At 41.4% G+C, this 71,358-nt stretch overlaps 3 protein-coding genes and 1 non-coding gene across 7 annotated transcripts in view; 1 reads left to right on the top strand and 3 right to left on the bottom strand.

Annotated features, from left to right (window-relative positions):
- The window catches only part of CTR9 (CTR9 homolog, Paf1/RNA polymerase II complex component), a 28,667-nt gene extending 18,932 nt beyond the window's left edge, over positions 1-9,735 (top strand). The window contains exons 17-25 of the mRNA XM_029957494.1: positions 1,551-1,667; positions 1,825-1,970; positions 3,155-3,226; positions 3,690-3,825; positions 3,971-4,117; positions 4,499-4,656; positions 5,740-5,836; positions 6,062-6,174; positions 8,650-9,735. Coding sequence (XP_029813354.1) covers positions 1,551-1,667; positions 1,825-1,970; positions 3,155-3,226; positions 3,690-3,825; positions 3,971-4,117; positions 4,499-4,656; positions 5,740-5,836; positions 6,062-6,174; positions 8,650-9,070 — 1,407 coding nt within the window. The 3' untranslated portion in view covers positions 9,071-9,735. The remainder of the gene's footprint in view (positions 1-1,550; positions 1,668-1,824; positions 1,971-3,154; positions 3,227-3,689; positions 3,826-3,970; positions 4,118-4,498; positions 4,657-5,739; positions 5,837-6,061; positions 6,175-8,649) is intronic.
- Positions 9,736-28,081: 18,346 nt separating this feature from the next.
- Positions 28,082-39,739, bottom strand: EIF4G2 (eukaryotic translation initiation factor 4 gamma 2). The gene is made up of 24 exons (XM_029915563.1): positions 39,725-39,739; positions 39,347-39,499; positions 39,074-39,214; positions 37,605-37,669; positions 37,225-37,290; positions 36,443-36,583; positions 35,773-35,875; positions 34,905-35,036; positions 34,747-34,813; positions 34,508-34,659; positions 34,147-34,257; positions 33,894-33,977; positions 33,706-33,804; positions 33,303-33,444; positions 33,042-33,202; positions 32,579-32,692; positions 31,891-32,016; positions 31,638-31,742; positions 31,334-31,549; positions 30,987-31,245; positions 30,456-30,660; positions 30,108-30,319; positions 29,899-30,020; positions 28,082-28,907 (listed from the first exon to the last, which is right to left on the bottom strand). Exons 1-24 carry the CDS (start codon positions 39,737-39,739, stop codon positions 28,842-28,844), a joined length of 3,057 nt encoding a protein of 1,018 aa, XP_029771423.1. The 3' UTR covers positions 28,082-28,841.
- On the bottom strand, positions 32,384-32,526 carry LOC115272920. Its single transcript, XR_003900565.1, has one exon. It is a non-coding gene; the product is annotated as a small nucleolar RNA SNORD97 (small nucleolar RNA).
- A 31,278-nt stretch (positions 39,740-71,017) lies between the features above and the next one.
- ZBED5 (zinc finger BED-type containing 5) overlaps positions 71,018-71,358 on the bottom strand; it is a 5,044-nt gene continuing 4,703 nt past the window's right edge. For all 4 annotated transcript variants that reach the window (XM_029914920.1, XM_029914923.1, XM_029914921.1 and 1 more), the window contains one exon: positions 71,018-71,358. This exon is cut by the window's right edge. In XM_029914920.1, the coding sequence (XP_029770780.1) occupies positions 71,087-71,358 (272 nt within the window). In that variant the 3' untranslated portion in view covers positions 71,018-71,086.

Raw genomic sequence — 71,358 nt, 5'->3', positions numbered from 1 at the left:
AGTCAGCCACTCAATTGACTGAGCCACCCAGGCGCCCCTATTGTGTTCATTAGATGTTTTCTTAGCCACTCTGTCACGGAGCTGCATGCTATTTCTTATGACACTGGGTCTGTTCACAGGCTTACCATCATATAATGTTAAGGCCAGTCTTTGGTGTCCAGACAGAGATAGGAGTCCTGGTTCCACCCCTAACTGCATGCCTTGGGCAAAGGACATTCTCTCTGACCCTGTTTCCCCATTAATGAAATGGAGATCGTGTACCTTAAATTCACAGAATTGTGCAAAGATCCAGTATGAAAAGTACTGGGCACCATACTTGGCACTAACATGCTAGTATATCAGTAAGCACCCAGAAAATAGGATTTAATATTTGTTTGCTCGTTTTACATTCTTCATTCTCAGATGGGAAAACTGAGTTTCAGAAAAGTCAAATGACATTTTAAAAAGAAAAAAATTCCATGGGGATTAGTTTTTATCACTATAGAATTTTGTTAGGCCTTTCATATTTGTGGAGTGCTTGAACTTAAAGTAAAAGAGTCATATATAGGGTCGAGGGGCACCTGGCTAGCTCAGTCAGGAAAGCATATGACCCTTGATAGTGGGTTCATGAGTTCAAGCCCCATGTTGGATGTGGATGTTACCAAAAAATAAATCTTAAATATTTAGCATCTGTGGCATATTAAAAAGTAAAAAATCCTTAGGATCTATGGGAAATATTATGGTTAGAAAAAATAAGATTCTTGCCAGAGGTTGAAGACAATAGCAGGCCAGGCTCCTGGAAGTGGCTAACTTTTTTCTAAGAAGGATGAGTATTATTATCAAATTCAGAATATTTGAAAGGCACTAAGTCACAAGGATTTATAGGACCCAGACTGCACACAGTATTCTCAGAGGTTGTATTTTTGGAGATGGGCCTTTCTGATCTGCAGAATGATGATAATGTTGCCTTTTGAAAATGCAAGCTAATTTTCAGGGGGAAACCTCTAACCACCTTCCATGAAAAAGATCGTACTTATGACAAGATAGGATCCATGGTCAAAAAGTGAAGTATTCATGACAAAATTGACACCAGTATTGCCATATATTGGTTTCACCAAGAACCTAACAACCAGAACTGTGAGACCTCTCATGCTCATTGCCAGTAGATTCCACCAATCCTAAAGAAACATGGTAGAGAGTATAGCCCAAAGGAGCCAGGTGTGTAACTTTTAATAACTTGTCAATAATCTTGTCAATAGATTTTATTGCCAGAGATATGAAAAAAGCCATCCAATCTATTTATCCTTTCAGTATTGGTCTAAGTTTCAAATGGAAAAACTATTTTGAGTATCTAGTTGTTGTTTGATTTTTTTTTTTAAATCAGATTTTTGTGTTGTGAAAATGTATCCTGGTGAGTATCAAAAATCATTCTCAAAATATTCTTTGAAATTAACCATTCAGAGGGTAAAACACCTTTTCGTGTAGCTTTAAAATTGCTTGAGATCTTGTTACACAATGACAATGTCACTTAATCCTTGTTGTATTTTTATTAACTTTTTATTTTATTATAGTATGAAAACTGCCTCAGAAAGTTCTATAAGCACCAGAACACTGAAGTTGTACTGTATTTGGCCCGGGCCCTCTTCAAGTGTGGCAAGTTACAGGAATGCAAACAGACTTTGCTAAAGGTGAAAAGGAAAACTCATTCTTCTCACTTAATTCTATGCTGTGTTATATACTTCTATTCTATTTTATGCATGTTTGTATACCTAGCATTCTATTTGAATAAAATTCTTTTCTTGTCATTAGATTATGTGAAATATTTGCTTTGTTTTTTATCTGTAGGCTAGACACGTGGCGCCCAGTGATACAGTGCTTATGTTTAATGTGGCCTTGGTCCTGCAGAGACTAGCTACCTCTGTTCTGAAAGATGAAAAGAGTAATCTGAAGGAAGTACTTAATGCTGTGAAAGAACTGGAGCTTGCACATAGGTAAAGATTTTGTAGAAACAACTTTTGAACTGCTTTCTTTCTTTAAATTCGTCTTGTCTCAAATGTACTGAAAATCACTTCCCTGAAGAATAGATCTCTCTACTAGAAGCATTCCAGTGGTTTTTAAGCCAAAGCAGGTGACTGCCACCAGGTGGCGCCAAATTGTGTCCAGGACCCTGCCAGATTTGGATGGTGAAGTGTCCCCTAGAGCTGGCTGGCTAGCTTTCTTTGCAAGCTTGCCCTAAATTTTCATTGATCTGACAGTAATATGACCCAGCATTTTACACACTTGAAATTTTTGGACTCCACTTATGTTGGTTTTACTACTTATACTGCTGTGTCTTTTCATGGAATATTAATTTTCATTGAGCTAGGATTAAGGCCTGTCCTCTTAAGTATTGAATAGGTTTCTGCAGCTGAGCTCAAAACTTATGTACTTTTACAGGATTTATTTGTAATTCAGTGTGTGGTAAATTCAAAACTTGATATCTCTTCAGGTTTTGTTTAACCTTATCTAAATTCTTATAAAAGCATTTTTTTTTTTTTTTGCCTCGCCTGATAGACTAAGTGCCTTTATGGCCTACACTTTCTAACCTCCATGCTGACGTATTTGGTAAATACAGTGTTCAGTTAAATATTTGCTGCCTGAACTGATTTTTGGTTATTTGTGAATTTCCTGATGATATTAAATATGACTGCTTATCTTCATGAACTTGTTTTTTATTAAACATATTGAATATTACATTGATGAGAGTCTTTTTTTTAAGTGAGTTTCATATATAATTTTCTTATTGAGTAGCCTTTCATGTATCAAATGGGTTCATGTAAGTCCGTCAATATGTAAGCCTTTTCTCAGACTATTTTTGTAGGACAAATTAAAAATCTAAAGAGCCAGGGCACCTATGTGGCTCAGTTGGTTGACTGTCTAACTTAGTCTTGGCTCAGGTCATGATCCTTTGGTTTGTGGAACTGAGTCCCACGTCAGGCTCTGTGCTGAGAGTGCAGAGCCTGCTTGGGATTTTTTTCTCTCCTTGTCTCTCTCTGTCCCTACCCCGTTCGGGCGGCCTGGCTCTCTCCCCCCTCTCAAAATAAATAAATAAACATTTAAAAAGTAATAAAAATCTAAAGGGCCTATTTCATTAGCATTTTTCTTCAGTGAAATTTTATTTTCTCATTCCATTTAGATACTTCAGTTACTTGAGTAAAGTGGGAGATAAAATGAGGTTCGATTTGGCCCTTGCCGCTACAGAAGCCAGGTAATGTTACTATTTATGGAAGGTGACTTTGGGTGGACAATTATATCGATGTTTGCCGGGCGGCCTTCCAGGGGCCGGTGTTTCCTGCTTGTCTGAGACTCTCCAGCCTGGACCAAGGCCTTTTTCCAAGGGTCCTTTCAGAGCATAGGACAAAATCAATTTAGTACAAGTACTTAAACTGTGTGAGGAAAATACTTTCTATCTATTCTGACTCTTTGATTCACATGCGAAGATAATGTTGAAAATATATCTGTGATTAGAGAGGACTCTTATAATTTGGAAAGTTACTATAGTTGACAATATTGACTTATGAGAAACTCAGTTAATTTTGCTAATTAAAATGTTCCATAGATATTTGCTAATGATCTGGCTCTCTAGCTTATGTAAGGAAAACAGATCCTGAGTTTTTGAACAGAAAATGTACTAGCTGCATTCATGTTTCTCTAAATCTGGAATATTGTAGGCAGTGCTCTGACTTACTGAGCCAGGCCCAGTACCATGTGGCCCGGGCACGTAAACAAGATGAAGAAGAAAGGGAGTTACGGGCCAAACAAGAGCAAGAAAAGGAGCTGTTAAGGCAGAAACTTCTTAAAGAACAGGTATTTATCTGTTTGCAGTTATACTAGAACACAAGAATGGGGTGCACACAGACATACGCCTTGCATGTTAAAGAAGTCCTGCTGGTAGTCGTGATATTTTTTCAACATTTTGATGCAATTTTTTCCTACTCTGTTTTCCTCGTAGGAAGAGAAACGTCTCAGAGAAAAAGAAGAGCAAAAGAAACTTTTGGAACAACGGGCCCAGTATGTTGAGAAAACCAAAAATATTCTTATGTTTACTGGAGAGACCGAAGCAACAAAAGAAAAGAAAAGAGGAGGTGGTGGTGGACGGGTAAGATGTGACTCCTGCTGGCACTGATGGCACCATCCCTGTCATTTGACTTTCAGAAGTGAATATAATTGGTCTGTTTACTCAGCGCTTAGTCCTTAGCTTTGACTTCCTCCTTTGCTAAGAGGCAGTCTTCCAAAACCGTGCTTTATATGGTATTATTTGGAAATGCATTCCAGCGTTAGCTCAGTACATTGGACCTTGTGGTGACCTAAGCCACTTGAGCCACTCACCCTAATTAGAAGTCTTCAAAACATGGGCCCCACCAGGCACCCCTCCCATGCAGTTTGGTAAAAGATCCTTCATTTCTCAAATGACTGATAGGAACCTGGCCTCATTCCATCAGCCAGGAGAGAACTGATTATAATCTCGTTTGGATTTCAGCGTTCTAAAAAGGGAGGAGAGTTTGATGAATTTGTCAATGACGATACCGATGATGACCTGCCTATATCCAAAAAGAAGAAGAGAAGAAAGGGCAGTGGTAGTGAACAAGAAGGAGAAGATGAGGAGGGTGGTGAAAGAAAAAAGAAAAAGAGGAGAAGGTATGATCAGTGTGCTGTGAATAGCCTCATAAAGGTGGCAAAAGACCTTTCGCCTTCTGAATCTTTCTTGTGTTAGATTCATAAAACCTGGTCATAACTTGATCTTCCTAGACAGTGAAGCCTTCTGTTTCCCCTACTTCCTACTTTAATCCTTATAGTCCTAAGATAGACCCCACCACCGGATCCCCGGGGAACCTAGAACCTCCACACATATCCACAGCTATTATTTTATTTTACTTTTGTTTTAAGTTTATCTATTTTGAGAGAGCATGCATATGCATGCACATGCAAGTGGGGAAGGGGCTGCGAGAGAGGAGAGAATCCCAGGCAGGTTCTGTGCTGTCTACGCAGAGCCCAATTTGGGGCTCAAATGCACAAACCAGAGGATCATGATCTGAGCCAAAATCAGGAGTCAGACGCTCAACCAACTGAGCCACCCAAGTGCCCCTGAGAAAAGCGCCTTTTAGTCTTCTCAGTGCCATTTGCTGTTAAGGTATGTGGTGCCCTGCCCATGTCTCACTGGAGGCGCCCCTGAGCTGTCCCGTTCCTCACTGGTGGTGCTTCCCTGTCCAGGAACCTCCAGTCGGCTATCTTAGCAAGACCTGGTCTTCCCACCCCTTGGCTGACTATACTTGGGGAAGAACCTAATGAATTCATTCTGACACGAACCTGTTAAATGAAAGCTGTGAAGCTATGATAAGCCATCAGCAGGCCTGGAATGAGTAGCTGGCAAGGAAGGAAGAAGAGAGGAAAGATGTGAGATCTAGAGCCTGGGTCTTTTCTCCCATTCTCTGTCCCTCCACCAAGACAAGATTCAGGGTTTCTCTTAAGATGAATAAGAGAACTCAACAGAGTAAATTATTTGGTGGACATTGCATAAATACATGGTTCTTGCAGACTCCTGTGCTGTGTGCAGCAGCTGTAAATCATGGCCTCTGCCCTTGATGAGTCTGCAGTATGGATGAGGATAGCCCAGTAGAGAATAGCATTCAGAATGAATAATATTTTGATGACAAAGTAGTCTTAGACTTTCTAGGCATGAGTGAATCTTGACAGACTTTCTCTTGATGTTCACTATTTAAGACCTCCAAAGGGAGAAGAAGGATCTGATGATGAGGAAACAGAAAATGGCCCCAAACCGAAAAAGCGCCGTCCACCAAAAGTGGAGAAGAAGAAGGCTGTAAGTTTATAGTACTGTGGTTTTCATTCCCGCTGGAGGCATAAGGGATTGCTCTACGTAAGAATGTATCTTTCCCTGCAGTTTCTTCAAGCACACGTGCTTCTTTAAAGTGTATTGGTTGCTCTTTGTTATCGTCACACCACAGACTTAGTTTAAGAAGATGTCCTAACGTGATGCAACCTGGGACTCTTGATTAATCCGTTATGTCTGACCTTCTTTCTTTAGCCCAAGCCAGAGCGTCTGCCTCCTTCAATGAAGGGAAAAATAAAATCCAAAGCCATAATATCATCAAGTGATGATTCTTCAGATGAAGATAAACTTAAAATTGCTGATGAAGGGTATGAATTCCCCCCCTTTTTAATGTTTCTTTATTTATTTCGAGGGAGAGGTTGCGAGCAGGAGAGGGTGAGGGAGAGAGAATCCCAAGCAGTTTCAGCACTAGCCACACGGAGCTAGATGTGGGGCTTGAACTCCCAAACCGAACCGTGAGATCATGACCTAACCAAGAGTCATTCGGACACTTAACCGACTGAACAACCTAGGCACCCCTCCCTTCGCACGTTCCGATAAGAGTGGTCACTGTGCCAGAATGTCTTCCCTCCAGCTTCCTGGAATCTCATATGTAGGAGAAACACATCTTAATCTAACCCTGTCCTTTTGACCTGTCCCTGAGACATGTTTGTCCCTCAGAGAAGAAAACCTATTTTGAAATCTCGTCTCTCTATGGATATTGGGAAATTTCCTGGATGGCATCCTTCTAAATGAATTGTATCACTTTCCTACACTTACCAGACTGGCTAAAACTGTTATAAGTAGCCCAATCCTGGTCATGTGGAAATGGGACTTTCTGACAATTTCCTGTCTTGAGGGCAGTAGTGACTCAGCTCTGTGCACAGTTTCTCCTAGACTGCTTACCCTGTACTCTCCTTTAGCTTATGGCGCATCTGGCAAAGCTGTGTTGGTTTTACTTGTCCTGACCTTGTTCCTCAAGCTGGAGGTTCCCCTGTCCCCACATTTGGATTCACAGACTAGGAGTCTTAATGCTGCCCCACCCCTTGTATTTCTTCCGATGGAATCATTTCATTCATTTGTTCAACAGTCATTTCAACGTCCATTAGGTGTTCCATGAGGTAGTGTGCTGAGCGCTTGGGGATACAGACGAAAAAGTCATAGACTCTGCCTTCAGAGAATTTATGTTTTAGAAGCAGTGAAGTGTAACATAAACCAAAAGCCGCCTTATAGTGGGATAGGTATGGTCACTTATAGTCACTTACGGTATTGCTCTCCAGGGACCATACCTAACCTGGAGTTGAGGGAGGGTTGTAAGAGACTTGTTTTGTAAACAAAAGGCTGTTTGAGTCGAATCTTGGAAGAAGAATGGAGTGCCGGTTGGTTAGAGGTGAGCAGTTGGCGTGTGGAGGGAACTCAGGGTGCCGGTGGGGGTGCTGGCCTCGTAGGTAACAGTCTCTAGGGAAACACCTGTGAAGACTGCAGTTCCTTTTTTCTCTGAGGACACGGGCTGACACACACTGGGGTTGCTTTGCGCTTGCCTACAGTGCTGCCCTGCTCAGTGGTAAGACGCCAGCAAGAGCAGAGCAGTGGAATGTAAGGTTTTAGAATGAGCATTGTTAAAATGTGCAGGCAGAAAGGTCTGTGGGAGGCTGAGCTGCTATCAAACTATGAGGTTAAGGCAAAGTTGATTTGAGCCACTTGCATCAGTTAAACTTGCTCCTGACCGTCACGAAGTCTTCTTATTTGACCAGGTAGAATGGTGGACATTGGACCCAGGAGGCCCACTGGCCTTCAGTGTATGTAGGGAATGGACGTAGCATCCTCTTACTCACTCTTCATATCCACTCAGGGTGACCGGAGTTACATTAGTGTGTGTCTAGGTTTCTTCTTTCACATTTAAGCACCAAGAGCCTCTGATGGTTTCATTTCCAAACAGAGGAATGTATTACATCTCCTTTGCCTTTTTTAGACTGACCCCTGTGGCATTTCATATTCCTTTCCATGGAAACCAAAACTGAACAATATGCCACACAGGAAGTATGTCCTCCTGTCCAGAGCTCTGGGGGGTGAGCAGCTGTCACTGCAATTAGGGGAACGTTCTTTCTTCTGGAGACCTCCAGGAAGCCAAGATCTCCTGGGTGACACTACCATCCCAAGCATAGGTACAAGTCCCATTCCCTTTAACCCATCAGCTGATAAGTAGAGGGGAACTCAGGGCAAAAGGAAGTGAGCTACAAAGCCTTTAGCCCCGGCTGCTGCGTATTTTGAGTAAGACGCACCCTGGTGGGGGGCACGAGAGCAGCAGCAAGTCCTGGATAGAAAGGGTCCCTTTGCTCTTCAGGGATCTGATAGGATGGGGGGAGGGGTGGTCCCACTCATCCAGCCTTGGGAGAGTCCCTACAGCCAAGCAGGATCCTAGGTTTCACCTCTGCTGCTATGAATTTGATTATAAAGATAAATGTAGCCCTTCCTTTTCATAAAATATATATGAAATTGAGACGTGCTTCATTCTGATGGAAGGTGCCTGATAGAACCCGGTGAGAGTCGTCCTTTACTGTTGAAGTGCTGTGTTATAACTGAAGTGCCTTATTCTTTTTTCTTTTTAGTCCTTTTTCATTGTGAAATATACCAAATTTACAAAACAGTACACAAAACAAATATCGCAAAGTGAACCCCGGTGTAAACCATCCACATCAAGAAGTAGAACATTAAATGCTCTTATTTTTTAGAACGCGTTCTCTGCTTGTCAAGGCGCCCGTTGGCCAGACCCCTGGCGTCTAACCAGTGCTTGTCTTTGCCAGACATCACCGCAACAGCAACAGCGACTCCGACGACGGTGAGCGGCGGAAGAAACGTGCCTCTTCGGACAGCGATTCTGACGAGAACCAGGACAAGTCTGGCAGCGAGGCCGGCAGTCCCCGGAGGCCCCGAAGACAGCAGTCGGATGAGGATTCGGACAGCGACCAGCCAGCCAGAAAGAGAAGGCCCTCGGGTTCTGAACAGTCTGACAACGAGTCTGTGCAGTCCGGGAGAAGCCGCTCCGGAGGTTCTGAGATGGACTCGCGCCCGGCTTCTCCAAGTGCCGAGTCCGACCACGATTCCGAGAGAGGCTCTGATAACGAGGGCTCTGGCCAAGGCTCTGGAAATGAATCCGAACCAGAGGGATCCAACAACGAGGCCTCGGATCGGGGCTCAGAGCGTGGGTCAGATGATAGCGACTAGGGTTCATTTCACACATAAGCTTCATCTCTGGAGGAAACTTTTTTAATATATGAAAGCTGTGACAGAAATGCTTCAGATGTTTAGTCAAACAGTTGTGAAATTTTTCCTAAGGCAGTTTTTTTTCCCTACCCATCTGTATGTTACTAAGTCCCAAGAGATATTTCCTGTGCTAAAGTCCAGCATCTGCGTCCCCTGAGCAAGTGAAGAATGTGACTTTGCCTCATCGTGGTACAGTTCTCCCCGTCACGTGTGAAAACCGCAGGAGGAATAAACCCAGACGCTAATCATTCCTACGGAGGTTTGACTGGAACTGGCAGAGACGATTCGCCATCTTCGTGTGTTAAGCAGCACACTGTTTTGGTTTTTATTGCAGCCTTGCACCAAGGGTGCAGGCAACTTGGTATTCCTGTTTTTGTTCCATTTTAAGTTTAGATTGAGACTATTTTTATTTCCTGGAGGAAGAGCTATCTACTGTATAATCACACCAAAGTACAAGTGAAAGGAAAGTTTTCTCCAATAGTGTAACACTGCAGCCATGTAGATAAAACCACAGATAATGTAATTTGTTAAGTCGACTAAGATGTGGACAAATGCTTTTCTGTTGGTAGAATGCGAAGACCTACATAAGCCACAACAATAAACTTCTCTTACCAACTTTTATTGGACATCGTGTCGTTTTTATTTGCTCAGTACCTTTGTGTGTGAAAATTTAGCATAAACATGCAAATATTTGGAAGATCCTGATCTAAGCTGAAGTGTGTTGACTCAAAATGTTATAAATTTTTAAAAAGATTTTGTTGTTAAGTAATCTCTCTACCCAACTTGGGGCTCCAGCTCACAACCCTGGGATCGAGAGTCTCCTGCTGTACCGACTGAGCCAGCCAGGTGCCCCACAACTTTTATAATTCTTTATAGATTTGTGGGTTTTTTAAAGATGCAAGCAAACTAAGGTACTAATAATATGTATTTGTATTTTCAATACTTCAGTGATTAACAGAGTAACATTTTTATGTTGCACTGTACAGTTTGGGGGAAAGCTGTAATTAATTTAATCAATAACTATTCTATTAGGCATTGAAAATGCAGAGATAAATGGTCTTTTCTGCTAAAGTCTAATGGAGAAGATCACTTCATGGTCCCTATGGTGTGAAAAGGGGAATGTTTGCACAGGTTGTGGGTACAGAATGGAGGGTAAAGTCAAGGCAAGGTTTCCTGAAGGACAGGAGACTGCGACAACTCAAGGGACCGGCCCAGTGGAGTAGTCAGGGAGTGTGTGCCAGGCCGTGGGCTGCGTGTGTGCAGCTCTGGGAATTCCGATGTAAGAGAAGCAATGAGTTTCTGCCTTTGAAAAGTGAAGAGCCTGAGATTCAAAAGTTTGTGCAGTTCGTAAAGGTGAGATTTGAACTAGAATCCAGGTCTTCACTTTCTCTGCTTTGTCCAGTATGTCACATATAACTAGTGAACTAGTCAATCCCCAAGTGACAAAAATCCATCTAAGTTAAAAAACATTCCCTACTGATGACATCAAGCAGTAAACTAAAGTATGTTGGTAGAAGGTCCTTTGGAGAGCAATTTATGGAGGGATTTAACACCGTGCTATTTCACTGTTTCAGGTTTGGACTACAAACCTTTTTGGTATGTGTCCTGATTTGTAATTTTGGAGTGTGTTCCACCTCAATATGGATATTTCTTCCAGGTGTGCCTTCAGAGTAGGGTAGTGACATGCTCCCTGGCCATGGTGCCTGCACCGGAAGCCACTGTGATGTTTCTACTGGCACAACTCCCCTCTGGCCACAGATCAGAGCCTAGAGGTGACCAAAATGACAAAGGAGTGAGGACTGCCCCACTGACCAAAGGGAACATCTTCCTGACAAAGGAAGGCTTTGCTCTGTGGCCACCGCCTGTCTCGGGGCCTGCATGTCAGGATCAGCCTTCCATTTCTTTCCCTTTTTTTTTTTTTTTTGGGAACCATGATTGACATTTTATGACTTTCAGGTATATAACATAATGGTTTGGCATTTGTATGTATTGCAAAATAATTACATTAAGTCTAGTTAATCACCACAGATAGTGACAAAAATAGAAAACAATATGGAAGTTCCTTAAGAAAATGAAAAATGGAACCACCATATGATCCAGCAATACCAGTTCTGTTTATCAGAAGAAAATGAAAACACTAACTTGAAAAGGTATATGCACCCCCATGTTCACTATTTCATTTATTCTAGCCAAGGTATGGAAGATCATCCACGTGTCCCTGAATAGATGAATGGATAAAGAAAATGTGAGATATATTCCATTCCACACACACAATGGAATAGTAAAAAAAAATTTTTTTTTTTACTGTTTTTATTTATTTTAGAGAGAGAAACAGCATGAGCAGGGGAAGGTCAGAGAGAGAGAAACAGAATCTGAAGACAGGCTCCAGGCTCTGAGCTAGCTGTCAGCACAGCTGACTTAACCGACTGAGCCACCCAGGCGCCCCAATACACAGAGTGGAATATTATTCAGTCATAAAGAAGAATGAAATCTTGTCATTGGTGACGATATGGATGGACCTTGAGCACATTATGCTCAGTGAAATGTTAAAGAAAAAAAGACAAATATTGTATGATCTCACTTATCTGTGGACTCTAAAAAATGAAATGAAGCTCAGAGATAAAGAGAACAGACGGTGGTTGCTAGAGGTGAGAGGTTAGTGGGGAATGGGTTAAGGGGGTCAAATGGTACAGACTTCCAGTTATAAATCATGGGAATGTAATGTACAGCTTGCCAACTTTAGTTAATCATACTGTGATGTGTATTTGAAAGCTGTTAAAACAGTACATTTTTTTTTTTTTTTTTTGTAAAGTAGACTCCATGCAGGGTGTGGAGCCCAATGCAGAGCAAGGAGCCCAATGTGGGACTTGAACTCACGACCCTGAGATCAAGACCTGAGCTGAGATCAAGAGTCAGATACCTGGGGAACCTGGGTGGCTCAGTGGTTGAGTATCCAACTTCAGCTCAGGTCATGATCTTGTTGTGCCCAAGTTTGTAATATCACCCCAAAACAAGCACCAAAGACTACTAGGGAGACCGAGTCACACCTGCAAAAGCAAAGGGCTTTATTAAGGGCTTAAGCTCGGGCTAACAGACTCCATTGACCTGCTGGCCACGTGGAGAGAGCCCCAAACAAAGGTAGGGTAGGCCTTTTATAAGTTTGGAAAGGGGAGTTACAGGAAATGATGACACAGGCACAGCACTCCAATCCCTACCCCCTCCCATCAATACTGGCAGTTGTGGGAGTCAATCACAACATTTGGAGTATTGACCAATCAGAGTGGGCCCAGGACCCCCATGTAGGGCGTGACTAGGCTGGCCTCTAGAAAGGTCAAAGGTATCGGCAGGCTTCTCCCGATTGGGCGCCGCAGGAGTTGTCCCTCCTTAATGTGCGCCCTTTCATCCGGAGAAGCCGGCGTCTTCCCCTTTAAGTACAGGGGAAGGCTGAATCGGACCTGCATCCTTACAATCTCATGGATTGCAAGTTAAAGCCCCACATCAGGCTTAACTGTTGTCAGCACAAAGCCGACTTCGGATCCTCTGTCCCCCTCTCTCTCTCTCAAAAATAAACATAAAAAAAGAAAAAAGTTATTAAAAAAAAGACACTTAAGGGACTGAGCCATCCAGGCCCCCTGAAGAGAATACATCTTAAAAGTTACAATCACAAGAAAAAAATTATGTGTAGTGAAACCTATCATTCAACCCTGCCCTCATTCTTGGTGGTCTCTGAAATTTCTATGATTGTCCAAGCAGCCTATTTGATTTTCATATCTCCCCGTAGTTGACGGTGTGCCAGACCTGTCAGTGTCCTAAAGCGGATATCTCAGACAATGCCTAGATCCAGGCTGACTGGAAGCCAGAGCCTAGGGCAGATCGGTCCCTTTCACAGAAGACTGGGTTCCTGGGTCAGCTGCCTGTGACTGTGGCCTGAGGGTGCTGGTTATTTAATATGTGGGCCAGCGGGAGGGAGTCAGAGCACAAAGGTTGCGTCCACAGGCCTCTGTTCCTTGGTTGCAGCTGGGTGGGCCCCAGTTAGGGGCCAGGCCCGAGCTCCTCAACAAGCAAATAGGCCTCCTTCTCAGAAAGGCCGGGGCTGTTTCTCAGTGGGCTCTCTAAGCAGTGGCCAGAATGTCTCTGATGAGTACTGTCCCGTGGGACCCAGTAATGCAGGCCCCCAGGCCCCTCAGAGCCAGGTGATCAAGGGACATCCCCTGGGGTTCAGCCGCAAAAACTGGGTCACCATAAAAACCAGGGCACCAGCTGCGTATAGAAGCTCCTCTCCCGGAGAAGCTGGTGCTGAGGAGCACAGCAGACAGGGGTCTCCAAGATGGCGTCCGCTAGGAGGGAGCAGAGAGATGGCGCCCATCGGGTTTTGTCCAGAATATATCTCAGCAGGTCCCAGTCCTGGGGTCCAATGCTTTAAAATTAGCAAATGACCTTCTGTCACTTAAAGTCTGAGCACTTTTCAAAGGCTGCTCCTGCGTCGGGCCAGAAGCCCGTGAGTTACACGGTGAGTAAGTCCACGTGTGAGTTCTTTGAGAACATTTCTGTTTGCTGCAGCCCAGCGGGCCCTTTGGGCTTGAACCTGCTTGTTTTTCAAAGCTAGCTTTTGGGGGGCTTGTCTTTCAGGAGCAGGTCTCAAAAGTTGCGGTGACTAATATGGGTACCGGCTCCTCAGGGGAGAAGTTCTGAGTTTTGAGTCTCCTCCCAAGCATGGGTTGCTGCTGAGGGGTTGGGGGGTAAGGGTGCAGCGGTTGGGGGTGGGTGAGTGACGGGGTAAGAGGTTGAGAGGATGAGAGGGCGGGGTGGGAGGGTTGGGGGGTTAATGGTGAGGTTGTTTCTCAGTGTTTTCTGTCTGCTTCGATGTGATTTCCCCCCCTCATTTGCTGGATGTGAAGGGGTAATTCTCGTTTTGGGAGGTTTTCTCAGAGGAAATTGTTCTAAGGGTATCTGTAGATCCGGTGTGCCCATGGGAAGAGGGGAGTTCAGGATTCTATGTCGCCGTCTTGAACACGAACCTCAGCCTTCCATTTCTTAGGTCAGTGTCCCTGAGGAAAGGCAGCAGGGAATAGATGGTTATGAGCAGAGATATTGGAATCCGGGCATCTTGGAATGGAATCTCGCTTTGTGATGCTGACAAGCCATGTGACCTTGAGGAAGTTGCTTCCCTGGCTAGGCCCCTCTCCCCCTTCTAAAAGAAGCCGTTTCTCCTACACTGTAAGTTTTGAGAGCCTCAAATGGATCTGCCACAATTAGAGACTGTGATTTGCGTTGGCTTTCACTTTAATTCCAAGCTAGTCGAAGTATCGCAACTATTAAAGCTATTAAACTTTAAAATAAATTTTGCTTAAATTTAGGCAAGAAAACCCACTTTGTTATTCTGACTGAAACTCAGTCACTTCCTCTGCCAAAATCACTATTTCATAGCATGAGTTTTCCTAAGCAGGCAACTCTTCCATTAGAATGGAAGACTATACTTAATTCATAGGACTGTTGTGAGGATTAGGAAGGCAGGTTCATGGTGAATGTGTGATGAATTCCCAGTAAAGTCCTCCCTGTGACTGAATCGGGTCTGAATGTCTGGCACTATTGACCCAGCTCAGTGATCCTTGTTCAGACTGAGCGGGGACTAAGGCAGTTACTCTTTCCTTTTGAAAAAAATTCTTGCTTCTGCCTAGTTCTTCTGGAGAAAAATATTTTTAATCTCCAGGAAATGAGACTTTCCTGGAGCTTTCTAAGTATTCCTTGTTTTGATTCTACTAACAAACAATTTCTTCCCTGGGAGATTAAGTAGCCAATATAGATAGACCTCTTAAAGGGGCATCTGGGTGGCTCAGCGGGTTCAGCATCCGTCTTTGACTCAGGTCATGATCTCAGGATTCGTCTGTTCAAGCCCCGCATTGGGCTCTCTGCCGTAAGTGCAGAACCCACTTTGGATGCCCTGTCCCCCCTCTCTCTGTCCCCTGCTGGTGCTCTCTCAAAAATAAATAAACATTTAAAAAAAGACCTCTTAAAGGAGACTAGCATTGGTTCCTAAAAACAGAATTTGGAGCATGGGTCAGTGCAGTTTTTTCCTAAAGGTAGTTAGTTCCTGATGCTTCGGTATTTGGGGAGTGGTAGCACTGTCCATAAAGCTTACCATGTGGCATCAGTAACACAGGAAAGGGTATATGCTACAGGCAGATCAAGTTCATCTAGACCTCAGTGTGCCTGCTCAAATCAACAGACTGTCGCCTGTCATTAGGGCCTCACTTGGCATCAGGCCCTGGCTTCTAGCCCAGCTCTGGCACGCACAGTGATGTGACAAAGCATTTTATTTTTCAGCCTCGGTACCCTATCTGTCGAATAAGGTTGTTTGACATCCTTTCAAGTGAAACCTTCCAGGGTCATTGCAGAGAAATTTGAACAGACCATGTAGTCTACTCCAATGGCCTGCATAACCTGAGGTCTTTTTGTCACAAGAAATAGGATACCATACCTCTTATTTTTTCCATAGATTCAGATAAATTATATTTTTCCATATGAAATATGTATATTTGCTCTTGATTTTTATTTTTGTGTATTCTGTTTACTACAGCCAAATGTTTTTGTAATATTTATCATTCTGAAAGTACTAGTTCTAAAAAAAAAAATCTCAGCTTTTTATGCCTTTTCCTTGCCGTGGCTGGTCTATGCCCCTCCTGCAGCACTCCAGGGGCGAATCTGTATGTGGTCGTGTGGTCCACAGCTAAGTGGTGACAGGAACACCCACCTGGTGCAAGTCACTGCTGCTGGATTTTGAAGTGTCTTATCCAGGAGTTGGTAAATTAGTGAATTCCCCTTCTTGTCCATTCTGTCCTGTGAATCTCTAATCCAGTGTGTTTGCAGCGTGTTTTCCCCGAAACACTAATCCCAGAAGATACCCCTTAAAAAAGAATTCCATAGCCAAATAAATTAGAAAAATACAGAATTCTAGAGTCCTTTGCAGGTAAGATACTTTTGGTGATAAACCACAGAAAATGCTGTTTCAAACTGATTTAAAAATAAAATAATTGGGGCACCTGGGTGGCTCAGTCAGTCAGTTAAGCTCAGGTGATGATCTCACGGTTCATGAGATCGAGCCTGGCATCAGACTCCATGCTGACAGCGTGGAGCCTGCTTGGGATTCTCTCTCTCTCTGCTCCTTTCCACCCCTCAAAAGAAATAAACTTAAAATAAAAATAAAGATTATTTTGTCTTGTGCTGGACATCTGGGTTGAGGGGAGAGGAAAGGACAGTTCAGTCAGAATACAGGGCTGTCAAAGACTGGGCTTCATTCATTCTTTTTATCATGCGTACACAGAAGAAGGGGTAATGTCGTAAGAGCATAATTCAATACCTCTGCCCCTCCCAGAGACTGCTTGTATACCTGTCCTCAATTGCACCCCGCTCCATTCCCACAGACAATCCTCCTAAGTGAGGTATTTAACCCTCTTTTGATGATCCGGGGTCATAATTCAAACAGTGGTTATTGTTGTGTGCTCCTACAGAAAGTGAGGGATGTCAGGCTCCCCACCTCTGCCCTGAACAACCTCAGACTCTTGATTGTAATAATCTTTTCCTATGTGAGTGAACTCGAGGACAGGGATTCTTTTTCATCTATTTTCTAAGAGCCAAGTATAGGACTTGGCAAGAAGTAGGTACTAATTTATATTTTGTTTGCAAAACTGAGTCTCTAATCTAAGAATGGATGCTGCCGGAAAGGATCGGACTCTGAGGTCTCTGGCAACTTCATTCTTCTCTCCGACCAGAGTTTTAGCAAATTCCTTTTGTTGGAGTCCGGTTTACATTGACCTGTGAATGGCAGACATTTAGTCTGAGTCCAAGTGTCCCATCACGGACAGACAGGGTGGCTACCCGCAGGTGCGCTGCCACACTCTCCGCGTGGCTGTGAAGTGTAAGGTGGTCGTTTCTTAGAAACCATTATTATTGCTCAACAGGTTTTGTTCTCATTTTTACAACCATGAAGGTACCGCGTACTGGTCAAACTACTGAAAGATCATTACTCTTGAGCCTGATCCTAATAAACAAACCCGGAAGTTGGTCTCTAGACCCAGACAGGCTAGTTCATCTAAGCAGGGTGGAGTGTCTGTGATCTTCTCCCTGAGAGGGATCAGTGCCAAAACTTTGTTCTCTCCTGGGCTGTTCTTTGGAACAATGCTGCTTTGATTTCTCTGATGGGAGTTGGTGCTCCAAGTTCCTTAGCTGGGAGAGAAGTGGAGACTTCATTTCTTGGTTCAGCCCGCTGCTGGACTGCCCTGGCCTGGCTTGTGTGTAGACACGTTCTTCTCTTTCCTCCTGCTACTTCCAACTGGAAGTGGCAGCAGAAGCGACGTGAAGGAGCACTCTTGGGCCAAGTAGGTGTGAGAGGGGAACATCACCATACTCCTTGACCTTGAGCAATTAAGTGAGGGATGAATGCTGGGATTTATTTTTTAAAATTTTTATTGTTTATTATTTTTGAGAGAGAACAAGCACAAGCAGGGAAGGGGCAGAGAGAGAGAGAGAGAGACAGACAGACACCCAGAACAGGCTCCAGGTTTTGAGCTATAAACACAGGGCTCAACGTGGGACTCAAACCCAAGAACTGTGAGATCATGACCTGAGCTGAAGTTGGAGGCTCCACGGACTAAGCCACCCAGGCCCTCCCCCCCACCCCCGGGGTTGGTTTAAAGAATGTTCAGGGGCACCTGGGTGCCTCAGTTGGTTAAGTGTCCAACTTTGGCTCAGGTCATGATCTCACGGTTTGTGGGTTCAAGCCCTGTGTCAGGCTTTGTGCTGACAGCTAGCTCAGAGCCTAGAGCCTGTCTTCAGATCCTGTGTCTCCTTCTCTCTCTGACCCTCCCCTGCTCACTCTCTCTCTCTTTCTCTCTCTCTCTCTCTCAAAAATAAAACATTAAAAAAAAAAAAAGAATGTTCAAACCTTGCTTCAGCAGCTGCAGCTGTCTCGTCAGTCCACCCTGAACACTCTGGCCTCAGAGTCATACACATCCTTTTTTCCCATGGTTCACAGAAATCACAGAACCCAGGTTTCCACCCTTCTGATCCTCCAAGAGGACTGACGGACTCTTCCTGCTGGAATCTCACAGTGCAAACAGCTGACCTTGTCAGAAACCTCTATCCCAGGCAAATTTGAGGCTCTCAGTTGTCATATGAGCTGGCAATGACCCCCAGTGACATTTGTGCTGTGGCCACTGTTCTCTATCATGGGGATGACAAGTGCTTTACAGTTATTTGGCTCAAGGGAACAGGGTATGAGAATGAGGAGAGAGCTTGGCCCCTTTGAAAAGAGGTGGGACTCCATCCATAGTAAAAGAACGGGAGCTGTGGACGAGTCAGTTGTTTGGATGGTAAGAAAACCTGGAGGGGGTAGAACTGCTTCTCCCTGCAGCAGGAGCTGAGTCCCAGGCCACCACGCCTGGGGACACAGCACAGTCCTTGGTTCTCAGCAAGGAATCAAGGATTATGTTATGTTCTGTGTCAGCGCTTGCCAAACTTTAATGGGCTCAGAAATCACGGAGAGATTCTAAACGAGTAGGTCTGGAGTGAGACCTAATATTTTGCAATTCCAACAAGCTCCCAGATGATATGAGTCCAAAAACTAAAATTTGAGTAGGGAGGTTGTACATCATGACAAATGTACCATTGGGGCACCTGGATGACTCAGTCCCTTAAGTGTTCAACTCCTGATTTGGGCTCAGGTCCTGATCTCTCGATTCCATGAGATTGAGCCCCACATTCTCTCCCCTCTCTCTCTACCCTGCTCTCTTTCTCTCTCTGTCTCTTTCTCTCAAATAAATAAATAAACACTTAAGAAAAAAAACCTGGGAACTCTGGGAATACCCACAGTGTTTTTTTCATTGGGGCCAGAAGGCCAGGCATGGGCTTGGTGTGGAGAGACAGGGAAGGGGGAGGGAAGGGTCAGAGAAGGCTTGGGGAAACAGAAGATATGAAACGGTTATTCTGAAGAACAGGAAAGTGAGCATACTTCAGAGGAAGTAAGGTTTGATGGTGTAAACTTCAAAGGGTCTGGGTCCTTGGAATAAAAGAGGACAGAAGTGGTTAGAAAGTGCTGGTGGGAAGCATCATGGCCGGAGGCCCATCCAAGGCCACTGGCACAAGAGGAAGGAGGGCAAGGGAAGTCATGGGCTCACAGAAAAACCAGGTTTCCTTCAGAGCAAGAAGATGACAATAAAGTTCAGAGAAAGATTGCATATATGGGGACATTTGCTGGTGACTGTGGGATTGAGGGGACATGAAGAAAGGGTTTGAGAGAGCAGGAGTGGGGAAGAGGGACAGAGTAGCAAGACCAGAGGCCCTCAGGCTTCTGGTGGGCTGGGGAGGGAGTGAGGCATGATGGGAAGAAAGGTGCATAGAGCCAGCCAGGTACCATCTCCAGTGGCTCCAGCAATGCCGGAATCCTCCTGGGCAGGGGGGAGGGGCAGGGGTTTTAGAACCACAGAAGGGGTGTCACTTCTGGCCCCACAGGCTGGGTGCCTCCTCCTCAGGGCCTTTTGTGATGTGGCACTGGAGCAGTTAGGGATGTGGTCATGACCTTGTCTTTCCATGGCTCGTTGTTAATGGATATGGGTTTTTTAAAGCAATGTGGTGAGGCAGTGCGGCGTCCACATGGCTCTGGTGACAGGATTCCCTGCTCAGCATTTCCAAAGATAAAGCAGTAATTGTGTTTTGCGTCCCCTATACCGCGTGTGCCCAGGCATAAGGTGGCCTGACCTACAGTGTGATCCTATTCCCGTGGTAAAGCTTCTCTCGCTGCTCAAAAGTGATCGCTTTAACTGAAGTCTATAGACTGGGATACAGGTGAGATAGTTCAATGCCTATTAATGACATGTATTCATTAATTTACAAGCATACATTTAAAACCACATATAAAACAAAACATTGATTAAGAACTAGTGGTTTTCTCCATTCACATTTCATAAAATAATTTTACTCAATTTCATCACAAAATCTTTGACCTGGGGCTTGGTTTCCAGCCACGTTCCAAACCATGTGGTTTTTGAGAGGAGGTAACCTTCCCTTCCAGGGCATTGTTTGTGATCGAGGCCCGGGAATGTGTGTGCGCCGCTGGAGGTGGGCCCGAGCTCCATGGCTCGTTGGCATCACAGTAGGACTTGGGGCCTTTCCTTTTGTCCAGTAAGAGTGTCTGGTCCACAATTTTTAAAATGATCCTTAAAATGCACATTTATAACTCTTGCCGACTCTCTAGTATGTGTGATCACATCCCCAGGAATAACGATTAAATCTGTCCTAATTTCTCTGCTTTTTTTTTGGTTCAGTTTGGTTTGGTTTTTCGTACACCAAGCCCATTGGGGGGAACTCTCCATACACATTGAAAACTAGCATTGATTGGACCATTTCAGGTTCATGTTGATGGGGTTTTGTAGTGGTGGTGGGGGGGTTCAGAGCCAATGGCCATGAAAGAATTCTAGAGACGTCTTTGGTGCAAAAAGGTAATTTTATTAAATCACGGGGACAAGACCCGCAGCTCTTGGGTTGTGAAGAGTGACTGCTTATAGACTGGAGCTGGGGGAAGTAAAGTCAAGAGGAAATTGTAAGGTTAAATCGGTGGAGTGAGAAAGTCACAGAACAGAGAGACTGGGAAAAGAGATGAGAGCACCTTTTATTAAAAAGCTCTCAGGCAAGGTTCTGTGGCTCAGAGGGAATGAGCCAGGGAAGTCACAGAGATGATGCAGGAAACTGAGGTCAGAAATAAATGTAAAAGGCCTTTATCGGGAGCGCTCTCCGGCAAGGTTTCCTGGTCCAGACAGGATGGGCCAGGGAAGTCATGGGAGAACAAAGGCGGGGCCTTATATAGGGCAGTAGTTTCTGATGTGTTTCCGGGTGGAGAACCCCTTATAAGGTGAAGAGATGAGACTAGGGCAAATGACATGTTTCTGGGGAGCTGGCAGCGGGCAGAAAGTTCCAAAATGGTGGTCTGTCGGCCATCTTGGTATTGTTCCGCAGAAAAGTCCTGGGATGGTGGTCCTTCGGCCATCTTGGTGTTCCTTTCCCAGAGCCAGCCAAACCTGTCAACTCCCTCTTTTGGAGGTAATTGGGGGATGGAAAACTGCAGGTTGCCATATTTTAGTTTCCCCACCTTTGGAACCCAGGTCCAATGTTGACTATGTCTAATGGAAAACATGTAAACTTTAGAGTTATTCACACTCTAAATCCTAGTTCTTCCAACAACAAGCTCTGTGACTTTGGACAGTGGCTTCATTTGAATGGTGGTTTCACATCCCTCAGCCCTGATTTCCTGTGCATTCAGTTGCAATAACAATGTCTGCACCCCGGAACTGTTCTGAGATTCCAGTGCAATAATGTATGCCGTGGGCCAGGCATGTAGTTGGGGCTCCCAGAAGCTAGCCTTTTTCTTACTGATTTTTGAGAGCTTTCTGTGGCCTTTTTTTTTTTGTTTGTTTATTTATTTCTTTTAGGCGAGACAGAGACAACATGAGTTGGGGAGGGGCAAAGAGAGAGGGAAAGAAAGAGAGAATCCCAAGCAGACTCCTCACTGTCAGCGCGGAGCCCAATGTGGGGCTTCAACTCATGAAACCTTGAGATCATGACCTGAGCCGAAAGCTTAACCAGTAACTGGACCACCCAGGCACCCTGTGGCTAACTCGTAATTATAAGTATGGTAAATATTTTTCTTAGTTTGTCCTTTGTGTATTTTGAGCCAAACAGGTTAATAGACAAATCCATCAATACATTTCTTTGTGGTTTCTGGATCTTGTTTGTTTCTAGACAGAGGTGAACTTTCCATGGAGTTGAAGAAGCTTATGCTTCAGGACCCCCCGCCTCCTTGGGCCCTGCACCTAGTTTTGTATTTATAATTTTGTATTATTTTTCCTAAAAGGGTTCCTCAAATGATTTAAACTTAGGGCCCCACAAAATCTGGGACTGCCACCAATGACATGCTAAGAATTGTCACCTTGCCCCAAATGATGAAACCCTCTAATTGATTAATTCTATGTCTTTTCACTTATTTTTATTTTCTAAGTTTTCAGCACTAACATGGATTACTAGTGTAGTAATTTTCTTTAGAGTTGATTTTTCTCAGAACGAAACAGAGCTCCAGCATTCATTCAATCATGCATCCAAGCGCTTCCTTCACCTTCTGTACCCAGCTGGGCAGTGAGGTGGGTTCTGGGGAGGGGACAGGCCAGGGTGGCCTGGAAAGCTTTGTTTTGGTGGTGACGATGGGGGTGCTGGTAGAGTAGGGGCAGCTACCCTAGTTTCCTAGGCATGAAACTGAATGCCTTAGAACAACAGAAATGGACTCTCTCTAGTTCTGGATGCTGGATATTGGTCTGAAATCGAGATATTGGCAAGACACCTGAAGCCCATAGGGGAGCACGTGTTCCACGCTGTTCTCTTAGCCTCCGGTGTTGCTAGAAATCTTCGGCATGCCTTGGCTTGTAGAGACCTTACTCCAGTCTCTACTTCTGCATCATATGGCGTTCTCCCTGTGCATCAATATGTGTCTCTTTTCTTATAAGGACACCATCCATATTGGATCAGGATCCATCCTAATGAATGACCTCATCTTGATTGATTATGTCTGCAAAGAGCTGATGTCCCAATCACTTGACATTCACAGGGACCTGGAGTTAGGACTTGCACATATCTTTTGGGTGGGAAACAACTCAACCCATAACAGGGGGGTTTGGAGGCATCTTTTCCTCACCATGGGTCCTTTGACCCAACCTTGAGAGGCACCTGCACCTTCAGGAGCTCACCCAGCTCAGACAGAAAACTTCCAGGAAGGAGGAGCTCGCTGCCTCTGCCTGAGTCTCTTCCTGTCTTTCCTGTCCTTCTGTTCCCCCAACAGGCTTAGCAGAGATGAGTTCTGGCTCCTGAAATGCAGGGCAGGGTTTGAATGATGACCCCATGATAACGCTGTGTCCTAGCACATCCAAAAGCACACACAGAATAAATGAAAGACGCTGGGCAAGGTGCCAGTTTCCATATCAATAAGATAACGATAATAAAGTACTCGTCTCAAAGAGGTTGGGAAGATTAAATGGTACATTTATCATGTACCTAATCATTATCATTAATCATGTACCTGATCCAGCCTGGTGTGTACTAAATGCTCAAGCAATGTTAGCTAGAGTAAGCATACTAATATGCCATAGCAAAGTATGGATAATATTAATGAATACTTAATATTATTAATAAGTAATAATAGTAATCCTCCAAAGGCCGACCCTTCCACTTAGAATACAAGCCACCGTCCTCACGACATCTGCTCTTTCACACGCCCCCTCGCCGCTCTCCAGCCTCAGGGCCCCCTGTCTGCTCAGCCGCGCTGGCTCCACGTTGTTCCTCAGACGCCCCGTGTGTGTGCTCCTCTCAGGGCCTTTGGCCGTGCTTCCCCTGTGCTCCAGACATTTGCATCGTTCACTCCCTCACTTTATTTAGCTCCTTGCTCCAGGGTCCCGTCCTCACAAGGCCTTCCCTGAGCACCTATTTCAGCTAGCATCTGCCTCACTCCCTGCTATTCTGGTTTATTTTCTACGTACAGCACTTTCCAGTGGACACTAGCCACTTGTTTCTTCTCTCTCTCCTGTCGTCCAGGATGCGTCCTCCATGAGAAGCCTTTGCCTCATTCACTGTTGCATCCCCAGCACCAGAGCAGTGCCCAGAATGCAGCTGGTACTCAATGCATATTTCCAAGATGAACGGTCTCGTAGAGCAATCCCCACACCTGTTGAACACTGTTTCTCATTATCCGTCTATCTGGCTCCTTGCAATGATCCTAGGGGGTGGCCAAACCAAGAGTTATTTCCATAGATAAGGCATATGAAGCCCAGAGAGGGGAAGCAGTTGGCCTAAGCTCTTGGAACTAATTACTTGGGAAGCTGGGATTCAGGCTGGAGTCTGTGAGTCTGCAGGTCTGACACAGACCAGAGCAGCCCTGGGGGATTCACTGATAATCAGTCACACTGTTGACATCCACGGTTGATGGGGGGACCAGACCAAACCAAAGTAAATTCTCCCTCTCCCCTACCCCCTTGATGAGCATGTCTAATAGGTTTTAGTCCTCTTTCCCTTGGGATGTAACAGAGGAGTACCTTTGTACCCTCCTCCAGAGGGGTGGGTGTCTTCTCCTGGGAGCCCAGCAGAGGGCGCAGTGGAGACAGTAAGCCCGACCTTGGGTCTATCCCGTCGTTGGGGACTGACTCCAGGTGAGGTGGCCTGGGAGGACAGTCTCTGGGTCTGGGCAGCGTGTGGCTCCAGTGTCCTGTGTCTGCTCCGCTGTGCTGTGTGCTCAGACGTTTTCTTGACCAGATTCCCTTGGTGGATCCCCCTTGGAAGGCTGTCTCTAAATCTAGTGAGGTAAGAGGAAGGAGCTTTGTAAGTCCCTGTTCTCCTGGCCCCACTGAGGAGCTGGCATTTGAAGCTGCCCTGCACTGCCCCCTCCAGCTGAAGATGAAATATGTCCCCTCAGAAGTGTTGGTGGGGTGTCTCCGCCTCTGGGGTGGAGGGGAGATGGGAGCTCCGTGGAGCCAGGAGAAAGGTGAAGCTGGCTTCCCTGCTGCTGCCTGGAGAGCACCCCCCCCCCCCACCAATGCCTGTCAGGAGAGTGACTCTTCCTTGAAGTCACAGCTTCTCCAGGCTGTTTCCTCCTCTGGGTTCTGGTGGCCTGTCACCTGCCCGTGGCTGCACCGCCTGCTCCAGTCTGCCTCCCGCTGGACAGGAGGCGGGTCTTGCATGGGGAGACATGGCATCTCCCTGCCGCTGTGTCCCAGCCCTCACAAGGCGGCAGCGATGGGATGCTCACTTTTGAATGTATGAATGAATAAATTAATGTGGGGAGCTGAGTGTTTTGTAACTGGATTGAAAGCAGATTTGGTACAGATCGGGACAAGAATGATCACGCTGGAGGGGATCAACTCTAGTCATTCGCTCGCAGTTGCCATGAAGTCCATGAGCTTAAGCTTCAAGGCCAGACCTTTTTTGGGTAATTTTTTAAAAATTTATCTTTGAGAGACAGAGACAGCATGAGCAGGGGAGGGGCAGAGAGAGAGGGACACACAGGATCTGAAGCAGGATCCGGGCTCTGAGCTGTCAGCACAGAGCCCGATGCAGGGCTCAAACCCACAAACCGTGAGATCATGACCTGAGCCACAGCCGGACGCTTAACTGATTGAGCCACCCAGGTGCCCCAACGCCAGACTCTTTTAATAGGACTCTATTTGGACCCTGACCTCAAGTTTGTATTCTTGAAGAGATGCACCTTTTCCCTCATGCTCGCAATTATATAAAATTCAGGTTCCACAAAACCTGGGTTCACTGTTGCATTCCATACAATGCATTCCATTATTGGTCCTTAATGTGTGTCTGGCCCTGTGCTATGCCCTGGAAATAGAGCAATGAAGGGCACTTTCCTGCTGTCTGGGAGTTTTCTGTACAGCGGGAGGCCCGGCAGTAAGCAGGTGGTCAGGGCGCAGCGCGGGGAGCACCAGAAGGGGAGGTGGAGTTCAGAGAGGCCACCTAGCAGACAATTACGTTTTGGCTGTTTACCTGAGCTCCCTTCCAAAGTTCTTCTTTCCCTCCCGCACTGTAAGATTTGTGGGCGTCAGGAGCCCTGAAGATCCAGGCTCCGCAAGGGGAGAACATGTGCTCCAAGCCCATCAGTTGGCTTCAGCCTTGGGCTCTGAACCTGGACCCAATGTCACTGGGCGATTCGGATACTGGTACAGGAGGCCCTGGGGTGTCATGGGGGTGCCGACAACGTTGCTCTAGTCAGGCATTTGTGGTTCGTGGTTCAGGCTACCCAGCTTCCCCCTGGTCCCCTTTCATTTCTAAGTCTGGTCTCTGGACCCCCTTGCGTGGAGTTCCAATAAAGTTCCTTTCTACTTAGTTTGTCCAGAGTAAGTTTTTTTGCAACCAAAAGCTCTTGATTGGTACAAACTCCTCACCCAGTCTTGGCAGAGGAAGGCAAGCTTTCCAAATGTGGAACATTTATGCTAATCCCTGAAGGATGAATGAGAATAAGCCAGATGAAGGGGGATGAAGAGGTGGGAATGGTAAGGAGAGCAATTGTCCAGGCACAGGGAGCAGCCCGAGAGAGGCCCAGAGACAGGAGATGGGAAAAAGCGTAAAGGGGCAAATAGCAGGTAACTCCATTGTTAAATAATTTGAATTTTCTTCTGAGGAAAACTTGGAGCCACTACAGGGCAGAGTTTTACAAGCACTCTGTGATGTAGGGAATGGACTGGAAGCAAGATGAACAGGAGGGCAACTGTTTGAAAGTCACAACTGCAGTAATTCAGGCGTGAGACAGTGGGGCCTGGACTGGGGCAGTGCAGCGGAGAGACGGGGTGAAGTCAGAGGCTTCAATAGCTATCGTGAAAGGAAGATGGACAGAATGTTGGGAAGGGAGGTCAACTGACTCCTTTCGGGCTCAGATGGCAGCATCATTCAGAGCCAGGACATGAAGAAATGAATGTTGGTTTGCGGGAATTTAGTGATGGTCACACGGAGTGTGAGGTGCTTGGGGCTCATTCAGACGGTGTCCAGGAGCTGGCTGGTTGGATGTGCAGGTTTGATGATCTTCAAGACACACACCTTCAGGATGTAGATGGTAATTGGAGCTATAGGAGTTGAGTATTGAGCAAAGCATTAACGGTTATGTTTATAAGCCAGGCTAGAAAAGAGCCTTTTACAAGGACACTGAGAACCCTGAAGGCAAAGAAATAACAAATGCTGAATGCTTTTCATAGGTCAACGAAGGCTGAGAAATGCCCATTGGATTGATCTGATTGGAAGTTCGGGATGGAAGCAGCCCAGGTAAAATGTGAACTCACGCAGATCAAAGGCCTACCACGGACCAGGCTCTTGCTAGTGAGATTCACATTACCTTTAGTTCTCATGGCATTATTCCCATGTTTAAATCAACAGAGGAACAAAACAAAGCATATTGCCTAAGTTCACACGGCTAAGTGGCAGAATTGAACCCTTAGTACTCAGGTCAATTCTTTCCACTGCTTTTTCATGTCCAGGTCCTGCCAGATAGAGTAATTTTGTGATTTGGTTCAGTAAATTATTCTGTGTGCTAGGGATACAGCAGTATCCCTATAATCTCCTCACATTCTGGAGGGAGTAAGACCTAACTATGAAGTAATGGTGGGGACAATATCTCAAATGGAAAACGGATACCAAGTTAGTGGGTTTTTTTAAGTAATTCTGCTCCCTTAGCGCTAGAACTCCACAAATTCTGGAATCAATAGTCACACGTTCTTCCACTGAGGCAGCCAGGTACCCCCCGTTTCACCTTTAAATACGGTACAGTGGGGCCTTAACGGGACATTTGAACCAAAACTTTGGGAGCCAGTCACTTAGTTACGGAGGTGAGGGAGGAATGGGAAAAAGCCTCTAATGTTTGCCATGTCCTAGAAAGTGGGCCAATGGGGCAGGAGAATTAACAAGACGGCCAAGTTGCAGGAAATTTGGGGAAAAGGCCGACTAGATCACACCTAGGGCTGTGTAGATCAAAGTAATATTTTGGCTTAATACTGTTCCATACTAAGTTTAAAATAGTAGCGGTAGGTCTTTGGTTGTTATTTGTGTGTTGTCTGGCCATGTGTGGCTAGCTTCTTAGGTCACCATGGATTTCATGGGACAATGAAAAGAAATGTCACCAAGTTCCTTGCTATGCATTAGTAAGGGCTCCCTTGAATTTTCTAAGATTGTAACTTTTTAACATTGAAAGAGCAACAGACTGCATGAGCAGAGAATACTCAGAGAATCCCAAGCAGACTCCACAGTCAGCAGAGCGACGCAGGTCTGTGTCATAACCTGAGAGATCATCATGAATTAAGAGGCAGATGGACACTTAATCCACTGAGCCACCCTGGTACCCCTAAAACCAGAATTCATACATTTGTAGTTGCTACTTAAGTCACACACAACTCTGTATCAAGTATCACAATGTTTATTGATAGATACAAGTATATAAAATCAGGGCATGAACATGACTTGATAAATTAAGTAGACTTAATTTCAATACTATAATAGGAGGGACCAATTCAAATTCTCACCATTTGTTTCACACCCACAAAACCACTTCAAGGGCATTAACGATCTCTCAAAACTGATCAGTTTTGTGCAAGTAAACCATGTTTCTTTTAAAAAGACTTGTGCACTTGCCCAGGCTCAAGGATATTAAAATCTAGCACATAAAGCCCATTACTAGAGGTAGAAATACAGGCAATATACTATCACGGCAACAACCATCAATTACAGTTAAGAATTTTTCTGTAACAACCAATGGATAATCAAATATTGCAACAACTCAAGTATTACTGAGCAAAGTGCATTTCTACAGTATTCAGTGTTGCTATTCAGTTTTCTAACTTAAAACAGCCTATGATAACTGGCAGCAAAGAAGGTCCTTGCAACAGACTGCCTCTGCTCGAGAACTTATGATGTAATTATTGCATGCTGCTAATATACTATCTAAACATTAAAGATACTCCTAAAATATTTGATGGTAGACTATGATTAAGACATTACACTACAAAAAAACCTTATGCAGAAGGAAATCCTAACTGACGTGCTTCTGCTTTAAATATTGTGAAAACATTACAGCGGAATGGATTTTCGCAGTGGTTAGGTCAAATGCAGTTACGTCATAGCAACAGTATGTTTTGCACAATTTAAGGCTTTGGCTGGTTCTTTAGTCAGCTTCTTCCTCAGATTCTTCTTCTTCAGCAGTTTCTAGCCAGGTTAGCCACTGATTCACCTGTAAATTTGTAATTTAACAAAATTAAGCCATTACTTCTGAAAGAAAAACTCAAATCCATAGTCGACTTAGGGATCAAGCTGCAAACCCACTGAAGGAGCTAAGTTTTAGGTAGTATACCCTTTGTAATAACAAAGCCTTCAGAACATGCTATAAATATTACTTGTCTATTGACTATTAAAGAGAATCTGTTATATTTGGGAAGGCGCTGATGACCAGTTAGCTCGGGTGTCATTCTTTGACACTACTTCCAGTTACATCTCGGGCTCCTTTTAGTACAGGACAAGCGGCTCCTCCCAAACCTAAAGTATGTTAGCACTCCTGAGGGGAGAAAGAAGATTCCTAAAAAGTACATTTCTCGCCCTATCCCAGAATTGCTAGTCCAGGTTCCCCACGGGCAGGGCTAATGACTAGCTCACAAAGCCCATGCTGTGAGCCTTAGGAAGAAGACACTGTAGAGACCAGTGCTTCTCAAAGCCTGATCCCCTGGAAAACCAGCATGAGAACTGCCTGGACTGTAACACAGACCCACTAAATAGGATTCTCTGAAACTAGTTTTGCAACTACTCTGTAGGTGATTAATGCACTATGATTTTAGAATCCCCAAAGATATAATATAAAGTTCTTCCCCTAAAACTAGAATTCCACTCAGTCATATAAAATTAAGATGTGAGAAATCAGAAGCAATCTCTTCTTTACTAACATTTTTAAAGTTTAAATTCAAACCACTCAACCTTTGGAAGTAGCTTTACTTGTAAAAAAAAACACTAGCCGCCGCCATCTCATGTACGTGTCCCTAGGAAGCCTTTCCCCACCTCCTAGCTTTCCCTCACTGTAACTGCCTCTTTTACCAAAGCTTGTAAACATGCAGAAGGACACACACAGGTAAAACTATACGTATTTTGCCGCCTGTATTTGTTTTAAAGGCTCTTCATTAAATACTAAGTAAATTGAAAAAAGTAGACTCAAATGCCTCTAATAAAAGATTTACCTGGAACAAAGCCTTGCCTTTCCCAGGAAACTCTTGGGTTATATCTTCTTTCCAAGCCAAGAAAGCTTCTTCTTCAATAATTTCCATGTCGTAAAAGTGAACAAAGAAGCGGAGCAACATGCCTAAAAGACAACACGCAAACCCCGTGACCCGGTGCGCTGCGGGAGACCTGGCCCGCGCCCGCCCTGCTCCTGTCCCCCGACGCTCACCTTTGGGGAAGTTGCTGTTGTAGCAGTGCACCTGCAGAGCATACAGGGCACTGACCTGCAGATCGACATGATCATGAAGGAATTTCTGCATTACTGGCTTGAAAGAAAGAAGTAGTTGTTTCTCCTGCTCTAACTGTTCTTTGGAAGGAGCAGATGAAGAATCCGTCTCATCACTGGGTGGGTTTACTTCACTAGAAATATACTGTAAGAAGCTGCCGAGAAAGAGAGCTCGTCAGAACCCCAAAGCAAAATGTTCTGGCTCAAGAAAGGGAATTCTTAATCCCCTGCCTTATACTTTTTTCTTGTAAATAAAAACAAGCATTAATTTAACTCTGGACTTTATCTTACCTAGTCATTAAGATGTTCACAAATCCTTTATCTACATGAAGTTTGGGGGAGATGTTATCTTTAATCCATTTATATATGGTTTGAGGGGATGGATCCAACTTTATTTGCTTCAACAATTCCTTCTCCAATTTGAGGAGGGGGAATAAGAAACTCAGTCCCTTTCCTTCCAAAATCTCCAACATGCGGTCCTTATTCTGATCAATTTCTGAAGAGACAAAACCATCTACATGTCAGCAGGTAGTTCATGTTAGCCAGCTGGCCTATCTAGAAAATGGCTTTACAAACTATTCCCCAAATGTACAAGATTTATAGTAAAGAACCCAGCAAAGAAAACTTAGTATTTGGATCAAATACAAGCAGTTAAATCACTATCACTTTCTGTCAAGGTGAAGTCTAACCTATGGTAATGGTTATCATTATCTGGACAAGATAATCCAGCCTCATTTTATATAGAACCACTCAAGGTACTAAAGACTCGAGATTTTCTATTTAAAAACAACAACCACCACAAGTTTCCCAGCATTCTCTTACCTGGGAGCATTTTCTGCATATTGACCTTGCTTTGTTGAAAAAGTTCTGTTAACCATTCTCGATCTTGTAATTTAGCTAACTGCTGAAGACAAAGTAAGAAGAGAGGAAAATGGGTGCCACTTTCCAGTGGTTGAGCTAGTTCTGAAACGCTCACCAGCTCTGAAATGACGGCACGAGCTGCAAACTGCGCCAAATAGGATTTCACCAAGGGGACGTCAACCTCCAGTTTGGGGCACTGGTCCAGGACATTCAGGAAAGCCTTAGAAAGAACACATGCCACAATCAACTTCGCAGTTCTCAGATGTGAACGCAACAAAGTTCTCCCAGAATCAAAGCAGTGTTCTTACCTGCATGAAGTTGTCACTGGTGGCTATCCCCTCCTGTTTGAGCAAACTGATCAAAGAACTTGCTTTTTCTTTATCCTCATCGCTCCTATCCAGCGACAGGATAATGACTTTGCTTAACATCTCAGGAAGGAAGTGTTTAGGAGCTCTCATTTCTCTTACGCCATTGACGGCTTCATTTGCATTCCCGCTATTCAGATATTCAGTCACAACTGTTTCCTGAAAAGAACACAATCCAAGTCTCCTTAGTGTTTTCCTATCTCAAATACACTCCATGAATCAGACTATGGGATGATTTGAAACTTACAGTTAGTTTAAGTAATTCTTCCTTTGATGGCGGTGGCTTTTTACTAGTCTTGGCAGGCTTTTCCTGAATAAGTGGTGGATTAGTTTTGAGACCAAGCTGAGGTGTCTAAAAACAAAAACAAAGCAACATGACAGGTATGAATATTTAGTGTCTTCCCTATAACTTCACACATACTTTTTAAGAAACATTAAAGTTCAGACATCTTCAGAAACTACTGTTACCATAGAAAATCTTGTCCTACTACACTCCATACCTGTCCCAGAGGTGGTGTTTGAGTGCGTGGTGGTTGTGCACTAGGAGGAATCATAGTTATCTGGGGCTGAAGCTTTGGCACTTGATTTTTATTCATTAGGAATGACTGAGCAGGCCTCAGGCTAATCTAGAATAGAAAACAAAGTTAACAACATGCAGTTGGCATACATTAGATCCAACATCCTAAGAGTAATTCAGTATATACAGACATCCTAGACTCTAGGATGGAAGTTAGAGAACAGACAGCTGAAAAGGGAGCTCCTGGCAAGAAAACTAAAGATCTGATCCACGTGAAACTAATATATTGCTGCTACAAAATTCTTATATTTGTACTAGGATTCTCCTAGGATAAGCATCACTAAAATACTAAAAACCAGACAATTAGTTTAGAAAATATCTTGCTTTTATAGTTAAGTCATTCTATATACAAGAAAATCAATTAAAATCTTGACAACCATTTTCTTTGGTCTAACCGACTTTTTTTTTTAAGAGACTTGCCCTCATATCTCATAATCTTCGCTCATAGGACGCTGGACATCCAAAGAAAGAAAAAGTAGTACAGAAAAGAAAGAAGAGATTAAAGAACTCCAGCATTAAGTCCTCTTAATAACGCGTCTTATTTATAATCATTGGGCAACAGACTTCTGAATTGACAAACTATGGTATAGAAGTAACATAGGCAAATGTACCTCATCTGCATTAAGCTGTCCTTTCTTAGAAAACCGAGGTGGCATATCCTTCGACTGTCCTTGCAGCTGGGATAAGAGTCCCTGACTCTGGTTATGGTAGAGCTGGCTTAGCCCCTATTTTAGAAAAGGAGAAATAAGGTCTAGATAAAAAGGGGTCCACAAATTATGGTAATCAGGTACCAAAGGGAAGAGCCAAGCCGTAAGGAAAACTTTACTGAATTTGCCCAGAGAAGTAAAGATGAAGCAAGGAAAGAATAAAAATCTAGCCTGTCAAATAAAAATGCTGTGATTTTACTAATTTTAAGGATAAGCATCTCACTCCATTTTATGTAACTGTCACAGATGTAAATTTGGTTTAGAAACACACACAACTCTAAAATATTCACTTTTAAAGTAAAAAATAAATCGTATGTGTTAGAGAACTTAATATTTGTTGCCTAAGCTTTCTGACAGGGTTTCTTACCTGGCTCTTCATAAACTTGCCTCCCATCTCTCCAAACTGCGATTGTGTGGGAGGCATGAGGTGTCCCCCGTGGCCGTTGAAGAGCTGATTCGAACGGTGGCGCCCCATGGTGGGTGAAAACCTGTCCTGGATAACTCCTGGACCAGTGCCGATTCCGCTGCCTTAAAATACACACAGGAACAACTTTTTACAACTCTGCTGCCATTAAAACATTTAAGCATTTTTTAATTTTAATGGAACCATGGTTTTGTTCAAAATCACCTGGCATTTGTCCAAACATATCAGCAAGTCCTCCAAGTGGGTCTCTATCCATTTTCATCCTGGGTGGCATGAACGGTCCCTCCAGAAAGAAATCACTTCTCATCCCTTGAGCCATAGGAGCAGGAATAAACACTCCTAGATCCTTTAGAAATAAATGTGAATAAACACCTGATTCTGGACACGATTTTACATAAAATGGAAATTCTTGTTTTGGGGAAAAATAAAAACTTTCAGGCTACTGGAGTGATAATTATGTAATTTCTGTATATCATTTCTTCTCCTAATGGTAAGCAAGAAACTAAAAACGGTAATAAACTCCACAAAGAGGAGTCTTAAGTGTTATAAGCATCCTTGTGGTTCAATAACCTTAAAACAACTTTAAAAAAAAAAATCAGTATCTTACTTTTACTGCATCTTGACGGATTTGATTGATCGTCTTTGGTCCATTGTCAAGAAAAGCCTTGCGAGGAACCCAATGGTGTTCTCGCAACTCTACGGTATCCTTTAATTTAGAAATAGTTTTCGTTAAGTTTTTTAAAATATTCTTGAAGAGATGATATCAGCTTATCAACACAGTTAAACCAGTTTTACCTGCAGCAGGAAACGAATCCTCGCTGGCAATTCCTTACTTAGCATCAAGGAGCACATTCGGGCAAAGTACTGATCCATTAAGGACTAACAGAAGAGAAAAATACGTAATTAAAATGCTATAGCAAATGTATACTATTTAAGGCTTTTAAGACTTCACATGATAAAGTTGATGGGCTAATGGGATTATCCCCTATATCACTAAAACAAGTCCTTTGGTTTGAATAAAATTAACAGAAGCTACTTAATAACATACCTTGGCTCGTTCATGGTCTAATCTAGGTCCCACTGTCCTCATTATCTGACAGAGGCACTCCAAATCCTCTCCCATATCTTTGAGTTGGACTCTCTTCTTCTTTTCCAAAAGCTACCAAAAAGAAATGCCAATATGTTGACAAAATCTTGTTAAGTTCTAACATTTTTCTACGTGTACTTTACAAAATACATTGCATACATAAGTCCCTATTTATAACATTTAACTAGCAGTTTTGCTAACCATTCTGAAATATTAAACTAACCTTCTAACATTCTCAGGACCAAGCAATTATAATGGACCCCGCTCCCCTCAAATAGTCATGTACCCAGTGATTAATCAAAGCCTACATTTGCATACTTACTGTTTTGATGCACTTATGAAGGATAGATTCATGAATAAGATCAAGCTTTCCAAGTTCTCCAATGAATTTGATGTTCCCCAACATCTTGATCTTAGCAATGGCTCTCTGTTCCTCCTCCTCGGGGAGGAGGGGATTTTCACGCTTATCATAGACTGAAAATATACAACAGAAAAGAGTCAACATTCAGAATGAAATTCAAAATCCCCAGTGGTACTTAGGTATCAAATACAAACTCTCACCATCAACATTTCTGGTTCGGTTTTCAAATTCATCTTGTAATTTGGAAATTAGGAGGCGTCTGAATGTCTATTGGCAACAAGAAAGACATTTGGCAGCTTGTGTTAAATGAAATCTTTCAAATCAACTTTGAAATAAGCAAGCAAATACCACCACTTACTGTGCTTTGCTTCTGTCCTGGCTGACCCTCTGCTGCTGGGCCATCAAAGTTTGGTGCATCTTCTGCCAATCGCAGACATAGCTGAGCATACAATGAGCTATACTTTGGCTCTTCTAGGGCTTTGTCCACAATCTACAGAAAATGGCATTAAAAAAAAAAATAGGACAACCTTCTGAAAGTATCCTTCCTTTAACTTAATGCTTCCTTGTAAATCTTAAGGATCCTAACTTTACTGACAAAATCTCTGCCTCATCTACTTTATGTAAAATGATTATCAGGACACAGCTTGGAAAAATAGAGGCAAATACTTGCTGTGACATGGTACCAAAAAAGTCCAACTATACAGATTTCATATAAGTAAATCACTCCCCACTGCCCCCCAAGAGTTAAAAATATCTTGGATACTCAAACTATAGACACTGAAATCTTAATTTACCAACTACCATATAATTCATTTCCAAGACCAAAATAGGTTTTCTACAGAAGAAAAACATATAAAAAACACGAATACTCTGTGCTTAGCCCATTTAACTGTCCAAGCATAGTATGAACAATTTACAAATTCACAGTTTAGGACCAAGGACAACCACACTTGTGATAAGCACTATAATGTATCAGATTAGCAAATCTCTATGTTGTACACCTGAAACTAATATAACGGATGTCACACTACAACACAAAAAATAAGTATTTATCTCTTAAATACGATGCCATTAGAAGTTGGTAGTTATTTTCAAAATCACCATCACAATTTAAAAAAACATGTAGCTCACACCTATGGGTTTTAAGCAACAATGTACTGAACAGAAAACTTGGGTCTGGTAACTATTTAACTTTCTCCTTCAGCTAAGCCAATTTTTAAACTTACCAGCAGTATGACCCCTTTAAGGATGAGTTTAGACTCTACACCCACATTGAGGAGCTCAAGGCATAGCTTGTCAAACTTTTCAGGAGTAAGCTTATTTAGTATGCTGGGGAGAAAGGAATCACACTAAGTGTCAGGTACCACACACAAAATTATAGAGTTGAAAAACAACTTTGAAATTAATTTTTTTCTTCTATCATCTAATATCAAGACCTATTATCTTCTTACCCATATAACCAAAGGTATGTTAAGGTAAAGCTGTTATTTAGATAATACCTGTACCTGCTTTGGGGTCCTGCACTGTTTGACAAATCTTTCTCACTACCTTCAAAACCCAGAGAGCAAGAACCTTACTATTAAGGCTAAAATCCACGAACTAAGATCACGGTGTTCCATGCTTCTTCAGTGGGTTACACATCAGGCACGGGAAACGTCAGGACAGAAGGCTTGTGTGTTTTAACCCACTGTCTACAAGCAACACTTAAGCCTCAAAATACTGATAATGCTGCTCTTCATTTTAAGATAAAACTGCTAACACTGGCATTCATTAAAATATACACTTGGACATGAACATTGCCTTCTAAATAAAACAGCCTACACACAAGACAAAAGCAGCCAACTCCTTCTTCTTCCCCCCTTTTGGTAAAAGAACAAAGCAGATCTATAAACTTACCCTCTTACTTTCCTGAAGATTGCATCATGTCGTTCTTTTTCATTTGCGGAGTTGTTTGCTGCGGAGTTGTCATCTCGTCTAGTGCTTCGTGCAGGAATCCATTTCTGAGCGTTTTGCCCTGGGGTTTTCCCCAGGAACTCGCTAGTAAGAATTTAAAAGATTCCTAATTAAGACGATATAAAACCTAGCACTGTCACATATCAAATGTTGTATCAATCCATCTTTCTAAATAGGAAAAGCAGTTTACATGTTTTCAATTTCACTTACAACTAAGCAACTCACAATCAATGCTTCTCAAATGCAGAATCACCTGAAGGGCTTGTTAAAACAGATTGCCGGGTCTGCCCTCAAGTATTCTGTTTTAGAGTCTGGGGCAGGACCAGATCACCTGCATTTTTAATAAACTCCCAGGTGTTGCCAATGTTGGTGCTCCAGGAGCTACACTTTGAGACTCAACATGTTCCAATGTCATATGACCATGTCCTGTGCATGCAGCAATATCACTAAGTACAGATAACTACTGATAACAGTAATTGTTGATTTCGGAAGTAATATTAATGAAAATAATCCAAAGAGCAAAAGATAAAAGAGCAGTCTGAGAGCCCTAATTCAGGTATTTATCAAAAAGGATAATCAAGAGTTTAAATTCTAAGATATGTAGCAGAAACCATGCCCACTATGATTACAATTCTTGGTAACTATAACTACACTGCTATGCATGAGAAGGACTATTAACCTAAATCTATTCTATGAAACTCATGGCTTCTATACACTTACTATACCTGTTGCCAGCAGTCTTGGGATAGTGCTGAGGTGCACCCCTACTTCCTCCTCCGCCCGAAGAAGCACTATTTAAAAGAAAACCTTTTTAAATATCCATATGCCACCTGTCTCAGTTAAAAGGGTAAAGGATCTCTTTATTCTTTATTTCACAAATTAAACCACAAATGAAGAGGAACTTAGTTCTCATGGAAAGTCAAATAATTGACAACTATTCTTCAAAGAACAAACGGAAGATAATGCAACAATTTAAGAACTAATAAAAAATGTACATGGCACATTATACATTAAACTTGCAGCACATTAAGCCATTAGTGTGGGGATTCTTTTAATTCTGCCTTTGGTCTCTTCATAACAATTGCAAAAGTAAACCTCCACCTACCTGAAACGAGAAGCACCCCCTTCTGCGATCGCACTCTCCACTTTGGCGGCTTGACAACGAAGAATCTTCAAAAGAATAATATTAATGGATGGGGTGGGGAGGGAAGAGGATGGGAGAAATGAAAAACCTAGAATGAGAAAGAGTACCAAAATTAGACACTGCTAACACACAAATCTATAGCGCTTCCTTCAATTATAATTTATTTCAGATCCTGGCACTGCAGTTGACTGAACTTTCACTGCATTGCAGATCTCCTAAGACTAAAATAGAACGTACTCAAACACAAGTGGACAATAAAATGTTATTTTCTTTAGCCACCTGGAAATTCCCTTCTGTTCAAAGATGCAAAGAACCTTCATAGAAATACAAGAACATTTCAACTGCGAACAACGAATCTCTGAAAAAAACCACATTCTACTTTCCAGAAAGCTGAGCACGGAGATCAGGAACAGAAAAATCTAACTTATCTGCACGGGCACATTACGTGGGAAATGTCCTAAGTTTTCACGGCCTCGACCACGAACCCAGCGGGCCGAATAAGGCCGGCCTAAAGACTGCTGGGCAGTTTTCCTTCACTGTCCGTTCTTTTGACTCTTCCGCACACACGGCATCCGGAAGATGCAAGAGGAACACGGGTGTACCCTGGCTGGCACTCAGCAGGCGGAAGACACGGGCAACAACATGGCAGCAAGAACCTCCGCCCCATTTTCCCCTTCCTGGGAACAAAAGGCCGGTGGATTCCTCCCATCCAGGCTGGAGTTAGGAAGTGCTTCCGACAGCCTTCCCGCGAAGCCGCTGGGGGCAAGCCTCGGCGGGGAGGAGCGGAGGCCGCCCCCGCCGGCCCAGCGCCCGGCTCTTTGTTCTCCAGGCAGGAAGGCGCCCTCCTTCCCACCCGCCGCCTCCGACCGGGCCCCCTCCCTCCGCATAAATCCCCGAGGGACTGACAGCTGCCTCTCGGTTCCCTTCCCTGCTGACAAAGGGACGAAAACCCTAGTTTCCTCTACCCTCTCCGGTCCCAGGCGGAGCCCGCTCCCCGCCACAACTGGGGCCTCATATACCGTCTCCCCGGCAGGAGGCCGGGCTCTGGGACTCCTACGCCTCAGCTGGTCCCGCGCCAACGGCCGGGCCCTCGCCGCCGGCTGGGACGTCGCTCCCCGCCGGGGCGCGCGTGGCACCGCCACGCTCTCTCCCCGTCCGAGCACACTAGCGCCTCGGCCCGCCCCGACCCCGGCCACCGATAGCCACGATGACGGCCGTAGCCGCCACGGCCGCCGATTTCCTTTTACTCCGTCAGCAACGGGAAAGGAGAACAAAAGCGAAGAATTTCTAGGTGCCTGGAGCGCGGAAAAAACGCTAACACGGGCCGCCCCGCCCGGCTCCGCCTGCGGCCGCCATTTTGTACCGCTCGAGAAGCGGCCAGGGAATGGCGGCCATTTTAGAGCGCTCTACGCGGCGGCGGCTCCACTCACCTTCACCGAGAACTCAGCAGCTGCCGCCGCAGCTGCCTCCTCAGGATCCGGTCGTCGGGGACAGGGAAGGGAGGGGGAAGGGGGACGGAAAACAAAAAAGGGGGAGGGAAGGGGGAGGAAGGAGTCGGGAACAACTTGAAACTCTCAGCTCAGAAGAGTCGCTGCTGCAGCCACCACCCGGTACTCGCCGCCACCTCCATAGAGCTCCGACTCACTGCTGGCGCTGAGGCGTGTCTGAAGCCGAACTTATCACTCTGCAGCAGCCGAACCCACCAAAGCCGCCCCGAATGGCTCCTTCGCCACCCAATCAGCAGTCTGGTTGCAGTCTACCACCAATCCGCGTAGAGTGGCGGGGAGGAGCCACAGGGCCAAGCTCGGTTGCGGCGCAATCCCGCCGCAGTGCGCAAAGCTATATTCGCGAAGGCTCTGAGGCCAAGCCAGTGGCGTAAAAGGGAGCCGAGCACCGTGGAGATGTGGGCCACTTGCGTAAAGTCGGAGAGCCCTTCTGCGTCTGCGTTGGTGTGGCTGTCTCATCTTCCTCCTCTTTGTTCCCTGACTCTACCCCTTAATCGTGTTGTACAGCCCCCTTCCCCTCTACCTCGTTTTTTCAACGGGGATATGGGGGTGGAACTGGCTTTTCCCCTACCCTACTCGATTCCGGTCCATGGCGTGTCAGAGCAGTGATCTTTCCTGGCGCCCCCAAGGAGCCTTGATTCTAACCCCCCTCCCCCCCCGCAGCCCGGGCCTCCCCGGGATCTGCCTATAGGGTTGAGGCCTGGCGCCCCCGGGGCGCAGTGCCTGGAATAACTATTGGTCTCCGGATGCTCAGCTTCGGCCTCCTTAGTCGGGAAGCCGAGAGGATGAGTTCAGGAGACCAGAGGATGCACCCAGATGCGTAAAGAAGGCTTAATTCAGCTCGTCATTTCTAATACCTCCTGCAGAGTGAATAAGAAAGGGATAAAAGAAAGGGGTTTACTGTCTTTGTATCTCACCCGAGACGCAGCTTTTCCCGAAGGAATGTCCGGCCTGCGGTCACAAGAGGAATACCCGGACTATACCAGACTAATTTGGAAGAAGTATTTGCGGAGCGCGCGGGCGTTTGGAGGATTTTAATTGCTAGCTCCTGTTTTTTGTTTTTGTTTACTTGTTTTTAAACATGTTTAAGATTGTCAGCTGTGTATTTACATTTTATGTAAGGTCCACCATAATAAATAGGATTAGGCTTTTCAAAGCCAGCAGGATGAACGATTTATACTTCTCAGGTAACATTTTAAAGGAGGGCTACCGGTATAAGAAGTGTTCCATCGTTTGCGACATTTTAGCTACAAAAAAATGGAATCCTGGCTATACAAAAATGGAGTCATGTTTCCATGTACTTAGCAGAAATTTCCCCATCTTCATTTTGAACATGCATTTCTTGATACAATGTATATAAAGAGCAAGAAACTGCTTTAACATGCATGTCTTTTAAAGAAAAATGTCCAATAAAGGACTGGATTTTCACAGACCAGACATGTTTGACAGGTCAAAACAGCTCTTGGTGTTGAAAGCACCTAGTCCGTAATAGTCTTCAGGAAAGTTGCAGTTTGTCCTAGGACATTTAAAACTGCTAATAGAGGTGTGTGGTGCAGCTCTGAAGATTTCTAACACAATTCCAGCATCTTTAGATCTTTGCCATATATGAGGCTGATCATTACCCCTCATTATATTACTAGTTATTTGTTATTAAGTCAATTTCACTTGACCATTAACAATTGGAAAAGATCTCATTCTTGAAGTTAGTTACATGTGGTGGAAAAAAAATAATTGGAAAAGATCTCACTCTTGGAGTTAATTACATGTGAAAAAGAAAACATTTTGGGGCAGTGTGAAAATTGTGTTTTAAATACAAGAAGTTGTGGTTCAACTACTTGGTAATTTAAGGACCCTGTAGCTTCAAAATAAGACCAGAATCTTATTTCTTTATAATGTTGTTATAGGGCTTTATAGTTTGCAGAAATGTTTTTCATATTTGAGGTACTTAATTTTTTACATAACTGGTTTACATTCTTCATGACTGATAATACATTAATCTAATGGAATAGTGTTCAAAAGCACTGTTCTGGTCTAGATTTCAAAGAATATTTACTGAGCCCTAACACCTGGATGTTATTTTGAGGAACCTGAAAGTCAATAATTAAATTTTTAAAAAGGTTTTACTTAAGCTTTGGTAATTGTGAACTTTTCTGCTATGGACTTTGCAGGTATGAATGTATGTGAGAAACTTGGCTGAGAGAAAGTAACCCATGTAAAAAGATGAAAATATGGGTAAACATAATCTTAATTACCTTTCAATCAGTAGGAGAGATAGACTCACAATTTTGAAATGTTTCCATCACATCATGGATGTATGAAAATTCAAGTCATTATCTGGATTTTGGTTTTCAGTTTATAGAAAATTGAATTTTAAACACACCCACTTCAATCTGCTAGTTTTAACATTTCCATTTTATGTTAGTTTTCTGTAAGATTGAAAAACTCTTAGAGTCCTGACTGACTTAACTCATATTTTTGCATTATTTTAACTAGCCATGTCAAATCCTGGTTATTATTCTAACATATGCAACTCTGGAGCATCTGCTACCCTCTCTGTGCTTACACTTTCCCTAACCATACATCTCCAGCTCAAATCTCTAACTTCAGTTCTGAATTTCCAACAGCCTCTTATTAATCAGAGATGCAAACTTGTAGCCATATTGTGTTTGGCCACACAGTAATTTTAAACATTTGAATTAGTTGACATTTACATTTTTGGAGATTTAACACAGAAATCTAGATTTCTATCTTTTTATGAAAAAATCTTAAAACATGGCAATACTGGGACTGAATTTCCAACAGGGCAACATTTAAGTATAGCTGAATAGCCACTGCCTCGTTTATGTTTTCTCTTCATTTCACTACAATTAAATCTGATTTGATCCACTTATTTATACTCCTGTCTGGACCTCTAGGCCATTTTACTTTTTTGAGTTATTTGGTCAAACTCAATTCAGTATATAACTAGCTGATCATCTCCCTATCATAAGGAAAAGGAGTCAGACTGGTTAGTTCAACTATCTTTCCTTACTGTGTAATGTTGGTTATTTAACTGCTCTCTTTTCTTAGTTTCTAAATCAGTAATGGGAATAATAGTATTTATAGAGTTGTACAGACTGAATGACATGTTTGGAAAGCACATAGCCTAACCCCTGACAATTAATGTCTTTTACTGTATTATCAATAATATTATCAACCGTTTGACAATTGATTTAGTTTTGCTAAGGATTCTACTAGAATTTATACTAGAAATTTGACTCTACCTTTTCCCCTTCCTTTAGATAGGTTTAATATTCAATTAGTTACTAAGTTCCAGTGTTACTTCCCTCTGAATCATCTTTTCCCCTAGTGTTACTGCATATATACTAATCTAGGCCTTAGTAGATTTTTCTCCTAAATTACTGAAAAATTCCAATTGGTCTCCTGGTCTTTTCCCTCTACTCTGTACTCTCACATTAGTCCTCCTTAAAACACTTTTTTTCCCCTCCCCACACAACATATGAACCATGCTCAAGAATATTAGTGCTTCATTTTCTTTTTTTTTTTTTTTAATGTTTTTATTTATTTGAGAGAGAAAGAGAGAGAGACATCTTGAGCAGGGGAGGGCGGAGAAAGAGGAGACACAGAATCTGAAGCAGGCTCCAGGCTCTGAGCTGTCAGCACAGAGCCCGACATGGGGCTCCAACCCACGAACCTGTGAGATCATGACCTGAGCCAAAGCCGGAAGCTCAACCGACTGAGCCACCCAGGCGCCCCTAGTGCTTCATTTTCTATGTAAGCTGATCTCAACCTTGGCTGCACAGTAGAATCACCTGAGGACTTTTAATTTTTATTTATTTATTTATTTTAAGATTTTATTTTTAAGTAATCTTTATACCCAACATGGGGTATGAACTTATGAACCTGAGACCCAGAGTTACACACTCTACTGAGGCACTCTCCTGAGGACCAGGACTTTTAAAATAATGTCCAGGTTGGATCCAGGATAAATACGGATTTCTCAGAGTGGGATCCAGGCATCAACCGCTTTGAAAGCTCTTCATGTGATTCTAATGTACAGTTAAAGTTTGAGAACGACTGTAGAAGGTCAGAGTATAACAGAAAATGATAAATTTTACAACTGAAGAAAACCCTTGGAAAAGGAAACTGGATTCTAAAAAAGGTAAGGGACTTTCTCCAAGTAGGGAAACAGGCGTTAGAAGCCAGGGATCCTAGTTCATAATGCTTTTGCCTGGCTATCAAGCCCTTCATATTCTGGCCCTACCCTACCTCTTTGGTTGACCTTATTTTTCACCACTCCCAGACACCCAATCTTCTCTCATGGAGCCAGTTAAGCTGGTATTGCTGCCTCAAAAAAATTCACTCCCACTGATTCTCCATCCTTCAAATTTTGAGGCTATTCCTCATTTATCCCCTCCAATTCATTCCTGAAGCACAGATATGAGTATATAATTACCCTGCTCAAAAACCTCAGTAAGGTCTCCCATAGCAGAATAACATCTGAACTCCTTAGTTGGCATAAAAGGCCCTTTGCAATCTTGTTTTAGACTACTTCCCCTGTTCCTAGGTGCATCCCTCTTCTATTCCTAATTATCCATAATCTAGTTCTATATACTCAAATTCTGCTTTATTATTATACCAGTGTTCTATACCATATGGCTAAAATTTGGAGGTCTTTGTCCACTTGGCCGAAAAAAATAAAGCCAATGAGTTAATATACTAATGGCTAGATATGGATCTTTGGCTTAATCTCTATTTTTAAGGAGATCACAATCTAGACAAAAGATATGTAATCTAGACAATTACATACAAAGGCAGGGAAGGGTAGACTCAATGCTAAACTGAACCACCAAGAAAAAATGCTCTAAGGTTTCATGAAGCTGTAGCCATTCGTCCTTGAGTACCAAAATGATGATTTGGAATGGTCTAAATGGGCAAAGAAAGTTCTTGAGTTGATCAGAACTCTGATGACTTTTAGTGTAAAGCTAATCAGTTTACTTGATTTGAGTGCTGTTTGCGGGAAATTAACCTTGTGCTTGGAGAAGAATGGATTGAAAGGCAAACCTGAAGATAGGGAAATCAGTTAGAAGGCTATGTATTACTTTTATGGGGCTTATTTTTATCTCCCTTTCAAAATCATAAATTCCTTGAGACAGGGAATATTTATTTTGCATTTCCAGTAGAGTTCTTTGTACACAGCAGGAGCTGAGAAAATATTTATGCATATTATCTTGTTGACATTTATTTGTTCATTTTTCTCTTGGCTTCCATGACTTTACAGTTTCCAGGATTTCCTCCTACCTCATTGTCTCTGTCACCAATTCAGTTCTCTTTGATGGCTTCTCTTCTGCTTGACCTCTAAATATTAAAGTACCCAAGGATTTATTCTGGACCTTCTTCCTTCCCTCTGAATACTTTCCCCCTAGGTAATTCACCTATCCTATGATTTGAAATACCATTTACATGATGATGATTTCTAAATTCATAACTCCATCTGATTCATCCCTCCCCCCATGCAAATTATAGATATATGTCAAATTACCTACTGAAATTTCCCCTTGGGTATCTAATAGGTATTTCAAATTTAACATGTTCAGAATAGTTTTTCCCCCCATCGTTCACCATCTGCCAGTTGCTAAAGCCAAAACCCTATGAGTCATTCTTAATTCCTGTCTTTCTTCTCCCATATCCAATGCAGCAAACTTCTACTGGCTCTATCTCCAATGTATATCTTAAATCAGTCCACTTCTCTCAATCTACATCACTATCACTTTAATCTAACCACCATTATCTCTAGCCTGGATTACTGCAATAGCCTCCTAAATGGTCTCTCAACTTCATCTCTTGCTCTCTAAAACATTCTCTACCCAAAGCCAGTCATTTTTTAAAATGAAAATCAGATAATACCACTTCCAGATTTAAACCCTTTTCATCATGGATATATGTTACATCCATAGTAAAATTCAAATGTCTCACCATGGCCTACATAGCTTTACATGATGCAGCCCTTGAATATTACTCTGGCTTCATCTCCTACCATGTTCTTCCTTGTCCTTGATACTTCAGTCACACTGGTCTTTTTTCCTTTTCTTCAAACATTTCAAGTTCATGCGCAGCTTTCTAGTCCTCAAACATGCAAAGGCTATGGCTGCTGCTTTTTTAAGTGCTACTGTCCAAAATGCTCTGATTCCAGTTTTTTTTTCCATAATTTAGGACTCCACTTTATCAACTATGGTCACCTTTTTAGAAAAGCTAATCACCCTATGTATTATCTCCTTTCCAGCCACTCTATCTTATTACTTATTTTTTCATAGTCCTTATGAAATGAGTTTGCATTCTTTCTTTTATGTTATCTGCTTACTGCATTAGTATATAAGCTCAATGAGGGCAGGACTTTGTCATTTTCACTGTTACATCCCTTATACAGTGCTTTTAGAATAGTTTCTGGCATATCGTAATATCAGTGAATATTTATTGAATATAAGAATATACATTCTCTCATGAGTGTCAGTACAAGTCATGTGGGAAGTAGGAAAGTGTCATTCCCTCGATTTTAGAGATAGGGAAACTGAAAGTTAGGTGACTTTTTCCAATGTAATTCAATTAGACTCTGGCAGAATCTCATGCTTTTCCAAGTGCACCAAGCTCTTTTCTACAGCAACATGACTATGATGGGGCTATTCCTTTTTTTGGTCAGTTTTCAATGCAATGTGTAAGGTGCTTAGATGAGGTTCCTGTGGCTGCTATAACAAATTGTCCTAAAGTGGATGGGCTAAAAAAATATAAACTAATTTTCTCACAGTTCTGGAGGTCTGAAGTCCAAAATCAAGGTGTTGGAACAGATGTACTCCTTATAGAGGCTCTAGAGAACTCATCTCTTGCCTTTTCCAGCTTCTGGTGGCTGTTGGCTTGTGGCTGCATCTCTCTCTACTCTGTCTTCACATTGTATTCTCTGTGTCACAAAAACTTTCTCTGACTTTCTCTCATGGTACATATGATTGGACTCAGAAAATTGAGAATAAACCCCTCTCAAATCCTTAGCTTAATCTCATCTTTTGCCACTTAAGGCAATATTCACAGGTTTCACATTAGGATATGGATGTGTCTCTTGTGTGTGTGTTGCCGGGGGGGGGGGGGTGTCACTAGTCAGTCCACTAATTGCTTATAGCATTTTATCCAGAACTAAATTCTTGGAATTCTATTTATTTAACTATGATAGTTAATTTTGCGGGTCAACTTGCTAAAGCCTAGGTGCCCAAATACTTGGTCAAACACTCTGAATATTTCTGTGAAGGTGTTTTTTGGATGAAATTGACATTTCAATTGGTAGATTTTGAGTAAAGCAGATCACCCTCCATAATGTGGGTGGGCCTCATTCAGTTGGAAGCTTTAATAGAAAAAGAAGTAACTTCTTCCAAATAAGGAATTCTGCTGAAAGATGGTCTTTGGACTCAAACCACAACTCTTCCTTGAGTTTTCAGTCTGCCAGCTTGCCCCATTAGATTTTGGACTCACCAAGCCTCAACAATCACATGAGCCAATTCCTTAAAATAAATCTCTTTATATAGAAAAATACAAATCCTGCTGGTTCTGATTGTCTGGAGAACACTGACTAATATAACAACTACTTGGAAAACTACTGTGGCCAGGTAGAGTCCTTTATTTTGAAGAAGTTGAATTAACCTCATTTTCTTTCTTTCTCTGGAAGGTTGATGGTTAACTTAAAAAGCTGGTAGGGGCGCCTGGGTGGCTCAGTCGGTTAAGTATTTGACTTTTGGCTCAGGTCATGATCTCAAGCACTTGTGGGTTTGAGCCCCGCGTCAGGCTCTGTGCTGACAGCTCAGAGGCTGGAGTCTGCTTCTGATTCTGTGTCTCCCTCTCTCTCTGCCCCTGCCCAGTTTGCACTCTGTCTCTGTCTCTCAAAAGTAAATAAAACATTAAAAAAAAAAAAAAGCTGGTCATTTAAAAAGAGTACCTGGTGTTAGGTAGTTTTTAAAGCAGAAGTACAGATATGCAAGACATTCAAATATGCAATTACTAGCGGGTGAATTTTAAATGCCTGAAGATCAGTTATTTATGCTGTTGCTCTGAGAACTAGTGTATATATTTGTATGTACTGGAGTGGAATTCATTTATTAACTTGTTTGAAAAGTTAATTTGTATATTGAGAATTCTAGAATTTTCCTAGAGATATGCTACATGAATACATGTTTCTCTTTATATATTTTTGGGTTTCTCTAATGGAAGAAGACCAATCATGATAAGTATCCTTAAGCAGGATGATGACAATAATCATAATGATAATAATAATACTTCAAAACTGTACAGCAGCATTTTTCTAAGTAGTCCAAAGCATTTTCTTATGTCACACATCATGGTATTTTTTAAGGGAGGATGGTAAGAGGTAGGTCATATTATAGTTTTGTAATTCTACAGATGATGCACCCGAGGCATTCTATGATCTATATCTAAGGTCTTGCTCCTGAAGTTGTCAAAGGCAGGGTCTAGCAACCAGAATACCCAGTTCTGTGTCAAGTATTCTTCCTTCTTTTAAAGTTGTTTGCCTCATATGTTTCCTAGGCTAGAAATTTAGGATCCCTGATCCTTCTTCAGATTTAGGCAGTAAACCAGAGCTGTATTTGCTGTATGTTTAGATATTCTGTATTTATAGTAATTTTGCCACAGAACATGGTATAACCCTGAAGGATCACTTCAATGATGGAGAATTTAAAGATTTATGAATACTGTTGAGAATTCCAGCACATTTGGAACTGAGTACTCTAGTACTCATCATGACTTCTAATTTTAGACTAAAAATATTAGTGAACATGAAAAAGATATGAGAAAATGAGAAATGGGAAAGTTTTGTGATGTCAAGTGAAGGAGTTTATTCATCCACTGAGGGAGGGTGGGAGGGAGGGAGAGAAAAGAGAGAGAGAGAGAGAGAGAGAGAGAGAGAGAGAGAGAGAGAGAGAGAGGGGGGGGGGGGGGGGGGGGGGGGGGGGGGGAGAGAGATAGCAAGCACAGGAGGCAGGTGGGGCAGAGAGGGAAGGGGAGAAAATCCCAACCAGGCTCCACACTCTCAGCAAGGAACCCTATGTGGGACTTGAACTCACCAGCCGTAAGATCATGACCTGAGCCAAAATCAAGAGTCAGTCAAATGACTGAGCCACCCAGGCACCCCAGGTGAAAGAGTTTTTACAGCATAATCAGCTGTGTGCTTTTTTGAATCTGAAATGTTGGCAATGAAACTGAAATGTAGTAGAGTGTTCATTTTTACCCACAGAATTATAAATTCATTGAATGTGATTACTCTGGTTCATATAAATATTGCTTAAAGTGTATTAGTCATTCTATCAATAATTTTGGAAAGATAATTTTTGTGCTCCTAAAACCAATAACTTACATTGTTTAGATAACTAAATAACTTACTAAAAATAACTTACATACACAACGCTTGAATAATGATTTGCTCTATAGAAAAAGAATGGAGAGCCAATTATAAAAGGGAAAGAAATTTGAAAACAGTGTAGCAGACCTATGTGTAACAAAGCAAATTCTGGTTGCTACTGCACCAGATACTTACCTTGCACACTATTCTCCGATACTTACCTTGCACACTGTTCTCCGACTGACAGTTACATTTTATTGTGGTTGATTAGATAAAGAGTGGAGAGAGAGAACATTTGTGAACCAAGGAACCCAAAACAGAAAGCAAAGTATCATAGTGAACCAATGCTGACCCACAGTCACAAAAGTCTATCTTAGAGACTTTACTCTTGTTCCCACAGCACTGACCTCTCCATTTTTATGTCCTGCAGCTGAACTCAGAGCCAGTCCATGACTCCTCCCCTCCCTTAAAAGAGACAGCACCTCTTGGAGTACACGTCAAGAAAAATCTTGACTTGGGATATGGAATAACAAACCAGAATAAAGGATTGTCCTTATTTTTAGTTAATTCACTGTATTCTGTTTCAGATCCTCTTCCTTCCCCCCACCTCATCATTTAACTTAGAACTTCATATTTGTTTTAGAAGGATGCTTATTTTCTTCTGGACTGAACATTTTAGAAGTTTGCCTGCTTTCTGCATTCTTTCACTGTGATTACAAGGCAGAGAGAAAATTCAGCTTTCGGGGAAACAACTGGTGAGAAAGAAACTGAAAATACATTTATTTAATGGTAAATTCGCACACACACCTTTCTGATTCAGCTCACCTTTCCACATCTGACTAGAGCCAAAGGGCAAACACACATATACTGACAAACCACCAAATCAAAGCCAGAGGGGTAAAAAAAGGAACAGAGTCATTTCAAAATCCAAAGTAATGACTTTTGAGAACTTGGAGAGCTGATGATTTGGGAAAGAGAAAGTATTGTTTATTTTTAATTAAAGGAATTTAAGTAAAGTCAGAAAAAATATAATTTTGATAATCCCTGATAAGTTTAAGAAAGAAACAAGGGAATTGATGATTTATGATTACAAAATGCACTTCTAAGCTCTCAAAGAAAACTGAATATAAGATAATGTTAGAAGTCAAAGGGTAAACATTTTTTTAATGTTTATTAATTTTTGAGAGAGAGAGAGAGAGAGAGGGTCAGGCGGAGGGAGAGGGAGACACAGAATCTCAAGCAGGGTCTAGGCTCTGAGCTGTCAGCACAGAGCTTGATGAGGGGCTTGAATTCATGAACTGCAAGATCATGACCTGAGTTGAAGTTGGATGCTGAATCAACTGAGCCACCTAGGCATCTCAAAGGGTAAATATTCTTTCCTTCATTTAAGAGTCGTTGGAGAGAATCTTGAGAGTCTATCTAAATAAACAGCTACTTCTTTGCCTATAGACCAATGCAGCTCATTGAAAAATAAATGCAGGGGCGCCTGGGTGGCTCAGTTGGTTAAGCGTCTGGCTTCAGCTCAGGTCATGATCTCATGGTTTGTGGGTTTGAGTCCCCCGTCGGGCTCTGTGCTGACAGCTAGCTCAGAGCCTGGAGCCTGCTTCAGATTCTGTATCTCCCTCTTTCTCTGACCCTCCCCTGCTCACACTGTCTCTCTCTGTCTCTCAAAAATAAATAAAAAACATAAAAAAGAAAAAAAGAAAAAAATGCAGTATTAGTTCCTGATTCATCTCTATGTTCTGCCTAGCACAGTGTCTGGCCCATTGTGGTCATTCAATAAACATTTGCTGAATTGTTAGTGTGGTTGAAGTAACATAGATCTTTCCCCAATAACATCATGGGTCAACTCATAATAATAATTAACAAACACTGTGCTTACTGTGTTGCAAAGTATGTTCTAAATATTTTACATATGTACATCAACCCTAGTAGGTAGTTGATAATATTCTTTCAAAGACAAGGAAGCTGAGGCACAGAGAAATGAGTATGTCACAGAACCAGAATTTGAAACTAAGTAGCATGGGTTCTAGATCCCAAAAGCTAAATCCCATATACACTGCCTTGGGTCCATCAGGAGAGCCCCACAGTTAACTCCACACTAAATTAAAGCAAAGCTGGATACTTGTCTGACCTAAGAACTAAGAAGAGGAAGTGTGCCACTAGGCTGGGGAATTAGCATAGATATGAGTGTTGGCTGATAGTAAGCCCTGGGAATCAGGAAGGGCCTCTGCTAAGGAGTGGGGCATACACATTCACTCATACCCACAGCTTGATGAGTGGAAAGTGAAACAGTAGATTTCAATTCTTCAGCAGGTCTTTCAGACCACTTTTCTGGCCACCTTTATGTTGTACAGAAACTGGAAAAGGAGAGAGGGTAAGGGGTCAGGTCAAGAGGAAGAGAGAAAGAGGGATTAAAAGCCAAGAACAAAAACGAACATGGGGAAAAGGGGATATAGAGCCAGAAGGCCAAGCCTCAGAAGTTGATTAATCCATTATGGTGGAAACTCCTTGAATTGAGGGAGTTTCAAAAGTTTCCTCTTATCTCCACCCCTTAAATTCTGCTAAAAGGCCTTGTTCTTTTTGATTAGAGGAACAATATAAAAACTAAAAAGTAATAATGAACATGGTTTTTAAAAATCAATCAATCGTATGACAGAAAGACTAGAAGGGGAAGGGATATATAAAATTTAGCTTGGAGTTTTAAATTTTCCGTGGAATAACAATCTAAAGGAGACAGAAACAGTCCTGGATAGGCAAGATTAGCACATGATGTTTTTTCTCCTCATTGACTGAAGAGGCCTGCAATTACTTCTGGTCCAAGTGCTAAATATAAATCCACAGAATCTACACATAGATTCACAGATAAACTGCTGATAGACACTGAGTGAAGAATAAGGACAATAGTTTATCCAAAAATGGCCTAAAATCCTATTCATGTGCAATTTTCCCCAGGGCCTATGTGTCTGAGACCTCAAGGAAAGAAGGGAACAAAGGAGGTGAGTGACACCCTCAAGTGGGCTGTGGAACAGATCTTATGAGCCTGGTCATCAACTAATCTGTGTTAGAACAGAGGGCTATACTTTCTAAATTGGAATTTTCCTTTTTGTAGTTTCTTTGCCAAACTTCCTTTTGAAATCCATTATGTTTTAATAAAACTCATTTTGGGAAAAAAAAACTCAAATGCACTAACAAGGAAATTACCTACTATATGCCAGGCATTGTGCTAAGGGTGCTAGGGATATAATAATGAAGAAGGCTTTGCCTTCCTGTAGCTAAAAGTCTTTTTGGGGAAGAAAGACACTGAAAAAGAAATTCAGATGTGATGTGTTGTTATGAAAGAGGAAGTACAAGTTGCTAAGGGCATTAGTGGAGAGAGCAATTAGACATAAGCAGAACAGAAATTCTCAGTGGAAAGATAAGCTAAGATAAAAACCAAAAACTCTCAAGAATAAGTGGGAATAGATGGAGATCCATGAAGTTAAGGAGATTTTATTCATTTGAGATCAAATGGGTTGAATATTTCAAATAGGCAAGGACACCACCTCCCACCCTTTTTTTTTTTTCCACCTTTTTGGGCCTTTGTCCAGAGAGTGGGAGCACTCTGAAAGATTTGGTCTGAATCCAGGCTCCTTCATTATTTTTATGGATTAATTAAAACTGTTATACACAACAGGACTACAGAATGTGGGAGATAGGGCTATTGTCCAGAAGAGCTAATAGCCTGGAGAGATGATGTATAAAAATGAAAGAAATAACAAGCAGTTTGTCAGGAGAGTATAAATGAATAAAGCCTTATAAAAGGCAGAGGAAGAAACTGCTATAGGCAGGAATGATAAGAGGTGATGTTATGATGGAGGTGGCCTATTTTAGAACTTACTGGTGAGTTATGATACCCCAAGACAGGGCTTAGTGGGGCTTAGTGTACAAACCTGGGTTTTAAAATTCACCAGGATTTATCAACTTCAATAACTATTGATATTCTGAGGCAGATAATTCGTTGTTACAGGAGGCTGTCCTGTGTACTGGAGGATTTTTAGCAGCAATCCTGGCCTCTACCATCACATCAGTAGCAACATAACCCTCAGTTGTGACAACCAATGATGTCTCCTAGCATTACCAAATGTCCCCTGGGAGGTAAATCACCCAGCAGTTGAGAACCATTGCATTAGACACTGATACAATATTAAGCCTTGCTCACGGCATACGGAAGGAGGTTCAGTAATACAGGGGAGTAGCGAAAGATGGGCTGATCTGTAGTTATGATGAGATAAATAATTGACATCAAGATTATACACTCTGGTATCTAGGAGAGGGATCTTGGACTTCAGAATGCCAGGCAAGAACTTCCCTTTCAGGATGAGACATTATGGGTTCAATTGTTCTTGAGACTAAATATCCAATGATCAGGACTAGACAGCTATTTCTGGGCCAGTTGAACAGGGAATATAATTCCATACTAAGTCTCACTCAAAGGGAAGATAAAAGTCTACTCAAACAAGTATCTATTAGGGATCTACAGTACAATGATGTCAACATACAAGAGATGACCAGGTCGAGCCATGAAAAGCTGGAACAGGTAGAAAGAGATGTGAAACCACTTCCTTTAGGTTTGGACTTATTCATGGGAGCTGAACTAGATAACTCTTTCAACAAAGGGAAGACATTTTCATAATATTATATATTACTTATTAAATGTCTACTATGTGCCAGTACTTTAAAAACAGTATCTCACTTAGTCCTTACAATAGCTTATTGAAGTATTACTATCCTCATAGTTTAGCCAAGGTTTAGAGGAGTTAATAACTTGCCCAAGGTTATACAGCTAGTCTGTAGGTAAGCCAAAATTCAAACCCAGATTTGTCTGACCCCCAAAACTTTGATCTTTCCAATCACCATGCCGTCCTCTAAGGTGTGATAAGAAAGAAAGTGATATGAAAGAAATTTCAGTGTCAGTAAGGGGTAGGGGTCTGGGAAATGAGTGGGCTCTGGATGAAAGAGGAATTGTGTAAGGATAAGTGTTTATTCATACAGACAGAGATTCTTAAGCAAATATTTAATGAGAGTTTGTAAAATTGTATCATATTTAATTAAGGGATTATGTTTAACAGAGGCACTGATGAATGCTGGGTATCAAAAATGTAATTTTATCCTTGTTCTTAAAGAATCCGGTATCTAATATAATAGATACAACTAACAATTCTGCAGTTTAATAATACTTGATGTGAACAAAATCCTGTGGAAACTGTGGGTTGATGCTCAACCTCCTCTAATCTGAAAATGTTGGAAAGCTAGTGACATTCCCCAGACTCCTTTTCAGTTAAGATTCTAGATGTGATTCAGTTTAATGGATCTTGTGAGAAACGAATTCAAAACTGAGCCATGGAAAGATACATGGAATCCAATTGCTTGTGTGGATTTGGCAGAGGTAATATATGTGATTCTGGAGCTAGCAGTTTCCTATAAAATAGCAGCAGCAGCAGCAGCAGCAGCGAAACTAATGTAGTTCTGTGATAAACAACAATGGCAGCAGCTTCCTACAGCAATGGTAGTGTGAATATTTCTAATCATGGTAGAAATAGATGGTGGTGAGGGCTGAAGGTTATTCCAAGGAGTTGGGCCTAAAAGTTTCTCCTCTAAGTCCTTTCAAAGATTTTATAAGCACCCAATTCTTTGTTTTAAAATTTTGCCTAAACATGAACAAATAGATGGATGAGGACAACACAAGCATCCTGGAACATTACTGTAATAGCTGTCCTCTGGGGATAAAGGTTGCATGTGTTGCCATTCAAGTGGGTTTTCTAATTTTAACGATGGTGAGGGATCCTGTGGTGGCAGAGGTCAAGTAGCAGAACATAACTGCTGTAGACACAGTGGGCACAATTACCAATACAAAGTAGTGTCAGAGTAGTAATTGAAAGTTTTGATCTACAGAGATCTTTGGGGGTGGTTAACTCTTCTAGTACTAAAACAGCTAAGGCCTTAAATATTTGTGTAATTGAACAAACCTAGGTTGGGAAAGCAGAGGCCTGACTAGAGATACCACTAAGAGTAATTTAATACCTTTTACCCATTTCCTAGTTCTGGAAAGTTCACAGCTGCAGAACTACTTGAATACAGAGTATGCTAGGTACCTGTGAGAAAGGACCTTGTGAAAACGTCAAATGTACGACATGTAAATCTTTCTCTCACCCTTTCCCTAAAGGGACATACAGCTATATCCTAGGATAAAACTGCACACTGGTAGGAGGAAGAGGGGAAAGACATGGACAATGGTGTTAATCGCTGGTGACCCAGAATATTATGTACACAAGACTCACTGGTCTTATTGTATATCCCCACCATCCAGTAGCAGCTAGCCTTTAAAGCTCTTGAGTGGTCTTCTGAAGACTCAGTTCCAGTGTCAGCAGGGAGGGAACAATTTGCAAAGTTAGGGGTCGTCCTATAGCAGGGATTAGCAAATTATAGAGTCCGATGGCTAAACCTGGCCCACATCCTGTTTTTGTACACTCTTTAAAAATGGCTTTTATACTTTTTAAGGGTTGTAAACAAAAACAAATACGTGACAGATACCATATATATCCTTAAACATTAGAATATTTATTCTCTGGCCCTTTATAGGAAAAAGTTTGCTAACTCCTGTTCCATAGTAGTTGTGAACTAACACAGAGTGCTGTTTTCCCCTTATCTACGGTACATGAGCTGGGGAATCCAGGAAAAGAGATAGATACCTCCCACTATTATACCTGTTGATCTACTCATAAAATGTTTTACTTTCTGTTTCTGTAACTTTGAGGTTTGCCCATTTAAAGGTCTTAGTATCCAAGGGAGGAATATGCTCCCTGAAAAACTCAACAATGGTTCCACTTAACTGGAAGTTTATACTGCTAGTTGATTATTTTGGGCTCTTCATGAGATTGAAACAATAGGGAGGGAAAAGAGTTTACAGCATAGGCTGGGACAATTTATCTTTATATCAAGTGAAAATCTGATTGCTGTTACATAATAGGAAACAGGATAAGAATGTCTTGAAACTCAGGGGGTACTTTGGGTTACCTCCTAGTATTGCTATGTACAGTGGAAAACAGAAAACTATAGCAATTGAATTCAAGCAGAAACACTAAGGACTCATTCCGGAAGAATGAAGATTACCACATCACATAAAAACCTAATCAGCTGTGGATGCTGGCAAAATGAATATGAAATACATGATGATGGATGAAAAAAAGTCTCAGACCAGTTGTAAAATGAGGATATAGTAGCTACCCATCTCCTGTGTTCTGTTTTATATATATCTATATATGTTAATCATACTCATTGACTTTTCTTCCTACTTGATATAAGGTATATCTGTAGTTTAATTACTGGTATTATACTAATATTGATTTTTTAATGTGTGTGATTTTAATATGGTGGTATAAGATGTTAACATTATAAGAAGCTAAGTGAAGGGCATTTGTATTATGTAATTTTTCTATAAATCTAAATTTATTTCAAAATAAAAGTGTAAAAAAAGCACAATTATCATAAAAATATAAATTAATTAGAAATACATATAATAAGGTGATGAAATTTTAGATGCAACCTGGCCATAAAAAAATGCACTTATATAATGTTTGATCTTTTTTAAAAATACAAATGGCATTAAATATTTCTTCTAAATTACACTAGTCATACAAGATTTTTTCTTATATTATTTCTTCAGTTAATGCTGCCTTAAAATTCTCTCATTTCTTTTTTGGAACTATGAGAGAAATGTTGGAATCTTTGGATTTTTCTTACATCTTAAATCACCTCTTCTCCAATATTTTTTCTTTTGGAATAATTTTTCAGCTTATTATTCCAGTTTTGCTTATTTGTTCTTCATCAAAGTCCAATTTGCTGCTTAGACCATGCTTTAATTTAAAAATTTTAGGGGTGTCTGGGTGGCTCACTCCATTAAGCATCCGACTTCAGCTCAGGTCATGATCTCGCGGTTCATGAGTTCGAGCCCCACATCAGGCTCTGTGCTGACAGCTGAGCCTGGAGGCTGCTTCAGAATCTGTGTCTCCCTCTCTCTCTGCCCCTCCTCTGCTTATGCTTTCTCTCTCTCTCAAAAATAAACATTTAAAATAAAATTTAAAAATAAATAAAAAATAAAATTTCAACATTAATTTTTTTAAATGGTTATTTATTTTGAGAGAGAGAGAGAGAGAGAGAGAGAGAGAGAGAGAGAGAGAGAGACTCAAGTAGGCTCTGCACTATCAGTGCAGGGCTCCATCTCACAAACTGTGAGATGATGACCTTAACTGAAACCAAGGATTAGATGCTTAACTGATCAAGTGGGTCACCCAGGCACGCCTAATTTTTAACAATCTTTAATCAGTTCTTTTTCATGAAATTTAGATGCAATATTCTCTATCTCTCATATTCCTCTGGGATATTCTGTATAAGGATTAAAATTTTAAAATACATGTAAGGTGCCTAGAACAATGCCTGACACCACATCCATTATGCAGTAAATATTTATTATTTCCAAGATCCTCCTCTGTTTACTGTAATAACTATTTGCTTGGGTGTTTGTTCTTTTGTTGATCGGTATCAACCTTTCATAGTATTGGTTTTCCTCAGGTATTTGGTGGTTCTTGATTTTGTATTCATTTTCCTTGGTTATTAGGTGGTTCTTCATCTTGGTATTCCTTGTTCTCTGTGCATAATGCTGCTTCTGTTTACCATAGTTTCCTTTGATGATTGTGAGCGAGGGTAGAGTAGCTAATATTCTGGGTGTGAAATGAGGCTTCCTTTCCTGGATATAGCCTCCTGGGGTATTGTCTGGTTTTTCTGTCACAAGTTTCCAGTCACTGAGCTAGCCTGGGGCAAATACCATTCCAGAGTACCCTAAGCTTTGAAGAATGAATGGAGGGAAAAACCAACTCAACCAGAGGTTTCAAATTCTATTCTTTTATGGTTGCTCTAGGACACTGTGCCCTTCCCCTTGCCCCTCACTCCCAGTTATCCACTGCCTCTGAGCTTGAAGCCTGATTCTTGCTCTGCCAATCTGATTTCGTATGTCTTCTGGCTTTCAGGGAGTCCTCAAAATTCCAAATCTGCTGGCAATCCTGGGCTCCAAAAATCTTTAATAATCTTGATCAGGTTTTTTGGTTTGTTTTTACAATTCTGTGCCTTGGTCACCTGGCAAACTCAGATTCATGCTTTAAGACTCAAAGTAATTTTTCTTCTTCTTTGATTCATAATTCTTTATTTCTTCGGTAAACTTACATAACTCCTTGTATACCTTTGTTGTTATTTACAAATGTTGGTATCCTTTCCCACTAAACTGTGAATAAGTCAACAAATGAAAGATATGTTTTCTAAAGGTCTATAGGTGACACTGTGTGCCCACCAGATTCTTTTTTTTATGTGGTCTTGTTGAGAGGTAACTTACACTTTATGTGTTTCTTAGAAAATGAACATTCTGATATTATTAAAATTTGAAATTTATGGTACCATGGACTGAGAATGAAAAAAGTCAAACTTGCTCTATCTATGAAGAAAATGATTAGGATGAACAATACTAGGAAAAACAATTAGGATGGAAATGGCTTCCTCTTAGAGAATAGATTTTTAACACTTTATAATGATTCATTTCTAGACAAGTTTATGCTAACTTTATATTACTATTCATTCAATGGCAGAAGAGTAATAGAGGGAACCGTGTGGGCTTTGTCAGGCAGATGTGATTTGGAATCTCAAGTTTGCTACTTTATCAAGAACTGGAAAACTCTAAGCCTGTGGGAGCACAATCTTCTAAAGTGGCTCACAGTGCTCTCTGCCTTCTGATATTCATGCCTTTGTATAATATTCTCTATTTATTTTTTTGAGGGGGCAAGGGGCTATATTCCCTTTGCTCTACTTTTCATCCTGTAACGTATTTCATAATTGGAAGTTTGTATTTCTTAATCTCCTTCACTGCTTTTTCCCATCCCCCCCAAACCCGTCTTCTTGGGCAACCACGAGTTTGTTCTCTGTAGTTATGAGTCCATTTCTATTTTAATACCCTCTCCTCTTGAATGTGGGCTGGATCTAGTAACTTGCTTTTGTTTTGTTTTTAAATAATCAATATAAACTTAACCAAAATTTTTTTAATTTGAGAGACAGACAGAGAGAGAGATAGAGAATGAATGAGCAGGGGAGAGGGGCGGAGGGAAAGAGAGAATCTTAAGCAGGCTCCACAGTCAGCACAGAGCCCAACCTGGGGATCAATCCCACGACCTTGGGATCATGACCTGAGCTAAAATCAAGAGTAGGACACTCAATCAACTAAGCCACCCAGGGGCCTATACAAATTTATTTTTTACAGTTCTGGAACCTGGGAAATCCAAGATCAAAGTGCTAACAGGTTTGGGGTCTGCTGAGAGCTTGCATTTTTGTTCATGTAGTGGCTTGCTTTCAAATGAAGAGAAGACAACCAAAGTGAAAACTTCCAAAATTTAAAAACGTTAAAATGTAAAAGTTTGTGACTTGTCTTAATGGCTGGCGCTCTCTCACTTGCTCACTTTGATAAAGCCAGCTGGCATGTTGTAAGCAGCCCTATAGAAAAGTTCATGTGTTAAAGAGCTGAAGGCAGCCTCCCACTCAGTCCAACATCCTGTGAGAAACTGAATCCTGCCAACATAAGGGAATTGGGAAGTGTATCCTTCCCTAACGGAAATTTGACATGACTATAGCCCTGGCCAATACCTTCACTGCAGCCTGTAGGAGACTCTGAAGCAGAGTCTGAAACTAGGCTGTTACCTAGATTCATGACTTACAAAAACTGTGAGGTAGGGGTACCGGGTGGCTCAGTCAGTTAAGCATCAGTTAAGCTCATGTCCTGATCTCACGGTTTGTGGGTTTAAGCCCTGCGCCAGGCTCTGTGCTGACAGCTCAGAGCCTGCTTCAGATTCTGTGTCTCCCTCTCTTCCTGCCGCTTCCCCACGGATGCTGTGTTTCTGTCTCAATAATAAATAAACATTAAAAAACCCAAAAACTGTGAGGTAATATTTTAATACACTAAGTTAATTTGTTAGGCAGCAGATAATTCAAAGTCTTAGCTTCCTCCTCTCTAAAACTGGGGTTTGTAGCCTCACAGTTACCATAACTAAATGAAATAATGTATATAAAGCATTTGCCATTCAATATATAAATTTTTTGAAAGGTACCTGTTAACTCATGTCCATACAGGACCTCTACCAGGTAAAGTTTTATCAGAACACTGCTGACATTAAAATAATTATTTTGGGGGCACCTGGGTGGCTCAGCTGGTTGAGAATCTGAATGACATTGGCTCAGGACATGATCTCACTCATGGGTTCTAGTCCTGCATCAAGCTCTGTTCTGGTGGCTCAGAGCTTGGAGCCTGCTTTGGATTCTGAGTCTCCCTCTCTCTCTACCTCTCCCCTGCTCACACTCTGTCTCTCAAAATAAATCAACATTAAAATTTTTTAATAAAAAATGATTATTAATAATGCTATAGCATTTTTTATTTTTATTTATTTTGTGAGAGCATGTGTGTGCAAGAACAGGGGAAGGGTAGAGAGAGGAGAGAGAGAATTCCAAGCAAGCTCTGTGTAGACAGTGTAGAGCCCTATGTGGGGCTTGAACTCACAAACCGTGAGATCATGATCTGAGCCAAATCATGACTTGAGCCAAAATTGAGTGAGATGCTTAACTGAGCCACCCAGGTGCTCCTAAATAATGCTGTAGCATTTTACAGTGAATTTAATACATATCTTGTTTGATTCTGCGAGCAAGAACATGTGGCATAATATATATGGTTTTAATCCTGGGTTTCTGCCAGAGTTCCTAAAACTCTTGGAATTTCCTGATAGGAGTATCTTTTGTCCTTCATTAGGGGTCCCTTTCGAGCGCATCTGAGTTTATGCTAATGAAATGACTTAGGTAGGGTCCCTGAAGAGCCTTGGGATGGGGCTAGTCACCAGAAAGACCTAGTGGTCAGAGAGCAGGAACTTTCAGACCCACCCCTGATCTCTGGGAAGAAAAAAGTAGGGAAAAGGTACAGATTATATAAAAACTCCTGAACAACAAGAGTTGATGAGCTTCTGGGCTGGTAAACAAGGGAGAACGGCTAGCCCAAGAGAGTGTGGAAGCTCTTCACCCCCTCCTATATACCTTGCCCTGTGTATCTCTCCCATCTGGCTGTTCCTTAGTTATATCTTTTTATAATAAACTGGTAAAGGTATGTAAATGTCTCTCTGAGTTCTATGAGTAGCTCTAGCAAATTAATCAAACTGGAGGAGGGGGTCATGGGAAACTTGAATCTTTAGCCAACTGCTAAGGTGACAACCTGGACTTGCTACTGGTGTCTGATCTGAAGTGGGGTGGGGGGCAGCCTTGTAGGACTGAACTCTTAACTGTGGGATGTGACACTATCTCTAGGTAGTGTCAGAACCGAATTATAGGAAATCTGGGGTGCCTAGCTGGCTGTCAGTGGAACATGTGACTCTTGATCATGAGTTTGAGACCTTCACTGGGTGTATAGATTACTTAAAAACAAAATCTTCAACAAAAAATTGTAGGACACTGGTCAGTGTCCATTGAAAATTGAAGAATTGCTTGGAGTTGTTGAAAAAACCATACTTTGGAAAAAGAGAAAATATTATTCCTCTTTTACAGATGAAGAAACTGAAGGTCAGAGAACTTAAGTCACTTGTCCAAGTTTCCACAAGTAGAAAGGTCAGAGCTGAGATTCAAACCTAGTCTTTTCTCTTCATTACCATGTTGACATTCAACGCTTACTCAAATGAACAATTACTAGGTATTATTCATTATTCTAGTCCCTGAGAATATAGAAGCAGATAAGAAAGTCAACACCTCAGTCAACAATCTAAGGAGCTTAGATTCCTTTTTATACTATAAAATTGGGGGAAAAAACTTAATTAATTCTTTTCTGTTTATTCTGGATTTATTTTTAACATTTTATGACTTGGAAATGCAATGTTTACTTTACCATCAACTTTGTCCTAATCTCAATTAATTTCACTAACACTGATGTAATACAAAGCAGAGCCATGGTGGTGTTTCAGTATTTGGCTAAATATTAGATAAATGCTCCATACATACATCAAACAATTCTTTAGTGATATGTATTTTTTAAAGGTACATTTGATGCCCATGTGGAGCCCAACACAGGACCCTGAGATCAAGATCTGAGCTGAGATCAAGAATCAGACACTTAACCAAGCCACCCAGGAACCTCCTTCAGTGATTTTCGTAATAGGGTTTATAAAAATAAATTTTGAACTTCAGGCCTTTATTTCCTAAGCTCTATTCATCTCTCATGTTGTGGCACAGATTAGTTAATGAAGGTATGCTTTTTTTTCTTGAGTACAAATTTAAGCAAAGTAGAATAGATACACAGATACAGTTTATTGGTGTTGCACTATTTGAGTGCTAGACTTACTTGATGCTTGCAGGAACACTAAGAAATTGATAGTTAATTTATTGTGAAATTAGTAAGACTCACATTAAACTCACAACAGACTAGAGCTCTATCTATATTGTGTCTGACTCGACACTGAAACCTTGAGAGTACCTTGTTTCCTACGATAAGTACACAGTTTGTCAGAAGAAAATTGGTTTCCAAAGCCTTTCTGAAAAGGGATTTTGGTTTAGTTCCTGATGACAGTCTCTGGTCACTTTATGGTGTTTTGACACACCATATTTATATTTAAAAGCTGGTATGGGGACTTGAAATGTGAATTGCTATTAAGGTAGATGTATTCTAAAGAGATCTTCACTGCTGCCTCCTGAAATAGGTGCTTGGTAGAGGAAAAAGATGGTGAATGAATGTTGCTGAGTGAATCTGGGAGCTTCCAAAAGTATCTGAGGCTTTGACAATATGCCATGACTTCCTACTTCTTATAAGAGATGATGTCTAGCCTTTTCATTTATACATAAAAGAATAATTAAAAATAACATTTTGCATTTTAAAGGCCCTTCTCTAAAACCAAAGTACTTCATGTTAGGCAATTAATTCTAACATATCATGGTTATATAACCTACTGCAGAACTGCCTAACAGCTATGACGTGCTCTGGAAATTGACATCAAGAGTGATTTTTAGGGGTGCCTGGGTGGCTCAGTCGGTTAAGCATTCAACTTCGGCTCAGGTCATGATCTCACAGTTCGTGGGTTTGAGGCCCGCATTGGGTTCTGTGCTGACAGTTCAGAGCGTGGAGCCTGTTTCAGATTCTGTCTCCCTCTTTCTCTGCCCCTCCTCTGCTCATGCTCTGTCTCTGTCTCAAAAATAAACACACAAAAAAGTTATTTTTAAAATATTGTTTTTGGGGGTGCCTGCCTGCCTCTGTCAGAAGAGCAGGTGACTCTTGATGTTGGGATCTTGGGTTCAAGCCCCATGTTGGGTGCAGAGATTATATAAATAAATAAAATGTAAAAATTAAAATATATTGTTTTAGTAGCATGGTGAAACTAAATCTTCTAACAAAATCTTATTCTGTCATCCTAAGCCAAACCAGACTTTTTATATTCAGATCAGAGTTTACCTTACATGTTTTAGACAGGGAGGCAGGGGCTGCTTTTTTATAAGAAACCTTGAAATCGTCTGGTGAAGGGAATGTAAGGCTAAGTTAAAAAATAATTCCAACAGTGGAAATTCCTAAGGGTAAGCCCCTTTTGCTCTTCTACCAAAAATTCTGGAATTCTCTTCCTTGAGGGACAGGGGAAAGGTGACAGCATAAAGGACATGGTGGTAGCATGTAGAGTTACTAGAAGAGTATAGTTACTTGAAGAGTTACTAGATGAGGCTTGGATCATGTTTTCACTCAATTAAAACATAATGAAGGTCAAATCTGGGCAGTGCACTGCACTTACTTATGACAAAGATAATCACCCTTAATTTCTGCATGTTCCCAAATTTAGATAGTTGTCAAATTTGTGCCACAAAAAGTCTAGCATGGAGCTATATGGGATAAAAAGAAGCCCAGGATACGTTCCCTGCTCTTAATAATGGAGATGGAGAATCTTTCAAGTAACATGTATATTTCTAAAGGGGTCTCAGCAGTTCAGGGTCTCCTCAGAAGTATATGAAGGGTCCAATATCATCTTAACTTTGAGCTCTTCAGAAGAAAATATTCTACATGGTAGATATTATGTCTGTACTAGAGTTATAATAGCTACAGTTATAACAGCTCTTTCTTCAGTGCCTTCACACATATTTACAAATAAGATATCCCCAGAGATGGTAACCTAACCCTGAACCTCTTCTCCTGTTCGAGAACCACAATGGCTTCCCATTGTACTTGAAAAAAAAAAAAATCCAAAATCTGGTTCATTCCTGTATCTTTGACAACTTCTATCATGCTCATAGTGCTTTTTATTCCATACATACTCATCTTTCTATTCTTCAAACACACCAAGCTCTTTCTGTATAAGGGTGTTTGCATTTGCCTTTTCTCCATCTGGAATATTCTTTTCCCAATCTCATTTGAGTGGCTTCTTATCACACAGGCTTCAGCTCAAATGTCACTTTCTTGAAGATCTCCTCAGATTATCTCAGTTAACACTCTGTTTCATTACGGTTTTATTTTCTTCACAGCATTTAAGTTTATGTTTCCCACTAGAATGTAAATTCTTTGAGAGTAAATGACATCTATATGCCCTTTTGTTTGTGTTACTATTCACTTAGTCCGAGTTTGATATTTCTTTCAGCAGGTCTATGGAATTTTAGGAAGGTAGAGTCAAAGGTAGGCACTTATGTCACCACCTGAAACCTGAAGTCTCACTTGTTTGGGGAAAGGTTTATTTTGCTCAAACGGATTTGTAAAGAAAGCCATGCTAACTGCTATGTGATGGATTTTACCCTGTCAACACCTAATTCTGAGAAGTTAAAATAATCCTTTAGGGAACTTGTTTACAATTTCAACAGAAAGCAACTTTTAAGAAATGACTACTCAAACTACTTCTGATTGTCCCAACAAGGCATATAACTTATTAAAGTAAAAAATATCACATCATATTTATCTAGGTCTTCAACAAGCAAAAGGAAAAATAAACAGGTTTGTTTTCAAGGGTAATTATATGACTGATTCACAATTATTCCAACCTAAGCTAATAAGTAAAATACATTTATCAAGTTGTCCCACCAGGAGTAATAAATGGCATTTGATGGTACCTAATAATATCAATATGCACTGATTTAGTTTCTGGTCTATAAAATATTACTAGTGGCATAATTTCAAATGATAAAACTATGGTAAATGACTAATAAAGAGATCAGGCTTAGTTTGAAATGGTACTCATCTCAACATTGAAGCTAAGTTTACCAATAAATTCTAGCTTTATATTGCTTTCCCTTTGGACTATGGCAATGGAAAATCCAAAGTAAACTATCTTTTTTATTAAAAAAAATTTTAAAGGTTTATTCATTTTTTTGAATGAGCATGAGTGGGGAGTGGGGTAAGGGCAGAGAGAGGGAGACACAGAATTTGAGGCAGGCACCAGGCTCTGAGCTTGAACTCATGAACTGCAAGATTGTGACCTGAGCCGAAGTCAGACACTTAACTGACTGAGCCACCCGAGTGCCCCTCTAATGTAAACTATCTTGGTAAAAGGCATTCATTGGTCTAGGTAATAAAATTACAGGCAGGATCGTAATCAAGTGCTCTGATTCATTCAGGGCTCTGATTTAATTTTTCACTAAGTTTTGGCTCTGCCCTCCTCAGTGTGTTGGCTTTATCCCCAGGCTAGAGAGATGCAGCAATTCCAGTTCTCCCAAGTACACAGGACCTTAATTTCTTTAAAAAAATTTTTTTAAGGTTTATTTATTTTTGAGAGAGAGAGACAAAGTTCTAGTGGGGGAGGGCAAAGAGAGAGGGAGACACAGAATCTGAAGCAGGCTCCAGGCTCTGAGCTGTCACCCCAGAGCCCAACACAGGGCTTGAACTCATAAATCGTGAGAAAAAGACCTGAGCCAAAGTTGGATGCTCAACTGACTGAGCCACTCAGATACCCCAGGACCTTGATTTCTTAAAAGTGAGGAAACACCTTTTCTCAAAGCCCCTATAATAATCTGCCCTTGCTTTTCACTAGCCTATACTGGGTCACATGCTACTCTGGCCAAATTCCTTTGGTCAGAGTAATATTATGCCTAATAAACTTAGATCCAGGTTCCTAAACAATTTTTGTAAGTGCAATGATGTTGCACTCACCAGTGTTTCTGAAATGGTGGTTCATGACCCAAGAAAGCATCGTGAAATTAATCTTCAGGACCTATTCTTCATTTAAAAAATTAAACAGACTTGAGATTGTGTTGCGCATATGAAGAGTTAGTAGTATTTTATGAAACTTTGGTGCTCATACATACACACACCTGTATTATAGGGTAAAATCTGTTTCTTATTGCAAACTGACGTCAAAAAGAGTTTGCAAACTACTATCTTAGGCAAAGTAGGTTCACTCCCCAAACTGGAGTGGGGTCAGCTGTTGCTTCAGCACATGGATTATGTAAGGGAAAAATGGATACCTGGAAGAAAATTGATACAATTTGGGAGAGAAAAATAGATGCTGGGGATAGAGTCAACAATTTCTACTATAGCTTGCCAGACACTTTATTATTTAATCTATACTGGATTCCAATACAGTCATAACCAAGCATTTTTAAATTTTTGCAATGTTTTCTCAATTTCAAAGTACACCTCTTTTCCAAAGCATTTTTTTCCTTCCACCAAATAAGTATCCATGATGGGGCAATTTATAAATGTTACCACTTGGTTGGTGGAAAGTTTTATGGTAAAAGACTCATCAAAAAGCTAGGGAAAAAAACCCATACTTCAAATAAATAAGCACATCTTTATCATCACCCTACTCTTTAAGTTTAAATTTGGATCTTATTTGACAATAACTTTAGAGCTCATTTTAATTTAAGTCAAGAATCTAAGGCCTACAGAGGAGGATGGAACTTAAGGCAGTTAATTAATTGTAGAACACAAGTCTCTTGATGCCTGCTTCAGAATTCTTTCCATTGTACTAATTAACAGTCCAGTTATACCAACTTTAAAAAAATGAAGTAACAAACATGAGTAATTTCCAGAGGCACCTAGATATACACTGCTGATGAATTCTTTCAAAAGTTGTAGGTAAATTATATTTTGGTGAGTAAAACTGCATTTTTAAGGTAACATGGGAGCTTATTTACAAAATGCCACTTTTAAAGTCTCTGAGAGGCAAAGAATAGTTACTGCTTTGTATTTTTAAATGTAAGGCTAAGAATTTTAAAGCTAATTTTTATAGTGTTACAGTATTGATTATATTTCACCTTAATACTTTACCTCTTAAGGCAGAGAAGTCAGTTAACAGCACTTTAAAAAAAAAAGTGTATTTATTTTTGAGATAGAGAGCATGCAACCATGTGCACAGGGGAGGGCAAAGAGAGGACAGAAGATCCAAGGCAGGCTCTGTGCTGACAGCAGAGAGCCCTATTCAGGTCTGAAACTCATGAACCTTATCATTACCTGAGCCAAATGTCAGATGCTTGGCCAACTGAGCCACCCAGGTGCCCCTTCGTATGATTAGAAATTTACTAAGATCTATGAATGATCCTAAAGAAGTCCTACAAGAAATTACAATCTAAGTATTTATGTATGTTTGGTACTAGAAAACAATCCTCATTAAGAAATGAAGGCAATTTCAATTACCTACATTTTATTACTATTTTTTCTTAAGTAAACTCTATGCCCAAAATGCAGCTCAAATTCATAGCCCGGAGATCAAGAGTTTCAGGCTCTAACCACTGAGCCAGCCAGGCTTTAATTACTTTAGATATAGAGATTCAAAGTGGAAGATACACCAGAAAAAAGTGGGTTAGATACATCAGACAAATTTTGTTTAATGCACAGGAAGGGTAGCTATCATTTGAGGATGCTATAAGGATACTTTTTTAGTTCCCAAATATCTCTTCCTGTATAAAGAATGCCACCCATTTCTTTAAGTTGTTTTCTTTGTTGTGAAAGGTTTTGTCAGAAGATTCTCTCTAGTTCCAGATACAGCCTCTAGTATCTGAAATCACAGAAAGTACTGACAGAAGAGTGAGTAACTAAAGGGCTTTGGACTACAAAAGAAGGGAATCTGACAGTGTTCAAGACTTTGTTTGCTTTGCTTTTATTTAAGAAAGGCCAAGTCTAAAGAATACACAGGGTTTAAAAAATATCTTCTGTCTTGGGATTCAGTCATGGTACCTACAGTAGGTTAGGGTAACACAGAAGTTGTTGTCTGGAACTAGATTTGCCTATCATCCAGCAGATCCCAGGCCCAACTTCAGGTGCTAAAAGTCTACTCTCACTAGCCATACATGTTATCCCTAGGTTAGTACTGATTATGTTACAGAACAGATGAGAAGTTGGCATCAAGAACCAAGTTGGATAGTATTGGCATTAAAGTGGTCTATTACCAGACAGTAGGGTCCCAGTCAAATGACTTGGGCTTAATGCAAGGATCTAGGAGGAAGTTACAGGTAAAGAAAGATATCTCAAGGGGCGCCTGGGTGGCTCAGTTGGTTAAGCGTCCAACACTTGATTTCAGTTCAGATCATGATTTCATGGGATGGTGAGTTCAAGCCCCACATTGGGCTCTATATGGACAGTGCAGAGCCTGCTTGGGATTCTCATTCTCTCTCTCTCTCTCAAAATAAATAAAGGAAGACTTAAAAAAAAAAAAAAGGACTATCTCAAGAGAATGATACCCTGGATAAACAGCTTAATCAATGGCACAGATTCAGTGATCATATGAGTGATCTTGAGATCAGAAGACCTATAGACTTGAGGTATCAGCCAGACATGGACATTATGGCATTGTATATGCCTCTCAAATTAGGATAGATTTAATTCTAGGATGAGTTGACAAAAATACTGCATGTGTGAGAAATTATGATATATCTTTTTGGAGAATTAATTTTCCTTGATTACAATTTTCTCCTTACTTTTACAGTTTTATATTAAGCAGTCATATTGAAGTGGAGAGCTAATTTTGGATGAATCTAGAGAAGAAAATACAGGGCTTTAAAGAATGTCCAGATTTTAGTATGGAGTTTTAGCTATACTCCAAAGTCACTGTTTGATGCTCTTAAGAAAAGTTTGAAAGGCAATGGACCACAAAAAGTACCATCTATGGAAAAGACGTGCTATATTTTATGTTTCTTAAAGTAAGCTCTACCCCCATTGTGGGGACAGAACTCATGACCCTGAGATCAAGAGTGTCATGCTCTACTGACTGAGCCAACCAGGCACCCCAACTATCTGTTTAAATTACATCCTGCTACCTATTATGTAACCTCGGGCAAATTAAAAACTCATTTAATCCCATAAGATTGCTGTAAAGATTGATAACATACAAGCATCTAGTAAGATAAAACAGGTGCTTAATATTATGTGACAAAACCTGGGCTAGGCATGCTTATTCTTGCTGCCTTAGATTAGTTAAGGTCCTATGGACTGGAAAGCTGTTGAGTTGCCAGAGAACAAAAACTCAGACTAGAAGTGTGTGGAGGGGTGCCTGAGTGGCTAAGTTGGTTAAGTGTCTGACTCTTGATTTCAGCTCAGGTCATGATCTCACATTAAAAAAAATTTTTTTTAATGTTTATTTATTTTTGAGAGACAGAGACAGAGCATGAGCAGGGGAGGGGCAGAGAAAGAGACACACAGAATCTGAAGCAGGCTCCAAGTGTCAGCAGAGCTTGATGTGGGGCTTGATCTCATGGACTGTGAGATAATGACCTGAACTGAAGTCAGACACTCAACCAACTGAGCCACCCAGGTGCCCCTGATCTCACAATTCATGAGTCTGAGCCCCACTTCAGGCTTTGTGATGAGAGCAAAGAGCCTACTTGGGATTCTGTCTCCCCCTCCTCTTTCTCTCAAAAATAAACATTAAAAAAAAATAAATAGAAGTGAGGATGGAAGTGAAGTTTAAATGGGACACGGTTAGATATGACAATGAATTAATACATGCCATATACCTATTCCTATTACCTACTGTTAGGAATTTTAGGTGCCTACTCATTTGATCTTATGCATAACCTCCAAATAAGGTGTACTTTTACACCTGTGGTGTGGGAAGGCTCACACTGCCCAATGTTAAATAGCTAACTAAGTAGTGGAGTAAGTCCTCCAACATAGTCATGCTACCACTTTCTGCCTTAGTGAGGGGAGGTACTTCTACTTGCAAAATGTGAACTCGGTTTGAGTGAGATTAAATAAATAATGACTACCCATATAGGAGTAACACAAAATATTTAACACGAGCTGGTGACCTGTGACATGTGAGGTGATACGGGAAGAGAGCCTATAGCAAGTCAGAACTCTTTCAAAGAATTCTAAAAATAAATTGATAAGGGTTTCAAGTCTAATCATTTTCAAGTACAGTAAAACCTTATTAGTCTACAATATATGGAATTTACAATACTCTATATAGGAAGTGAGAAACAGTGAAAATATCTGAAAGCATTCCTCGTACTTTCTTTCCTCTCCCCCAATAGTTCAGCTTGGATAAAAGCTGTGACAGGGGCTCTGGGGTGGCTCAGTTGGTTGAGCATCCAACTTTGGCTCAGGTCATGAACTCATGGTTGGTGAGTTTGAGCCATGCACTGGGTTCTGTGCTGACAGCTCTGAGTCTGGAGCCTGCTTTGGATTCTGTATCTTCCTCTCTCTGCCCTTCAGGCTCATGCTTTCTCTCTCTCTCCCTCAAAAAATAAACATTAAAAATAAAAAGGCTCTGACGTTATTTAGTGACTTCTGCCTCATGAATTCTAGGTAACAGAATAATAAGCCAAGAACACAAAGGGTAATATTTAGTACACATGCAGATATACAAATATAAGCTACCATACCCTATTCCATTTTTTGTTGATTCATTTCACCAACAATTTTTCCTTTATTGAGAATTTTACTTTAGTAAGACCTTTTGCTGGGCAATGGAGACACAGTGCTGAATAAGACCTTCTAAGAGCTCAGTCCAATAACACTGGGAATCACAAGGCCACCAAGGAGTTCAAGTTGAAACAGACACAAAAAACAGGGCCACAAGAGAAAGATAATAGAGAACCAAAATACCAAGGATAAGTTAAGTCAAAGTATTGAAAAGCAAATAAGAGTTTGTCAGAAAGCAAGGGGAAGGAATATTTTTCAAGACCAAAAGCATGAAACAGGGAATGGCAAGACATTCCTTGTGACTGGAGGGCTGCTTGGTAGGCAGGACCAGCAAGATTTGTAGTGATTAGATACTAAAGAGATACATTATGCTAAGGAACTGGTATTTTTATCTTATGGATCAAATCTCCAACAGTTAGGACCACGGAACTCTTTGAAATTATGACGTGAAGAAGAAATACCAACAACATAAGCTGAAAACTTCTGATTTTTTAGCTTTCCTAACATCTAAGAAGCATAAAAAATATGAATCATTTTATTTAAAACCCCAAAATACCGGAGATGAAGTAAATCATCTTTTATTTTCATCTTATACTTGGTTATCAAGAGACATGCAAGACCCTCTAAAATTTTAATGAGAACAGTGTTTTTGTGTCTTTTTATCACATATCCGCTTAATATTAGGTGTAATGTTGCTAAGTCGAATCCGCATATGAGGTGCAGCATCAAGTCTTTTCCTATATTTCGTTTTTGTTGCAGCATAATATGAAAATCCTGTTTCACACAGGTGCATTGTAGCAAAAGGAAGAAGTACACGAACTGCACGTCTTGCAATGCTTGGGTACTCTTGAATTAGGCTACTCCAAAAATCGTTTAGTGAAAGTTCGCTGAAATTTTGTTTCA

Source organism: Suricata suricatta, chromosome 11 (assembly GCF_006229205.1).
Source record: "Suricata suricatta isolate VVHF042 chromosome 11, meerkat_22Aug2017_6uvM2_HiC, whole genome shotgun sequence".
Lineage (NCBI taxonomy): Eukaryota > Metazoa > Chordata > Mammalia > Carnivora > Herpestidae > Suricata > Suricata suricatta.
This window is presented reverse-complemented; position numbering and strand designations above follow the sequence as displayed.

Coding starts and splice junctions, on each gene's coding strand:
- EIF4G2 (XM_029915563.1), bottom strand. Junction 34,258..34,507: donor TTCATAAGTGCATCAAAACA/GTAAGTATGCAA, acceptor TCTTTTTGGTAG/CTTTTGGAAAAGAAGAAGAG. Junction 30,320..30,455: donor GTGAACATCTTAATGACTAG/GTAAGATAAAGT, acceptor CTTTCTCGGCAG/CTTCTTACAGTATATTTCTA.